This window comes from Nicotiana tabacum, chromosome 6, assembly GCF_000715075.1.
Source record: "Nicotiana tabacum cultivar K326 chromosome 6, ASM71507v2, whole genome shotgun sequence".
Lineage (NCBI taxonomy): Eukaryota > Viridiplantae > Streptophyta > Magnoliopsida > Solanales > Solanaceae > Nicotiana > Nicotiana tabacum.
In genome coordinates this window covers 213,658,022-213,730,110 of record NC_134085.1, presented here as the reverse complement: position 1 = coordinate 213,730,110, position 72,089 = coordinate 213,658,022, and the positions used below count along the sequence as shown (strand labels likewise).

The window sequence follows — 72,089 nt, the reverse complement described above, 5'->3', positions numbered from 1 at the left end:
ACAGTTTTGAATGTGTTTGATGGAAATTTTGAGGTTGAGGTGACTAAAAGATTCAGTTTTTGAGATTTTTACCAATGAATTATATGTTTAGTATCCTCCTTTTATAGTTTCTATTTTGTTTTTGAGGCAATTGTTAAGAAAATATGTTGAGTTTCTGAAGACAATAGGGGCTCTAGATGAGAATGAGAATCTGAAAGTACTTGGACAACACTTATCAATGCTTCCAGTTGAACCAAAACTGGGAAAAATGATAATATTAGGTGCAGTATTCAACTGCCTGGATCCAAATATGACAGTTGTTGCTGGTTTAAGTGTTAGAGACACATTTTTAATGCCATTTGACAAAAATGATGTAAGTTAATATTCTCTGATTTATGGATGAGAACTTACCATCTTCTTCTTGTTTCTTAGAGTGACTCAATTAATGTCTAAACATATGAACATATTCTGTCCTTTTCTCACAATAGTACATTTATTTCTTTCTTTACTTAAGGAATATCTGTGCATTGTTTTCATGAGCAACAGATTTAATAAGTTTTCTGTGCTTGCTTCTCCAAAAGTTGCTTCTGTAAACATTTCCGTTTATCTAATTCAGTTGCATTTGAGCTTAGCCGAGAGTCTATAAAAAATAGTCTCCCTTTCTTTATGAGGTAGGGGTAAGGTCTGTGTACACACTACGCTCCCCAGACCCCATTTATGGGAATACACTGGGTTCGTTATTGTTGTTGTTGTTGTTGTTGAGAAAATATATCTTGCTCAACTTGTTCAAATATAAAAATAAAAAATTACCCCCTCTGCCTCAATTTATGTGAGGTAATTTACCTATATTCGCCTTTACTTTTATAGTTATGAATGTCGTTGGGAACTTGTTAAGATACAAAAGTTGGACACTCAAAGAAGGAAGAGGTTGTACTGATTTGAAGCGTTTGATGAGGAATTAACACCAAGATGCTCTATGAGATTAAGTTTAATTAATTTATCAAGATAAGCTACGATTATTTAAACATGCTTGGCTTATAGAAGTTTGATTTTTATTGTTGGTACTAATATATTATCTCTTTTCGTCATCTTTATGTTTTCTTGAGCCGAGGGTCTATCGGAAACAACCTCTCTACCCCCTCGGGGTAGGGGTAAGGTCTGCGTACACATTACCCTTCCCGAACCTCACTAGTGAGATTTCACTGGGTCATTGTTGTTGATGTGAGCTCGCGGTAGATTTAAATTATAAAACTCTAGCAGCATAGTGATATAAAATTTTCGGTGTTGCATATGCTGTTTACTTCTTGATTTAAATTGATCAGGAAAATGTTTCACTCTTGTATTATTAAGTTATCCTTAGGATTTTTATTTCCTATTAGTTTAATATAAAAATTATTATGTTTGATGTTCAAGTTCTGTTGAATTTATTTCAAAATTTTATTTAAATTCAATTAAAAGAGTTTTATTTTCACATATGTAGTTTGGTTTCTTTTTGATTTGTTGAAATCATCCGAGTGAGTGCTTAATATGGATTATGGACATGTATCAAGGAATTTTCCCATTCTTGATAGTCACTGTTGTCTGTTTGATATGCGATGTTTTCAACTACTTATTCACTTTAAAGTTTAATCTACACTTTAGCACATCTGATGTGCTTTTTATGTAGCTCTTAGAATTTTTGTGCCGAGAAACTGGGATGCAATTGCTTAAACATTTAAATTCAGTTAATTACAAGTTAGAAACCTCTCTGAGATATATTGCTAAGTCTTATTATAAGAGATTTCATATATTTCTCTATAAGCAATGATCCTACCTTTAAATTTAGCAATATTTGAACACGAAAATATTGCATTTTACTAAAATAATATGTTTGCTTAGCTTTACTGTTCGAAGGAAATGCTTGTAGACAATAAGTTTGAGCATATTTTTTTATAAGGTAAAGATTTAAGCGTACAAGGAGGAAATCAGTCAAATGTCTAATTTTGTTTACTGTTGCTTTAAAAAGATATTGAGACGTCGCTGCTGTTTAACTCTCAATCTTTTCTTTTTATGTAGGTTTCGAGAATGTTGCTGAAATTGTTCTTCTCCTTCACTTTTTTATCTTCATCATCAAAGTATTCTGCGTACCAGGTACCCTAACTCTTGAGCCTAAGTCGATGTGTGATGTATAACTATGACACTTTGTGTGATAATTTTTTGTGTCAGCTATGTTGTGATTTGTGATTGGATACTGTTAAATTGGCGGACAACTGATTGAATTGATTCTTTTGTTTTCCCTAATGTTATTTTACTTTCGATTGTTAAAAGTTATTTATAGCAGACTATACTTAAAGAAAATCCTATTAATTTAAGCATAAAGTAATTCTATTGAATTGTGGATTTAACTGGATGTGAACTATTCGGTTTGTTAGCTTTCGAGATCTCTTCGTGTTAATGCTCTATCGATTTGACTATGTTAATTTTTTTCCAGATATACTTGTGACTTGGATTCTGTTATAAAAATATTATTAGTCCTAGTTTCGCCTTTTACACTTTAAATCACGAAAGTATTACTCAATGATTGATATGCTCGGTGAATGTCTTTTAAGATTGCTACTTGTTAAGAAAAAAAATGATCAATTTTAAATCTATTCGTTTAAATATTAAACTCTCTAGCTGAAATGATAAGTTAATTTCTGTTCGCTCACCTACCGTAAGTTAGTAATGCAAACGTCAATTTAATATGTGTTTTCTTATGTCTCACGTATCTTTTTCATATGTTCAGTCGTTGTTTTTGAATAAAACTAAAGTTCTATTGCATGTCCAAACTACCAAATCTAAGCTAGCAGTTTGAAGTGTCTCACTTTATAAATTAGAAGTGATAATTTTAAGGAAAACTCTTATTTAACTGAATTACATGTGTAACAAGAGAATATAAGTTTTATTTTTATAAATCCTTCTAATGCAAAGACATTTTAGTTGTTAGATTCTCGTAACTAAAATAAATTCGTTTTCTCTGTGAGTTCATCCTTGCTATTAATGTGAATGAGGATTTTGCGATTTAATCCTTTGTTTGAATGAATAACTCATTCAAATTTGTTACTTAAATCAATTTAAAGGAGTTATATGCATTTTTATTTGCAACCGAGTTTCTCGGAACTTGAACATTGCTGTTTTTTGGTTATTCTGACATTTACAGTAATATTCATGATTTACTAGTCTCTTTCGGTAGCGTAATGCTAATGTAGTTTGAATGTGGATTCTTTAAATCACCGGATAATTCATATATTTTTCATTTTAGGTAATTCGGAAGCAAGAAAGGTTCATGGGCCTACTTTACTAAAAGATATTTGGAAACTTCCGCCGGAAAGACAATTGATGTACCGTTCAATAATCGTAACCAAACTATTGGGAAAGAGGGTCGAAATCTTGCTAGCTTTCTAGGAATTATTGCAAGAACTCCAAAACTAACACCTCTACATGTAGATGATTGGAGAAATTTTGACAAGGAGGAAAAGAAGAAATTGGTGGATTTTGTGAGGGTATGGAGTAGTTATTATCATTATTATTATGTGAAAAAGCTCAATGTTTTATGCGTGATGTTATCTTCTAAATGTTGACTTTTATTTTTTTAGAAGAAATTCTCTATTCCAAAACGTGGAGAAGCATGGATCTTAAAGTCACTAGGAAAGAAATGGAAAGACTACAAGTGTGATTTAAAGGCTGAGTATGCGCAAAAATATAAGACTAAATATGCTTTGCTAAAAAATAGACCACGTCGCATACTGAGGATCAATGGAGTGGTCTTGTCTCTTATTGGCTTTCTGATAAAGCTAAGGTATCAACCTTGAAAACACTCCTGGTCTGCTTATTTTTATAGCGTTTTGATTTTAGTTATGCTTAATTTTTTTGTAATTTATAAGATGTCATTTTATTATTTCAATAACAGAGACGTACACAAACAAATAGAAATAATAGGGCCAAGCAAACGAGACCTCATACGGGAGGATCCAAAAGTATTGCTACCTTGATGAATGAGCAAGTGAACTTGTGAAAATTACAAAATATAATATTTTAAACCTTTTTTTTGTCACGCATATCTGATATCATTTTTATTGTATTAGGCTGTAAATGGGATTGAGCCTACATGAGCAAAAATTTTCTTATTAACTCATAAGAAACGTAAGGATGGTAGGCCACTGGATGATAATTCTGTCAAGACAATCATAAGATTTATTCTTTATTTTATTTTGTTGGTTCGATGACTCCGTCCAACAATGCGTATTTTTTTCTGCTCATGAATTCCAAAATTGATTTATTGTATATTCTATGGTCAGGAAATGATAAATGAAAGGATGAGCAATAGTGAGAGATCTACTAAGCAACCTCCTCGTAGTGTTGCTTGGGAAGGTAATGTGTATTCTCAGGTGTTGGGAAATGAAAAAATGGGTATGTTCGTGATTTAGGACTTGGTCCAACTCCTTCTGTTCTATGGGGTAGTAGGTCTTCATTAGGAAATATTATTGCAGATGATTCTTCTAATGAGGTTATACAAAAGTTAGAACAGAAGATGATCGAGTTAAAGGAGATACAAAATGAAGAAATGAGTATGATGAAACAAAATCAGGAGATGATGTAATCAAAATTACTCCAAATGAGACAACTCATGCGCAAATATGCTCCTGATGCATCTATGCCTCAAAGTAGCAATGGCACCTCAGGTGAACAGGTAACTCCATTTCATAAACTTTAGACATTTTTAATAAAATTCTAATCATATAAAAGTATTGTTATCTAACATGTTAATATTTATTAGATCCATGATGCCAATAGTGGACATGAACGAGTACCACAAACATCAAGAATGCCTAGTGTTGATGAAAATGCTCAACCTTCTCATGGTACTACTTATCTTTGTCCTTTGTCGCTATTGTTTTTCCAGTTTTTGTGTGCGATCCATGCTTGTTCTCTTGATATCCCATAATATTCCTAGTAGCATATTGTCCAAGATTGTAGTTGTAGTTTTTCTTTCTCTCATTGTGTATGAAAATAGTACGCAAACCTCATTGCTTCTTGTGTCTAGTAGAAGTACACAAAGTTGATTATGCACAGTTTATCGTGAAACTCTTGTGAATTCCAACAGTAGGTTGATGTATCCTTTGTGTGGCACCATTGTAGGGTTGTAGAATGACGAAGTACATTAGGATGAGATACCCCAATGCCTTCATAATTTCCTTATTTTGATGCCAAAGCAATGTTAAATACTGAGGCCCACAATATTCACCAATAATTGCGCTCATCGCTTATTGCTTATATTGATTTGCATATCTTCTAAAATATCTTCTTCAAGAGACCTGCAAGATAAAAATTAAAAGTGAAATCATAGGGATGAAATATACTTTAACCTCCTGTGGTTTCTTCAGCTCACCTTTATCACTCTACAGTTTGTGTAAGAAAATAATTTTGAAGTACTTTGCATATTTCAACAAAAAGAATCTCTATCTAGCACTTAAATAATTCCGATGTGTAAAAGCACATCTTATCACAAGAGACATAAAGGAAATAATCCTACAGAGAGTAAGCAAAGGGATGATGACTTCAATGATATGCTAATTGGAAGCACCATTTATTCCCAGAATCAACAAAACTACATAAGAGAATTGTACTCAATCTAATGGATTTCCAGTAACGTCCACTAATGTACTAATTCTGATCACATTTAAGTTATATGGTAAAATATTTATTTTAGAAGGTTAGACTATGTTACTAAAGTTAAGATTAGAGACAACTCATAGCCTAAAATCAACCACGTAAAGTAAAAGACTAAGAAACACCAGTGTTTTTTGTAGCTGTTGTGTTGATGTTGTCTACTAGCCTCGATGTCAATGGACCAGGATTCATAAAAGAGATTGTTCGAATTTCATGACATATGGATTCCAGTTGAGCAATGGAATATTGTGGTTCCTTATTCACCTGATAAAAAACTCGAGATGAAGGATATCTTGCAGTTCCTTGGTCTTTTTTACTTTTCCAGTCAATAGCACTTCATCTGAGTTCAAAAGTCCTTTGTCCCACAACAACAACATGAAATATGTAATTTGACTGGTGATGTGAAATCTAGAGGGAAAATATTATTGTCGCTGCCTCTTCTGGGACAAGCTGTTTTTAAACCAGTGTAGTAAGTTTTCTCAAGTGTTGCATCTGGCAAGTTGTCCTCTTTAGATGCTGTTGTTGTTTAGATGCTGCTGTCATTTAGATGTTGTTTTTATTTGGATATGAGGCTTTCCTCTTCCTTATTGTGGTTGGGACAAATCTACATATGTTGTCATCTATATATGTTGTTGTCGTTTAGTTGCACTTTGCAAAGCATTTGCTTAATTTTTGTTTTCAGTTTTGCTTTTTGATTGAATTCTGGTTTGAATTGAGTGTTTGTTCGACTATCTGCTGCTAAGAAGATTGTTGGATTGAAGAATCAAACTGTTTTTACTAAGCTTCAGTAGGTAGTTGTTGAAGTTTGAGTTCTAATTAATTTGATTGAAATGTTCATATTTTAGCTTAGTTGTTTTTGCTTATAGATGTTAGGTGAGGGAGTTGGCTCCTCTAACAGTAATGGAATGTTCTAGATATTTTTTCACATTATACTTTATCTTTTAACACAATTATTTTATAATTTCAGGTCATACCGTCTGATGTCGGATAATTTAGCGGGTGAAAGATTTCAAAATGAAGAAAAGTTGCGGAAATTATTTGAAGACTATCATTCATCTGGATTAGTTATATAATGACATTAGCTATTTAGTCTAAACAATGTATTTTTATGTTTTAAATTACTGTGATATTAATATTTTTGATTAGTACTTTCTTTTGTTTGTTAAGATTAATGAGATACATTATGTTTTTTTTTGAATTAATATATTTTATGTTTTGAGTTTTATTCTGGCCGAATGTAGTAACTATTATTAATTATGGCTAAATTATTTATAATTGATATAAAACAATTATTGTTAAAGATATTGATGTTTAGCGGCAATTTAGTTAAACATATTAGCCATTAGAATGGAAGCTAAAAGGGCAAATTAAGATGTTTTCAGAAGAGATATTATGGACATTTTAATTGCCACAAAATAATTGCCATTAAAGATGCGAACTTTTAGTGGCAATTATTTTTAATTTAACGGCTATAAAAAATAGATGCTAAAGATGTATAATTAGCCGTTTGGATTGGATTTAGTAGCCATTATAATTGCCACAAGCAATTGCCTTTAAAGATACGATTATTAGCGACAATTATTTTTAATGTAACGGCTATAATAATGGACGCTAAAGAAGTATAATTAGCCGTTTTGGATTGGATTTAGTAGCCATTATAATTCCCGCAAATAATTTCCGTTAAAGATAATAACTTTTAGCGGCAATAAAAATAGCGTTTACCAGCTTTTGCGAGAATAGCCGTTAAAGGCTTTGCCGACCCCAGTTTCAGTGGCAAAAGACTAATGGCCGGTAAAAGATATAACGGGTATTATTATTGCCGCTAAAGCCATTTTGTATTGTCGCTAAAGGTTTTATTTGCAATTGTTTGCTTGTCTTGGTATACTTGTCCTACTTCAATAAAACTTGGTGTACTATCTGTTATTATTATACTTTCATATTTCTCTATAACGGGAGATGTTGGCATATCAAGTAACTTTAGTGTTCCAGATGAACCTGCACGAAAATAAAGATAAATACTGTTATGAACAGTTTGTAGAAATTTTGTAGATAATTTGTAGAAACATTGGCATTCTGTATTTCAGATTAATTTTTCAAATAATATGTAGTTTTATTGTAGAATAAATGTAGAAATTTTGTAGATATTATGAGAATCCATACTGATATATATAGATTTACTCTGACATGTGGTTTATTTATATATTTACTCTGACATGTGGTTTATTTGTAGTTAAAATGTAGATAAAGTGTAGGATATTGACATACAACCAGAATTTGATAGAAAAATTAACAAGCCAAACCTGCAGTTGTGTTCGCATTGGTGATACTCAATTCCATATTGAAATCACGAACAGTTATACATAGAGGATACAATCCTAAGTTTTTGTTTTCCTTTTTCGTCTCCATGTATACACGAACACCCATATCGTTCCTAATTTCTATTGGAGGACAATGCTTGGTGACAATGTATTTGATTTCTATAATTTTTTCGGATGTATCGATCATTAATTGTTGTGCTATTGTAGAAATCAATAGACTATAACTCGCATCCTCATCGACTACAATGCCATCGACCTGAAATTCTCTAAATCTCCCATAGCTATCCCAATTCCCATTCAGTTGTAGCATAATTGGGATTTTGGACATAATTGCGTTTGTTGCAGAAGAATTGTAGAAAATTTAGTCGTTTTTGATTTGTGAAATCAGAAAAAAGGTTGAAATAGAGTGTTTCGCAAAAACAGAGTAGCTAAATTTGAAACGAAACCGTCGATAATTATTAATGTGCGTGATTTGCGTTGTAGAAGATCTGGAAGAATATTTAATTCTCCAATTTTAGCGCCCCTAAATAAGGAAGCCTACAACTACAATGATTCCTTATTTAATGAATTGTCTATATTTTATAGAAATACTATTAGCATGGCAGGTAATATGCAAACTATGAACATAATTGGTAATATAGTTTTCTATATGGTATAGGAACGGAAATTTCCCTTGATATTTTGTTTTTATTTTGCTGTTGTAGATAAAAATTACCACATTTTTTTTCTTTCAAATTTTAGTGTTAGAAAGAGAAAAAATTTATTTTAGGGTATCAGCAAAAAACATTTATGTCTAGCAAGTGCAAATTTCTCATTTAGTAGTTCATGGGGTGATTTAGGATTATCTCTTTGTGTAGACACAATGCTACCTATGTTTTTGAAGGAATAACATGATGTTTAGACCCCACATATCGATGAATACTGAGAAAAATGAGAGAATGCAATATAAAATAATTTAGAATTATTTTCCAACTAAATGTAGTAGTATAAAATAATATAGGATTTTATACCAGAAGTACTTTCCTTATACCCTGATGGGACTCGTTGTAATTTTCGTGTTTTTGTTGCATTGAAAGACAAGTTATATCTTAGTAGATTCATTAATAAGATTATCCACTGAAGATGTAAAGATATTCATTTAGTATGTGTTTAGGACTTATAAGACTTAGGGGTAGATTGGTAGGAGGTATTAGAAAAAATAATATATGCATTAGCTCAGTGCATTACTAATACTTTGTTTGATACATCTTTTTAACCTGTATATAACTAATACTTGTATTAGTTATACATCATATATGGTATTATCCTATGTATAAGTAATGCATAGAAAACCATGACATTAGTAATACCAAGACTATTAATGCATGCATTAGTATGACTAAAGACAAAATTATCCTTGAAGTCCATTAAAGCTAGAGAATATGAAGAGTATTTTTGTAAATAACTATTTTTCTTACAAATTATGCAATGCATTATAATTTTTAATACATCACACCAAAATAGTAGGTAAGAAATAATATCTGCATAACTAATGCTTGCATTACTAACCCATACATTAATAATCCATGCATTACTAATATATCTTATTCCACACTATTCTTATACACCATACCAAACGACCCCTTAACGTTATATTGGTTTAGTTGCAAAATGTAACCCAACAGTGACTACTCACTAGATCTCATCATCTCCTGAAATCTCCTAGTTAGATATCTTTTGCCAGGACTAACTTTGAGTCAACCAATTGTCACATCCTCATTGGATATGAAATTCTTCCACATGGCAAAATCCTCTCTCGTCCTATGTGGCAATTTTTGGGACCCCCATCATCTTCTAAAACCAACAGAAACAAAGAAACAGATTTGAGGATATGGAAGCAGAGATAAGGATAAGATTCATTTCTTCTTATTGGCTACTATGAAATTCACAACCCAATCCAGCCGTTGAATTCCTAAAAATCTTGTTGTCCCACTTGGCACTGTTCAAGATTGAACTAGAGCCACAACTATACCTTTGAAATGGCAGTACAAATGCATAAACAAAAGATACAAAGTTTAACTCACCTTAACTCCATTGCCATTTTTCTTGGTACCTCCCAACATCACCAACAACATATTTTTTTTTTTGAAGTGGGAAAATGGCAACAGTTACAACACAAGCTTCAGCTGCCATTTTCCGGCCATGTGCCTCAAAAACCAGATTTCTCACTGGATCATCTGGTAAATTAAACAGAGAGGTCTCTTTTAAGCCCTTGACTTCTTCATCTTACAACTCATTCAAGGTTGAAGCCAAGAAAGGTCAATGGCTTCCAGGCTTAGCCTCTCCTACTTATCTTGATGGCAGGTACATACATTCAAGATCATATTTTTTTGTTGCCTTTATAATTGGGTTATCCAGTTGTTTTCTAAAAACTTAAATAATTATGCGTGTAGTCTTGATTCTTTTTCATGAGCCAAGTATGTTGTTTTTTTAAATAAAAAAAATATTCGGTGGCGGTAAGACTTAATCACAGGACTAGGTCTGCTCGATATCATATTGAATTGTGTGACTACCTCATCCGAAAACTTAAGCTATTACAAAGAGCATACTTTTACTAATGGTTTTTAGCCTTGTTCTAATACTCGAATGCTTGCTTGTCTTAGTCTCCCAGGAGACAATGGTTTTGATCCATTGGGACTTGCTGAGGACCCAGAGAACTTGAAATGGTTCGTCCAGGCTGAACTGGTGAACGGTCGTTGGGCTATGTTGGGTGTTGCTGGGATGCTGCTGCCTGAGGTTTTCACTAACATTGGAATCCTTAACGTGCCCAAATGGTATGATGCTGGAAAAGAAGAGTACTTTGCATCTTCATCCACCCTGTTCGTGATCGAGTTCATCTTGTTCCACTACGTCGAGATCAGAAGGTGGCAAGACATCAAGAACCCAGGAAGTGTTAACCAAGACCCCATCTTCAAGAACTACAGCTTGCCTCCTAACGAAGTTGGATACCCTGGTGGTATTTTCAACCCACTCAACTTTGCACCAACTGCTGAGGCCAAAGAAAAGGAAATTGCTAATGGTAAGTCCAACTACCACAACCCTGTTATATTTCATGTACGATCACTAAACTTGATCCACTGTAACAATAAAATACCATAACTAATTTTTTCACATTAATACTAAACTTTATCTACTATAATAGTAACATCACTAACTTTCACATGGATAATATGCAGGGAGATTGGCAATGTTGGCATTTTTGGGATTCATAGTGCAGCACAATGTAGTAGGAAAGGGACCTTTTGACAACCTTCTGCAACACCTCTCCGACCCATGGCACAACACCATTGTCCAAACACTCGGCAACTAGAAAACCTCATGGAAACTGGATTGAATATATTGTTACCCTTGTAACCATGTTATGGTTTTTGATCAAGAATAGAGCTTTGTGGTAAACAAGGAACCTTTAATGTACAGGGCATTTTAAATTGCAAGTCTTATTCGTGTTATTTCCACCCTATCGTCAGTATATAAAGTGGAAGAAAAGCCCCCTTTAGCTAATTCGAGACGCTTATCTAGACTTGGATTTGGTAAAGGGAAAGCTTTCTTTTAGTAGTTCAACTTATGCATCTCAATTGCAAAAGAAATCCCAGAAATTTATTGAAGCAAAGTGAAATTGGTCTTAGTCTCAGATCTCATACACGAGCAAGTTCTTATTCTACTTGTGCTGACCAATACCTTGATCATGCCTGGTGTCGGGGTTTGCTACGCAAAAAACTATAATCATTTGTGAACATAATTACCTATCAACAACCATTCCAACATAAAAGTGACCTTCAAACCACCGATCACAGATTATTGTATAATGAAAAGTTCTGTTAGTCGCTAGGAAACACAAGTAGTGCAAAGTGTCTCAAGTGTTCAATCACTCTGAACGCTTCTCTTGCTGCAGCAAAAAGAATCCAAAAACTAAATGAGACGGAGTAAGACATGTTAGATCAAGGAAGAGCAATTACATGAGCGTATATATTTGGAGACGGTGGTTGATTTGGTGGATTAATATAAAAACTTGCATTAGCATATTCAATTATCACGGAGAGAAAAAGAAAAAGAAAAACTATCACAGAGAAGCACACATGCATGGAGCAGAAAAATTCCATCTGTAAGATGGAGCAATTAAACATCATTACTCCAGTAACTAACTTTCACACACGGTTGAGAAATTAACTGAAAAAGGATGGTGGTAAAATTACCTGGGGATATGATTTTTCATCCAAAACTGGAGCTGCAGAGGCACCAGCTGCACTATCCCAGGAATTATTGCCAGAACCCAAAGATCTAGGCAGATTAAAATTTCTTTGAGTTTCATAATCCATCAAATACCCTCTCAAATCTACCTCACTCTGAGGATCCAAACTTTTCCTTTCCAGCAGATTAAGATTATCGTAAGGATAGTACGAATATGGCTCACTTAGCTGCTGTCTCAAGCATGCTATACTATTTAAATCATCCAAAGCAGTGGCATCTAGTTCCAGTTCTTTTCCAGAGTCCAAAACATGAGAACATTCTGCAACAGATGTATCTCCGGAGCACCCCAAATCTCTACGGAGAAACAATGGTCATCAATTTGATAGTAAGATCATTGCTAAAGCTGTTCCAGGCATGGTAACTGGTAAACAAATTAGACATGGAAGTAAAAATATGATTTTTAGGACAGCAATTACCAAAATCCAGCAACTTCAAGGGTGAAATGATAATAAGGTTGTAAAAGGGGAATGAAGTAAAGATGGTGAACAAATAGAGTCTAATACTCACCCTTGTGTTAGAAAGTTTGGTGCCTCGGGGAATGGCATGTTCTGGCTGTTATTTGCCGGATGACATGTCAGGGTCTGCTCCTCTTGTCTACTGCCCATTGGAAGATGCAAATGCGTCATGCTCTGGAGCTGTTATACGAAATTCAAGTGCAAAACCATTCAGCTATTTATACACTTTACACTGCTTTTCCCTAACAGCAAAAGCAGGAGACTAAAACAGAAACAAAAGAACAAGGGGAGGAAGGGCAAGAGGAAGAGCAGTCCCTAAGTCCCCCAAAATCCATATCGAGGCAAAGAATATAGTTCATCAATAGTATGACTGTTTCCTAAAAATTTGTTGCTGCACTATGATCACCAATTACCACCAAACCAAATACTTCAGTATTAATCCAGCTTTTGGAAATATTCCATATATTACCTTCCGAACATGAACTGCATTAAGCGACTCCCTTAGTTCGCACTCCATCTGCGTAAGATGTTCCACCTTATTTATCTTATCAGAATTACCCCACCAGCTACAACCATGCAGAGGAGTGAGGTCAATTAAATATGAATGATGGCATTAGTCATTTAACCCATACGATCCAATTCCAACTGCATATTAACTCAATCACTGAAGCAGCATATGCGGATTAAGATTAAAGCAACTGATGTGCCGATAATCGTACAAAATGTTATCATTGGGCCTATAATCAAGGAAAACGCAATTATACATATCCAATAAAAGTGTCCAAACGAGAAAATTGATTAGATATTCCTCAAAAAGTTTCTTCAAATACATTCAAAACGCAAATGGAAATTACAATTATAGCCTGTTTGGCCAAACTTTTTTTTGGCCAAAAGCACTTTTGGCCAAAAATTAAGGTGTTTGGCCAAGCTTCTAGAAGGAAAAAAAAGTGCTTTTGAGGAGAAGCAGAAACAGTTTTGGAGAAGCAGAAAAAAGTAGCTTCTCTCCAAAAGCACTTTTTTGAGAAGCACTTTTGAGAAAAATACACTTAGAAGCAGTTTTTTAAAGCTTGGCCAAACACTAATTGCTGCTCAGAAGTGCTTTTCAAACTAATTAGCCAAACACAAACTGCTTCTCACCAAAAGCACTTTTGAGAAAAAAACACTTCTCAAAATAAGCTGATTTTTGCAGCTCGGCCAAACGGGCTATTAGTCATCCTCCCAAACATAGATGGAGGAATGACAACACATGTTATCTGTCAGTAGGCCTCAATAAGATAAAAATATACAACTTATTTTGTTGATGGTTCCATATGATTACAACTTTTGAGGTGATCTGAATGACAACTATCAATGGACATGTTTTCGTTTGCAACGAATAAGCTTTCTACCACTGCAAAGCTAATTCTAGTTTAGAGCTGAACTAGGAACTTTGGAATAACTATACAGGGAAGTTTCTAAAGATTCAAAATGTTTGCTACTGTCTGAAGTGCCATGCTTAAAATATTTCAGCAGTTTCTATGCATGTATGTCAAGTATGCATGCCAATTGTAATGCAATGCGGTGATAAATCCATGTGCATACTGTCAGAGTATCAATGCACTCGGTCCTCCCAATCACTCTATCCTCACAGTCACTCAGTCGCTCACAGTCGCTCAATCCTCCCAGTCACTCAGCACTCGCGCTTGGCATTCGCACTCAGATAAGGAGGTGAATTTATGGCAACATTTGAACACCAAAAATGAAAAAGGAAAAACAAAGGAATGCAAAACTATACCTGAGTCTCTTTTCTACATCTGTAAGCCGAGATTGCAAGACTTTCACTTGGTTGTGCAATTCCTGTCAGCACCAATTATTAAGAAAAATTATCCACGACTTGAGTTAAGTTTTACAACTGAGCCAAAATGGTGTTGACAGAGGAAAAAACTGCATACCTCAACTGATGGATCACTGCAACAGAAAGAAAAAAGGGGGAAAAGACAAGGAAATTGTTAACATGATACTTCACAAACTTGTAAACGAGAACCACTCTTTTCGATAGGTACAAAGTTGAAAGAAAATATCCTCAAATTGATTAACGCTACTTACCTAGCATCTAGAAACTCTTGCACACCTACATCGTGGTCAAGCTTCTTGAAAGTCTTCCTTAATGTCTATAATGTAACCATTAACATTGTGATTACATTCAACTGGACTAAGAAATAAAAACAAACCAGAGAAAGCGGAAGAATCAGATTGGTGATGAATATCAAACTTACTTCAAGGCTCTCCAACTTCCTGTTTTAAGTTCAAGATTAACAGAAAACTGGTCATTTAGCCTCTATATCTTACTCGTAGATGAGACTAATCCAAATAGGCAAGACTGTCTTTTGTACCTTTTTGCCCTTTCTTGAGGAGTCAATTGAGCAAATTTTGCAATTATTTCATCAAAATTGCTCAAGACATGCAACAGATATTAGAGAATGAATAATCCTATAGTTCACCATAAATGATGAAGAACCTGCGATTAGCTAGTGACGAACAATAGAACACAATAACTAAATCACCACACAAGATTAACTGTGATTAAAGGCTAGTAGTAGAAAATAGCAATTAAAAGACTTCCTTCTGCACTTTGAAAATAGATGTCACTCAGTTACATCTAGTTAGAAGATCATCTTCTAGATGAGTAAAGACTCTTCATACCAGGTACTTTAAAATGAGAACATCGCTCAATTTGACCTTCACATGCCCTGTGCACGATGCTAGAAGTTTGGGAGCTTGCCAAAGATAGAGTACAGTCACCAATAGGCAATAAGGAAACCTGTTGTGTCACATCCTCCAATGAAAAGATCAGTGATACCCAATCCGTTCCAATTTATGTGAACCTGTTTGACTGGACACGGAATTTAAGAAAAAATAATTTTTTTTGAAATTTGTGATTCTAAACAAGTTAAAAGGGTGCCAGAATATTTGTGTGGTTATAAAAACTTCACATTAAGGGTAGAATTGTAAGTTTAAGCTAAATTGTTATCAAATTTAGAAAGGAGTCATTCTTTTTGGAACGGACGAAAAAAAAAAATAGGTTCACATAAACTGTAACAGAGCTAGTACTATGTAACAATCCTAACCTCGTAGATCATTACATAAATGAAATTCCACGGATTTCACCTCAAAGTACAATCACAGTGGTCCTCAATGAAACTAAAATGCAAATTTACACGAAATTAAACCTAAAGTACTAATCTAATTGCACGTGATTTTCAATCAACCCACGTGACTCTAACCAATTAGGATAATGACATACTACAACTCCCCAGTTTCAAATTCAATTTATAGTCGTGCCATTTGTATGACTATAAGCTTTTCATTCAGGCTAAGCTACGACGGGTAAAATAAAAAGTTTAAAATTAAATTATTTTCAAATATAAAATATATTATTCTTTTTTGAACAGACTAATAAGTAAAGTGTGTCAATTAAATTTAACTTAATAAAAGTTACACACGAAAGAAACTACAATGGTCACTGCTGAAATGTTAATGGTATATTCAAGAAATGCAAATGCTGGGCAAGATTGCAAGTACCTTCGTTCGCCTTGAAATAGCGTTGGTTTTCCAGTCGGAGAAAACATAAGGATAATGTCGATGTCACAACACTGAAATCTCCTCGGCTTTCTTCAAGATTCCAGACCTTCGTTTGCAATAGGTAACTTGCCGGTTACTACTGCTCTCCAATTTCCTCATGTTGACCCTTACTCTTCCCATCCTATAAACAACCAAAATAGAACCAAGAGATCTCATCCAGTGGCGGATGCAGGAACTTCCGCTAAGTGAGTTCAAAAAAGAAAAAAGTTTGAAAAAAACTAAAGCAGTTCAAAAAACAAAAAAAGTTCAAAAAAATTTGAAGAAACTATGATTAGTGGGAGTTGAACTAGCAACCTAACAAAGATTTTGAACCTGACTCCTTAGCTATACTTTTGGTCGTGTCAAGAGAATTTAAAATATAATATATACAAACTGAATTTTGTCATATATAAAGTGTAATTTTCCGGAGAGGGAGATTCGGAACCGTCCCCTAAATCCGCCCCTGATCTCATCAGGTCTTAACCTAATTTTTTTCCCCGAAATTAGTCTCAAGAAGAAGCGGAGTATTTAAAATTGTGCAAGGATGAATTTAAAAACACCCAAAGATATAATTTTTCATATCCACGTCTCTCGTTGAAATGGGATTAGGCTAGAAGTACCTAAGTAGAAATGCAGTGGTCGTGGTAAAAGTGTATTAGTGAAAATTAGACTCGTCATGTAGGTCTATTAAATAACGACATGTGTCAGTAAAGTTTGAAGAAAAGTGAAGAATGACATATAAAGATGATAGGTGAAACACCTCGGGACCGAACATACTCATATCGTGCTTGTTAGCCCCGAAACTGATTATCATGAAATAACCCAGATCAGGCGCGAGAGAATATCTCATAATTACAAATGAGGAAGGCATAAATTAATCCCGAATTATATGGGATTTACCATCATTACACCATCAGTTACAAATCAATTATTAATAAATGCAATAAATGATTATAACGGTCAGAACAAGGCAATCAATTGCGAGATTGATTCAACAGGCACGAGATTGACTCAACAGGCACGAGATTGACTCAACAGGCACGAGATTGACTCATTAATTACAGAATTAATTCATCAGTTATGGAATTAACTCATCAGTTACGGAATTCCAGCATTTACATAGCTGTTACAAGTCTTCCAAAAGTAATGGATGGATTGAGTAAATGCTCATAATGGACCTTTAATTCAAGGAGACTAGTTACTTAGATTTAGCTCTATAAATAGACATACTTTTACCACCATCAGGGGAATCTAATTTTCTTTTCTACAATTCTATACATTGTAATTTATAGCATCTTGCTCCCAAGTTAGCCATATTTCGGTCTTTCAAGCTCTGTTCGGCTCATTATCCTATCAAGGATCATTCAATAAGAATTCTTTCTTCTCTGCTTTATTTTTATTATATTATATGTCATTGAATTTATTTCTCACTTCTCAATCACGTTGTATTAACGAAATTTTATATCTTTCGGATTGAATCTGTTGCTTGTGACCCGTCATATAAAATTATTGTTTTGACCTTGAAAACTATTTTTTGGGTTAAACAAAAAGAGCTAGATTATATTCTAAAGTTTTGCAAGACAACTAGACGAGGGAGGCGTAAATGTCTTTTCCTGTATAGATACGATACCGAGAGTAGAGCTAGCACAGGAATCTCGACTCTCTTTCAAAGAGATACTCCACTCCCGCACTTTGGAACTTGGGATTCCTCCTCCTAACTAATAGCCTGTTTGGCCAAGCTTTTTTTGGTCAAAAGCACTTTTGGTCAAAAATTAAGGTGTTTGGCCAAGCTTCTAGAAGGAAAAAAGTGCTTTTGAGGAGAAGCAGAAACAGTTTTGGAGAAGCAGAAAAAAGTAGCTTCTCTCCAAAAGCACTTTTTTGAGAAGCACTTTTGAGAAAAATACACTTACAAGCAGTTTTTTAAAGCTTGGCCAAACACTAATTGCTACTCAGAAGTGCTTTTCAAACTAATTAGCCAAATACAAACTGCTTCTCACCAAAAGTGCTTTTAAGAAAAGCACTTTTGAAAAAAAGCACTTCTCAAAATAAGCTGATTTTTGCAGCTTGGGCAAACGGGCTATAAGTCCCATGTGATGCACTTCTTGTCAAACTCGACGTTTCAAGCAAGTCCCTGATCAAAACCAAGGGCGGATTTAGTAGTTTTTTTTCTTTTGGTAATAAGAGGCTAAATTCGCAGTCGCTACACTTAATGTAAATCACAAACCCATTTGAGACAGGTTCAGTGAGGGGATTCGATCCCAAGTATGTGATAACTGTTCGTTTTTTACTAAAAGGACTCGCTTTATAGCTTGTTTGGATGGTTGTTGTTTGACCCAAAAGATATTGGAACCTTTTTGAATAAATTAATTAAAGAAAATGAAGAGGTAAATCTCAACAAAGTATAATAAGATCCAGAATAAAAGAGATAAAGAATGAACATGATAGACAATATTTCTTGATCTTGTGAGAGTGAACGATTGAACTGTTGAAAGAACTTACAATCAGTGTTCTTAGCCCCCCCAAAAAAAACCCTTTACAAGGTTTTTTCCTCCCTATATATAAGGAACAACTCCCTTCTGAACCCTAAAGGACATATCGTAGGAAATGTTCGAAAATATATTCCTAATGCCCCATGTTAGGCCTACGCTACTGCAAAAGTCATACATCCTTTGTCCGCTGTCGGTCGTCGTCCTCCACAGGACGTCGTGCTATGAAGACCTCATCTTGTCGTATTTGTCAGTAGCCGTGGTCGTCCAAATTTGGACCCATACAGTTAGTCCCTCCGCTTGTCGAGGTTGCAACTCGGTGCGTCCTTGATAAGCGGACACCGCCCACTCTTGTGGAGAAATTTGGTTTCACGAAGCGTCATGGCTTGGCCAACAGTGGGGGTTAGCGTGCTCAACAAGACCCTGGGTGGTGTATCTTATCGAGAAATGACGTCATTCCCACGTGCGTCATCATTATGCGTGTTTTCGAGACAGTGGTTTAAGGCTTGTCGCTTCGATTTCGGTGTCATTCTGCAACCTTCTACTTCGATTCTGGCGCCATCCAATCTTATAAATAGGTGAAGGGTTTGTTTTTTCAAAAAACTCTTGGCCCTTTCCTCTCTGGTTATTTTCTTTCATCTCTCCCGTGTTTGCTCCAACGATTTCTCTGCTCCCTTTTTTTTCATTCTTCGTTCTTAGCTTTTCAGTTGTTTCAACACATTTTTCGTCGTAGAGATGCATAGAATTCATCGATCTTGTGAGGGGGTTTCTGACGCCACCCCATTGTCCATGGTGCTCCCCTCTAGCGGTGAGGACATGACGGTGGAGGAGGGGGACAACTTTCCCATCGTAGAGGAGTTACTGCCGAGACACCCTATGTCTCGAAGCGACTTTCTTAAGGATCCTCCTCCTACTCCTATCCCCGTACTTTCTGAAATTGAGCAAGTCTATATCGATGCTTTCCGTGTAAAATCTAACATTCCCGCTCATGTCGATATGGCTCTAGCGGGAAGGGACTTCATGAAAACCCATAGGCCTGGATACTGTGCTTTTTAAGAGTACCCCTTTGTGATCGGTCATTCCTTCCCCCTTTTCCCGTTAGCAGAAGAATTCTGTTGATTCTATCAGGTTTGCCCGGCGCAACTTTCCCCGTACATGCTCAAAGTACTTCTATTGTTGACAAAATATGCGGAGTTGGCGGGGTGCGAGGTTACCGTTCACCACCTTCTACACTTGTTTTCACCCAGCTTCATAGGGGTACTATGGTACATTTGAGGGGCCATGGGACAAAAAGGCTGGTGATCGGAACCGATGATCGAGCGAGTCACAAATTTTGGCATATGTACTTCTTCATCAGAACCGAACACATCGTGTCTGACCCCGCTAGGTTTTTGGAGCGGTGGAACGAGAATCGTAAGTATCGCCATTTGTTTTACTCTTTCTTTTCTTCCTCATTTACCTTAGTGTTTATTTGCTTCTTGTTTGCAGCTATGGGGCGTCCACCCAATCGTATTGCAGGTATAAAGGATTGGGTAGCCCGTATGCTGTCCTATGCAGCGGAGACTCGAGACTGGCCAGCTTTCGTGAAACGCTTTGGGCCGAAAGTTTCGTCTGGTAAGTGTCTTCTTCTATATCACTCTTCGACTATATACCGTTGTCTATTGATATGACTCTTTATGATGATAGGTCGCAGAGCTTCTAGGTGGATGGACCCAGTCCCCGTATTTCGATAGGCCGTCGCTGCTGCAGGAATGCAATTTACTCTAAGTGAGTCCATCCGAGAGGGTCGTGCTCAACCGATACAGATGGGAGACCCTTCTCGCGATATGATCGTAAGGGAAGAGACCTCTTCCTTACCATTCCATCACCTGGTAGAGTAGTCCTCTAATGGGGACAAATCGTTACTGAGGAAAAAGAGGAGGGTGGAGCTTGGGAAAGGTGTGGCCGTTGATACTGCTAGGAGTAGTACGGGTGCGTCGCAGACGTCACCTGTCCCCACATTTATGGCCGACGCCATCTTGGCGGAGAGGTCTTCCCAAACAGAAGGGGTTTACCAAGGTGGTGGTTCTATGCGCTCTGTTGAATGTGGCACATCGTCTAAGGTCGGAGGGGGCCTACGAGTCGAGGGCGAAGGCTCGGGCTCGGATGTCGACCCGGGGGATGTTCGTTTGTTTTTGGAGCGGCACACTCATGTAGAGGTCAGAGTGGAGGGTTCTGATCGACACATAGTCGTCCCCAGGGACTACAACTTGTTGTCGGACTGTGATCAGGTAACGTCTGCTTTAGGTCCTTTGTGTGCTTCCCCTGAGAATGAGGCACTTACAGCGATGAGCGATATGGAGTTGTCTCGGAGCGTCTCTGGCATGGCCTTGCGGGTAGATATCTTCCTTTTCATTTCGTCGTTGGGTTTGTGTTATTGTTTTTGGCCTGTCCTTTTGTTTTAACTTTACTTTTTGTGCCAGACCTCTATCATGGAGATCGAGCGCGAGTGACGGGAAAGGAAGAGGACGTCCATTTATGGAAAGATATCTTCTAAATATTAAGAATATCGCACTAAGCATTGTGCGATGGCAGACATCTACACTCAGGATCCTGACTTCAAACTGGCTCAAGCAGAGGGAGGATCAATTGGCGCATAAGGTCGAGGAGTTGACGAAATGAGACGAGGACCTTGTGAGGGTCATCGCCCATAACAGTGAGCTTGAGGCATCCCTTAAAGTGAAGGAAGACGAGCTTGAGCTATGTAGGGAGGTAATGGCCGAGAATGCCGACCTCCAAGCGAGGGTGGCTAATTTAACTATCGAATTGGATATGAAGACGACAGAGATTAATGAGCTTAAAGGTGATCTAGGCGTGAGTGCCGATAAATTGGCAACTGTTGTCTCTGAGGCGACGATTTTGGAAGATGCCCTCTGTATTTGTAGGTCGGAGCGGACCAAGGAGAAGGAGGCGTCCGCACTTAAGATAGCGGGGCTTAAGGGGCGTGTTCAAGGGTAGGAGGCGGAACTGTTCGCATTGAGCAAACAGATGGGTTCTTTGGAAGCGGAGGACGTACGATGACAGTCGCAGCCTTCTACATATTATGCTCCAGCTGATCCCGTCGTGCCTCGACGTCTATATGAGTTGTGGGTTCACGCCGAGGCTCAACTCGATGTGTATAGGGCTCTTCATGTTGATGAGAGGGCATCTGAAGTGGAGCTTCGGGATGTACATGCCAAGGCTCGTTGGTACGAAGACGTGTATGCCACCGGGAATGATGTGTAGTATTTGTTTTGTACTTACTTTTTGCTTTGCGATTTTTGTAATGGCGTCTTTGAGCCCTTTGTAAAGACAAATATTTGTAACATATTTGTTGTGGATGGAGGTCGTTTTGGTCGTACATCTCTGAGTCCTTTTTCTTCCTTTGCTCGTTTTTTTTAAGACTTCTGCCATAGTTACGTCGCTTCGACATTTTGTTGAAATGATAAACTTACGGTATTGAGTTTAGTTGAACTCTTTTTGTTTGCAATGGCCTTAGCCGTAGGGATATTGCTTTTGAGTTGGCGCCGAAGTAAGATCCCGTCGCAGTTCGAATGAAGTCGAACTCGCTTTTCGTCGGTGGCCTTAGCCATTGGAATGTTACTTTCTAGCTGGCGCTGAAGTAAGATCTCATCGTAGTTCGAGTGAAGTCGAACTTAGTTTTCATCAATGGCCTTAGCCATTGGGATGTCACTTTCGAGCTGGCGCCGAAGTAAGATTCCATCGTAGTTCGAGTGAAGTCGAACTCATTTTTTATCGATGGCCTTAGCCACTGGGATGTTACTTTTGACCTGGCACCGAAGTAAGATCCCATCGTAGTTCGAGTGAAGTCGAACTCATTTTTTGTCGATGGCTTAGCCATTAGGATGTTACTTTCGAGCTGGCGCCGAAGTAAGATCCCGTCGTAGTTCAAGTGAAGTCGAACTCGCTTTTTGTCGATGGCCTTAGCCATTGGGATGTTATTTCGAGCTGGCCCCGAAGTAAGATACCATCATAGTTCGAATGATGTCGAACTCGCTTTTCGTCGATGGCCTTAGCCATTAGGATGTTAATTTCGAGTTGGCACCGAAGTAAGATCCCATTGTGAGGGCGTTTTATTTTATTTGTTAGAGTGTCGTGGATGCCAGTTTCATTCATACATTGGAGATGCGTGTTGCTTTCATATACATAATGGAGTGATTTTATTCATATATCGGATACATGTCGATTTCGTACATATAATGGAAATTATACCTAGTCCCTTCATGTTCGGCCTGGAGATGTAATCGGTAGGCGGGGCAATGAATAATACTTCAAACCTCGAGACGTCCCCCTCGTCGCCTCGTTAAAACCCTCCCCGAGAAAACCCGATTGGGACAAAACCCGGGCGAGGGATAAAAAGTACGACTCGGGCGGTGCCCTTTTTTAGAAGTGGAAGTATTTAAGGTGGGCGACATTCCAATTATTTTGCAATAGCTTTCCTTCCATCGTTTCTAGCTGGAATGCTCTTTTACTTGCTGCTGTTGTGATTTTGTACGGCCCATCCCAATTTGTTCCCAATTTTCCTTCATTCGGGTCCTTTGCTACTTGCGTTTTGGCTTTTAGTACGTAGTCCCCGACTTTGAGTGGTCGTACTTTGGCTCTCTTGTTATAGTACCTTTCTACTTGCTGTTTTTGGGCCACCATTCTTATGTGTGCCATATCTCTTCGCTCTTCGACCTCATCTAGGTCTTGTAACCTGCTTTCGTCGTTGTTTGATCTGCTCTCATTGGATTACCTCAGGCTGGGTTCCCCGACCTCAACTGGTATAACTGCATTGGTGCCGTAGACCAGTGAATACGACGTCTTACCTGTACTGGTCTTCGGCATTGTGCGGTAGGCCCATAACACCTCCGGTAGCAGTTCCGGCCATAGCCCTTTGGCGTCTTCAAGCTTTTTTCTTTAATATGTTCAATAGTGTTTTATTGGAGGATTCCGCTTGACCGTTGCCGGCAAGGATGATATGGTATGGAGCGTATCCACTTGATATACCATTTTTCGAAGAACTCAGTCGTCTTTTTCCCGACAAACTGGGTCCTTTGTCGCAACTGATTTCTTTGGGGATACCGAAGCGGCATATGATGTTTTTCCAGATGAACATGATGACTTCTTGTTCACGTATTTGAGCGAACGCACCTGTTTCCACCCATTTGGAGAAATAGTCAGTTAAAACCAAAAGGAAACGTGCCTTACCTCGTCTTGCTATGAGGGGCCCGATGATATCTATACCCCATTTTATAAACGGCCAGGGGGAGGTGACAGAGTGCAGGAATTCCCCCACCTGGTGTATCACAGGGGCATATTTTTGGCATTGCTCGCATTTCTTGACGTACTCTGCGGCCTCTTTTTTCATAGTGGGTCAGTAGTATTCTGCACGAATAAGACACCTAACCAGGGCTCGGTTACCGGTATGGGTGCCGTAGTGGCCTTCGTGTACCTCTTCGAGCACTCGTCTTGTCTGATTGGGTCTGAGGCATTTGGCTAACGGGCCACCAAATGTCCTTTTGTAAAGGTCGTGGTTTATGAGACTGTATTTGGCCGCTTGTATTCGGAGCTTTTTGTCTTCTTTTTATCTTGTGGGAGTGTTCCTTCCTATAAATATGATATGATGCGATTACGCCAGTCCCAAGTTAAATTTATAGAATGTACCTTGACTTGGTCTATTGATGAGTGGAGAAGGGTGACCACGTTCTCTTTGGTGATGTTTTTGGTTGCCGCTGCTAGCTTGGCTAGACCATCTACTTCAATGTTTGTGCTCGAGGTATTTGGCCGAATCGGCATTCGTCGAATTCTGGCAGCAGTTTGTGGATTTCAGTTTGGTATTTCTGCAACCTTTGTTCCTTAATTTAGAAAGTCCCAGTAACTTGGTTTACAACGAGTTGAGAGTCGCAGCGGAGTATGGCCTGCCGAGCACCATACTTGAGGGCCAGTTTTAATCCTGCAATTACGGCCTCATACTCGGCCTCATTGTTAGTCATTTCAGGGCATCGCACGGATTGACGAATTACTTCGCCCGTTGGGACTTTGAGTACGAGTCCCAGTCCCGATCCCGACGCATTGAACGCGCCGTCGGTGCAGAAGACCCAGAGGTCGAATTGCTTAGATGAAGCGCGAAGCACTTCTTGCTCGACTTCGGGCAGTATCTTTGTGCTACAATCGGCGACAAAGTCGGCGAGCACTTGCGACTTTATCGCGGTTCGCGGTTGATATGTTATATCATGCTCGCTCAGTTCTATGGCTCATTTGGCCAAATGACCCGATAACTCGGGTTTGTGCAGGATATTCCTGAGAGGGAAGGTTGTCACCATTTTTATGGGGTGACACTGAAAATATGGTCTAAGCTTTTGTGAAGCTACGACTAGTGCCAGAGCCATCTTTTCAAGGTGGGGGTACCTTGTTTCGACGTCAATTAAAGTTTTACTGATGTAGTAAATTGGAGATTGCGTACCTTGGTTTTCTCGGACTAGAATTGAACTTACCGCGACTTTGGATACAACCACGTAGACTAGGAGACACTCGCCCTAGTCGGCTTTGGCGAGTAAAGGTGGCGAAGACAAGTACGCTTTTAGTTTCCTCAGGGCGTCGACATATTCTGCATTCCACCGGAGCCTATTGTCATTCCTTAATACATTAAAGAATTTATGGCACCTGTTCGATGACCGTGAGATGAACCTTGACAGGGCTACTATCCGTCCCGTCAACTTTTGTACCTATTTTTTGCTGGTCAATATTTTGGGTATTCCTTAGATGGCCTTAATCTATTTTGGGTTGACCTCGATTTCTCTTCATGACACTAGGAAACCGAGAAACTTTCCCAAGCTTACGCCGAAGGCGCATTTTTCGGGGTTTAGTTTCCTATCGTACCATCTCAATATATCGAAGGCTTCCTTCAGATGACCGATATGATCTTCTTTCCTCTTCGACTTAACCAGCATATCATTGATGTAGACTTCCATTGTTTTACTAAGTTGGTTTTTAAACATCTTGGTGACCCGTCTCTAATACGTCGCCCCCTCATTCTTTAGTCCGAACGACATCACTTTATAGCAGTACATTCCATGGTGAGTGAAGTGGTTTTCTCCTGGTCTTCTTCTTCCATGAGGATCTGGTTGTAACCCGAATAGGCATCTAAGAAGCTCAGCAACTCGTGTCCTGCTGTTGCGTCGATGAGCTGGTCGATGTTTGGTAATAGAAAAGAATCTTTTGGACATGCCTTGCTTAGGTCTGTAAAATCTACACATATCCGCCATTTTCCATTTTTCTTTTTCACCATGACCACATTGACGATCCATTGAGGATATTTCAATTCCTGAATGGAACTATTTGTGAGTAGCTTATCTACCTCTTCGCTGATGGCCTCGTTGATTATGGCGTTGAACTTCCTTCTCATTTGACGCACCAGCGGGTATAAGGGGTCGACATTCAACTTGTGGGTGGCGATATATTTTGGAATGTCTGGCATATCTGCATGGGAGAAGGCAAACAAATCGGTATTGTCTGTCAAAAACTTATGAAATTTACTTGGTTCCGAGAGGTTGTGCCCGATATAAGCCTTTTTTGCACTGTCGTTGCCGTGTAGCAGGAGGGGATCAAGATTTTCTATTGTTGATTCGGGTGCCTCCACAATGTCGGGGTCTTCGATAACGTCTGTTTGCACATTAAGTTTGGCTTCCGACATCGCTGATTGCTATGCTTCCGCATTTTCTCCTTTGAGTTGTTTGGTGTATGCGCAGTCCTAGGCGATGCAGTAGCATTCTTTTGTGGTGCGTTGCTCCCCTCGAATGCTGAATATTTCCCATGGGGTAGGAAACTTGATTACTTGATAGAGACTGGAAGGGACCGCTCGCATGGGGTGTATCCACGGGTGCCCTATGATGGTGTTTTAAGTTGTTTCTTGGTTTATGACGTGAAATGTTGTTTCCAGGGTGACTCATCCAACTAGGTCGGGTAGCACCATCTCTCCAGAAGTCTATTCAACTGCATTATTAAAACCCGTTAGTGTTATACAACGTGGTATTATTTTATCTTTAAGTCTCATCTTCATGAGGACTCGAGGATGGATAATACACGCGACGCTCGTATCATCTACCATTATTATTTTTACATCAATATCTGCGATACGTAAAGTGATAACAAGAGCATCATAGTGAGGGAAAGACAAATCATCGGCATCCGACTTATCGAAGATGATACAATCTTCGAGGTCATCATACCGTTCGTGGGTGATTGATCGTTTGAGTTTATGTGTGGTGGTGAACTTGACATAATTGATCGTCGCGCCGTCGCCCCGCCAATGATCATTTGTATTGTGCGAGCGGGAGAAGGTAGTTTTGGAGGTCCTTGGGGTTGTTCGTGTCCGCGAGCGAAGTTAGTCCGTCCTCGATCGCTCAGCATCTCCTTCAGGTGACCCTGGTTTAGCATTCGTACTACTTCTTGTCGTAGTGCTATGCAATCTTCGGTTTTGTGACCCCTTTCTTGGTGAAATTCGCAGAAAGCACTTGACTTCCGAGTGCTGGGGTCTGACCTCATCTTTTGCGGCCATTGCACCTTTGGACCGAGTTTCTCCAGGGCGTACACAATTTCTAAAGGAGAAACACAAACATTGAGTGGATCGGAGTGGAGGCATACCTTTTCGTGTCGATATGGTGCCTTATATCAAGGAGGAGCATCTGTGCGTTGTGGTAGAGGCGGGGCAGATGTTCTGACGTAGGGTTGATGCCTTTCTCGACCGAAGCGAAACCCCAACTAATCTCTTCGGCCGTTGTTGCGACAATCTTTCCTTGCTTCGGTTTGGAGTGACGTAAATCGTTGGGTCGGGACGTTTAGATCATCCTCGTCAGCTCGTACCTCAATGCAGTAGGCGTTATGGATTTCTTCCCAAGTAGTTGGAGGGTATTTCATGAGCCTGTTTAGCAATTTTCTGGTCGCTCTCGACCCATTTCTACTTAATCTATTCTGGAAGGCTGCTATTGCCATTCCTTCTGACACATTCGGCAAGCTCATTCTCACCCTGTTGAACCGAGCTAGGAAGTCTCTGAGTCCCTCGCCGTGCATTTGTCTTATGGCAAATATATCATTTACCCTAGCCTCTGCCTTTTTGGCTCCTGTATGGGCGGTGACGAATTTGTCTGTCATTTCCTCGAATGTTGCTATCGAGCGTGCTGGTAGTTAAGAGTACCATGTCAAGGCTCCCCCTGTTAAGGTTTTGCCCAACTTTTTCAACAACACCGATGGTACCTGCTCTTTTAAGAGATCGTTACCTTTTACGGCTGTAACGTAGTGGATGATGTGGTCTTCTGGATCGGTAGTACCATCATATATATTTAAGTTGGGATGCATTTTGAAGGTCTTTGGAATGGTGTAAGGGGCCGCTTCTTCACTGTATGGTTGCTTGATGAATTGACCAACATCGCGTTTTGGCAGCAACTTTGGAGCGCCTGGTATTTTTTCAACTCTCTCCTGGTGTTCCCTCATTTGGTCACGGAGTGCCTTGTTCTCATTTTCCATCTCTTCCATTTTCTTGAAAACGGTTGCAAGCGTATCATTGCCTGTATTATCAGCATCATAAGTGTTACCTGTTCATAGGGCGTCTTGCTCGCCCTCGTTTATCGTGACATCTGCATGTGCCACATTCCCATCATCCCTTTGGGCGGGTTTATCGAGGATAGTGCACAGAGCACTTGTTAGCCATTCTTCCAGCATTCTTCTTACTACCGATGATGCCTCTCCTGTTGTAGATATGGAGGCTTCCCTTTTGCGTGAAGCAGTCACGCTTCTGTGCGACGGAGGTGAAGTGTCTCCCCCGGGTGTGATGTTTGGTGTTTCATTTTCGTGATCCTCTATGCTATCTTCGTTGATGGTGTCTAGGAGGTTGGTTGTGATACCTACTATGGCTTTTTGCCTTGCCTCTCCTTTCCCTGCCATTGTTGGTTTGTATCAAGCTCGAAAGAAGCGATTATCCCTTTCAGGAGTCTAGATGAAACTATAATCTTAGCTAAAGAAATCCCCACAGATGGCGCCAAATTGTTTGACCCAAAAGATATTGGAACCTTTTTGAATAAATCAATTAAAGAAAATGAAGAGGTAAATCTCAGCTAAGTATAATAAAATCCATAATAAAAGAGATAAAGGATGAACATGATGGACAATATTTCTTGATTTTGTGGGAGTGAACGATTGAATGTTGAAAGATCTTACAATCAGTGTTCTTAGCCCCAAAAAAACCCTTTACAAGGTTTTTTCCTCCCTATATATAAGGAACAACCCCCTTCTGAACTCTAAAGGACATATCGTAGGGAATATTCGAAAGTATATTCCTAATGCCCCCTGTTAGGCCTACACTACTGTAAAAGGCATACATCCTTTGTCCGCTGTCGGTCGTCGTCCTTCACGGGACGTCGTGCTATGAAGACCTCATCTTTTCGTATTTATCAGTAGTCGTGGTCGTCAAAATTTGGACCCATACAGTTGTTCCTGTTGTATTGTATTGTATTGTTATTCTAAAATAATATTTATTTTAATTGTTTCATTAAAATTAGCTATATTGTATTGTTAAATCCATTGTTCCGAAACAATGAAAAGTCCCTTTTTTTAAACAACCGATTTGGTGTGGTGGGATTATTTCTAATTTTCTTTTCAATTATGCCCTACTTATTACTTCACAATTCTATTTTACCCTTTAGCTTTTTTTCTGTTTTAACTCCAAATCTCCAATCTATAACATACTTTATTTTTCCCCAAAACTTTAGCCGCCAACGTTAAAGGTGTTTTGCCGCCTTCTCTTTTATTTTTCTCCTAATTTATTTTTAACTCAATTCTAATTAGTTGTACTCCTTTGTTTTGCCTTCTTCTGTCTCGCTCCTTTGTTCTGTTTTCTTAAGATGGTTTGCCTTCTTCTGTTTTATTTTTTAAAATTATTTTATGCATATTTTTTGATGAATTTAATATTTAAACAGTTGAGGGAATTTTAATAAACTTATCAGTTATAGTACGATACGATACAGTCAAACCAAACAGCAAAATATTATTAAACAATAACAAATAATATAATATATCCAAATATTATATAAAATAATGTGATATAATACAATATAATACAATATAATACAATACAATACATTATAAAATAATGGGAACAATGATCCAAACGGAGTGTTAGTAGCATCTCAAATTTTAAACTTCCAATATGAAATTTTGTTAGCACACTCAACACCATAGAATTAACATGCTGACTCTACCGGTCCAAATTTAATTTTACGAGACAAAACCGTCCAAAATATAACACGCTTCAAACTTCGTTGCAATTCTGTCGAAAAGAAAAATGTACAAATTAAATAGGGTAAAACAAAATTAATCAATCTTAAACTAATTATATTCATTAGTCAAAAATATATAACATATGTATATTATATGTATATAATAAATATATATACAAAAAATATATATTTTATCGGCTATTATTTTTGGGAGCGGTTAAAACTATGCATTGTCAATTAAATACTTGATAAAAACTTATTCGCACCAAAAATGTATTTGCAGATATTGTCCTTTCACTTAAATATGGTTAATTAGTGTTATTTTCACCTTATAAATAATATAATCATAGTGTTTACCCTAAAAACTGGATAACAATTACATTTATAATGTGGTTTTAAGGATACGTGGTTTCACCTAATACCAATTGATTAACTTAAAGATAAGTGATGGAAATTGACAAGAAGTAAAACAAACCAATGCTTGGACAGTGCTCTCGAGCTGATGAACCTTCGAGCTTAGTAAAGTAAGAACATTTAAAGAACAACAAGTTGATAAAGCAGAGAAAGAGAGAAATATTATATTGCCTTGATTTGTATGAATGTAAGTCGTTATAAAATGATTAGGGCTGTCTTTATATAGCAGAGGAGTCCTAGTTATGGTACAATTCTAATTATGGAAGTAAATCTCATGATTAGCTTAAACAATCGCCCTTGATTTGATCTATTCCGGAATTTCCGCCGTGATCTCCAACTGGTTACGGATATTCCGCCTTTCCGTTATTGCGCTTCGCTCGAAGTCGATCATATTAGGTCTCGATTGCTGATGGCCTCGATCTCGATGGGTACTTTGATTCTTGAACTCGATACCTTGTCTTCGTGCTCTGGCCTGATCCATTACGAGGCTGACCCTCGATGTTATTCCCTAGTCTCGATTTAATGGCAAAATCGGACAAGCCTGATTTTACTCATATACACATAGTCCCCTCGTTTCTTGGAATGTAATGAGAAGAAACAAACTGGGCCTTTGATTTTGTACCTCGACCAGTTATGACATCACCCTCGTGACATAAATGACGGAAGCGACTGAAGCGTCGCGTCCCTACAGTTCCCAAAATCATTAATGATCGCCAGTCGACGGTTGGCCACTAGTGTTTCAAACCGTCATAGCAAATATTATAAATATATCATCTTCATAATTTTCTCAAACTTTACTTTCAAAATTTCTCCTAATCTTCCAAAACTCTTCTACACCATTCAAGCTTATCAATTCTGCAGGTTCTTCAAATCCCGTTTGTCAGTCTTTTCTTAAAACAACAAGTTTCATCTTCTTTTTTCTTTGAACTCATATAACAATGGCGAAAACATCAAAAACCGTTCCTCAAAAGGAAAAAGCCTCTTCATCGTGGTCGGCCGTTGATAAAATGTCGGTGGAGCCACACATCGAAGAGTGTGTTCCCGGGTCGTGCGATCTTACTTAGGATTTTAAAGTTGAGAAACCCTTGTCGGTCCCTAGCCAATGCGAGCCAATGTCGAGATACATATGCTCGATAACCGAGGGCGATCTTGAGTAGGTGAAAAAAGATTGCCATTGGAAAAATAAAGAGGTGGTGATTCCTACACCCGAAGAGGGTATTACCACTTATATGAAAGGGTTTCTAAGTGTTTACACTTAACCTTTCACGTTGGGTCCTGTCGATCCCGTTATTATCAACTTCTGCCATCAATACCACATAACCCTAGGCCAAATCTACCCCTCTTTTTGGCGCATAATTATTTTTCTCCGATTCTTCATGAGCAAGGTCGAAGGGATGTCTTTCACCCTCGACCATCTCATTAGACTGTACAACCCCCATCTCTATTGGGACGAGTTAATAAGTCTTTAACATCAGGCCACAAAGGTGTTGTTCTCAAGCATAGACGAGGACAAAGATCAAGGATGGATGGGCTGGTCTGTCCGAGTGAGGACTTTTGACATAATCCCAGCCGAGAAGATGCCATTCCCCGAAGAATGGAACATGAAGCGTAAGTACAAACCCACCAATAGCTTCTGTTAATTGTTTTGCTTCTTTTACCTTTTCTCATCAACATTCTTTCGTATGGCGCAGCGGTCTCTTGGGTGCCTGGTGCAATTTCGAACCTTGAGTGCTAAGTTCGGAAACTGACATCGACTTCTTCATATGCCGAATGCTCGTGGCATGGTTTGGCAATGGGCTGATGGGGGGCCAAAAATTATGGTAAGTTTCTTTTTATGTGTTTGACGTTCTTCCCTAAAATGTTTTTTTTATCTCTACTTGATTTCCTTTCATACAGGTCTCAGGGACAATACTATCATGAGTCCGCCTCCACCTGGGGAAGAGGAGGTTCTGAAGCCGTCGAAAGAGAAGAAGAGAAAAAGGGTCTCACCTTTCGATACTCCAAAACTCAAGAAGAGCAAGGCTTGCAAGTCGAAGAAAGATACCGTTGCTCTTCGAAAACATAGTTCAGCAACTACGAGATGAAGAAGAGGAGAATGAAGATGTTGGCTACGAGCTAGTGGCTCGAAAGAGGAGCGCCGAGGTCCTAAAGGCCGCCGAGCTGGTAATGACCGAAGAGGTCTAACCTCGAATCGAGGGGATCTCGGAAGGTGGTCCGAGCAAAGTCCCCTAGTCATTGGAGGCTAAGGGTGCCTCCTGCCGTGACGGGCAACCTGGTGGATGTACCTGAAGGGCTAGTTCTAAGGTCCTTCAAAACAAAAAGAACGCCCCAAGTGACTCGCTTAGGGTAATAAACATTAGAGATTCGCCCCTCCCAATATTTTCCGAGGGGCAAATTTAGGAAGCCCAGGCCATCGGGACCCCCGATGTGGGAACAACCTACGAAGGGGAAGACCTTTTCCGTGGCTGCTTCACGGGGGTCGAAGAGACTTCCAATCTGGGTGATGCATCGAGTATCTTCGATGAAACCCATAGACTTCTGAGTTAGGTGAGCCTTAGCTCCCTTTGTTAATGTTATCTTTGTCTTAGCTCTTCTTGTCTGATTTCCTTTCTTTCTTCATAGGCTTTGACGCTCCATCGGGAAGTATTTTCTAAATCTCGGGTAGAGCTGGACCTGTATGAGGCCGATCTCAAAACGGAGGAGAGAGATTCCCTAAAACTCCTCATTGAGCAAAAGGAACATAAGGTCAGGGGCCTTAGAGCTGAATTGGCAACAACTCATAAAGGGCAAACCGACTTGATTGAGCAGGTAATGTGATTTTTTGGAAGCTCATTTTATTAATCCGAGGACGGCGACTAACACTTCAATCTTGCAGGGTTCAGCAGAAGGTTGAAAAGATTGAGCAACTTCGCAAGGGGGCAGAGATAAAGGAGGCAGAAACCTTGGGGTAGAAGCAAAACGTGGACCGCCTTGCCTCGGAGAAGGACACTGCTCGGGCCCAACTATCTTCGGTCTAAGGTCAACTACAAAGCATGAAGGATGAGATCTTGACCCAAGCCAAGAAAACTAAGGAGCTCGAGGTTCGGTTGGCCGCTGAGCTTGCAAAGGCCACATCTGAGGAGCAAAAAAGTAAAGGCCGATGCGGAGGCGGTCGTGGCCGTCTACCGAGCTGATACTGAAGTCACTCAAGCTCGGGCAAAGGAAATTTTCGATGCTACTCAGGTTCGATCGTTCTACGTCGCCGAGCATGCCAAATGCCAGTCTCGAAGAGAGACCCTCGAAGAGATTCATGCTCGTGGTTTTGACCTTACTACTGATATCGAGAACATGAAAAAGTGCTAGAGGCCGAAGCCAAAACTTTTCTCTTTGATGATGATGACTCTGGGAGCGCGAGCGGATCCGAGAGCGGAGAATATGAAGATGAAGTTCCCGGGGAAGATTAGGCACTTAGATTTTTTTTGCTTTTTGGATTTTTTGTGTAAGACCATGAGTGGTCTTAGTAAATACTTTAGCATATATGAAAGATCCTTATTCTTTCCGATTTGTCACTAATTTCTGTTTCGTGAAAAATCTGTTTTGCTTTTGCCTTATGATAATTCTGATATACTTTAGGTCTTGAGAGAATTTTGACTCACTTCGTTGCCTTGCAAAAAATTTGTTGAACTCGGATTGCTATAGTCTCTATAATCAAGTGAGTACTTGCTCGAAATCGGAGTAGAAAAAACCCTTAGGTTTTGGTTAAGCGAGGGCGGGTCCCTCGAACTCAATAATGTAATGGCCCTTAGGCTCTTGAATCGGGCCGATATGGCCTCAAAAGAGTGGATGCTTCCCCTTTTTCGGCTTAAAAAGTTTTAATAATATAGAAATTTATTATACCTTAGCATAAGCCATATATAAAGTTGTTATGACTTAGAATAAGTTTGTTCGAGAGTTTGAACAATTTGGTACCTCTTAAGGTTTTCGAGAGTTGATGTTATCGAAACCCTTTGTAACTTTGCTGAGGGTAGCCCTTTCTAACCGGTTTTATGAAGATGATTGAAGGCCTGTTGGATTACAAAATTCGGACGTCTCCGAACCGTGTTGGTTTGGTCGTAGCCTTTTACTTGATATTTGCCCATTGGGCTTGTTTTTCGATTATACTTCAAAGTTATTTGAAGTATCAATGCCCGAGTAGGGTGGCCGTGGCCTATAAAATCGAGGATTGCCTTTTTAAGGTCTTAAGATTTTGAAGTTTAATAATTCAAGCATGTCGGTTTTCGGACGGCATTCCCCGAGTACGGGGTTATTTGCTCGAGCTTTAGTTGAGATTGGCTCTTGAGCCGGTTTCCGTAATATATCGTAAGTACGAAATTGTAAAGTAGAAATTTCACTAAGGCATGGAACATCTGATAAGGAAAAAGTACTTCTTTCAATAGATCATTCATGCGTACATGTTTTGTCATTAGGGCTCGGGCAATCTACGTGGGCACGACTCATATGACCATATCCGTAATATATCATAAGTACAAAATTGTAAAGAAGAAATTTCACTAAGGCATGGAATGTCTGATAAGGAAAAATTACTTCTTTCAATAGATCATTCATGCGTACATATTTTGTCATTAGGGCTCGGGCAATCTACATGAGCACGGTTCATTTGACCGTTTGGCCCTTTACAAAACTTTCCTATCGAGACCTTGTTGACACGTAGCATATTTCTTGAAAACATAACATCCGAGGATGATGCCCCCCAGTATTTGAGGTTGATTTTAAAGAAGCCTCGGATACTATTGAATTGTCCCCAGGTAGCACAGATAATTATTGCCTCGTTAAAAACCTCGCCAGAAAAATCCATTTGGGACAAAAATCGATCTAAGGGAAAAAGAGTGCAACACTTGCTTTAAAACTTGAGGTCTTTGTGTTGAAGAATTTCCCGATGTCTTCGATCGAATTCCTATAATAAGTTAGTATCAAATATAAATGAAAAAAGGGGGAGAGTCATACCTTAGCAATAGTATCATTTGAGGAGTGATATATTCTAATTATTTGGCAATTGTTCGTCGTTCATTGTGCCAAGTTTTTAAGATCCCTTTCCGATGACACCGATGACCTGATATGGACCTTCCAATTTGGGTCGAGTTTCCCCTCATTTGGGTCTCGAGTGTTGAGGGTGACTTTTATCAGAACTAAGTCCCCTATTTTGAAGTGTCGAAGATTGGCTCTTTGATTATAATATCTTTCGATTTGCTGTTTCTGGACGACCATTCGAACGAGGGCGGGTTCCCATTTTTCGTCTAGAAATTCGAGGCTTGTGTTCATAGCCTCGTGATTTGACTCTTCCGTTGTGTATCGAAACCTGATGCTTGGTTCCCCGACTTCGATCAGGATCAGACCTTCGGCGCCATATACTAAGGAGAACGGCGTTGCCCCTGTACTAGATTTTGTTGTTGTCCAATATGCCCAAAGGACTTCGGGCAAAATTTCTCTCCATTTCCCCTTAGCAACGTTCAACCTTTTCTTTAGGTTCTGAATGATGGCCTTGTTTATTGATTCGGCCTATCCGTTCCCACTAGGGTGATACAGCATCGATAATACCCTTTTTATTTTGTGATCTTCGAGGAACTTCATTATTTTACTGCCGATAAATTACTTTCCATTATCACATGCTATCTCGGCGGGTATTCCAAATCGGCATATGATGTGATCCCATATGAAGTCTACAACTTCTTTTTCTTTGACTTTCTCGAAAGCTTGTGCTTCAACCCACTTAGAGAAATAGTCAGTCATAAATAAAATAAATTTAGCTTTACCTGGGGCCGATGACAGAGGACCAACGATGTCCATCCCCTATTTCATGAATGACTATGGGGATAGGACTAAATAAGTTGCTCTCCGGGTTGGTGGATCATTGGCGCATGCCTTTGGCATTTGTCACATTTTCGAACAAATTCTTTAGTATCGTTCTCCATATCGATCCAATAGTATCCTACTCTGATGAATTTGTAAACCAACGACTCAACACCGATGGTTCCCGCAGGTGCCCTCGTGGATTTCTCCTAAAATGTAATCGGTGTCTCCTGGTCCCAAACATTTTGCCAACAGTTTATCGAACATCCTTCTGTATAACATTCCATCTTCAGCCAATGTGAATCGTGTTGCCTTTGTTCGCAGAGTCCTCGATTTCTTAGGATCCAATGGAAGCTTCCCGTTCTTTAAGTATTCGATGTACTTGTTCCTCCAATCCTAGGTCAAACTTGTGGAGTTTATCTTGGTGTGACCTTCCTTGATCACTAACCTTGAAAGTTGTACGACAGTTCCCGAGATAAGTTCATCATCTTCTATCGATGACCCCAAATTTGCAAGGACATCGGCCTTGCTATTTTGTTCCCGAGGCATGTGCTGTAGCATCCATTCTCTAAATTGATGTAAAGACACTTGTAATTTGTCTAAGTACCTCTGCATCCGATCTTCCCGAACCTCGAAAGTTCTGTTGACCTGATTTACCACAAGTTGGGAGTACTTGGCCTTGATGACCTCTGCTCCCAAGCTCTTGGATAGCTCGAGACCTGCAATTATGGCCTCATACTTGGCCTCATTGTTAGTCAATTTCGAACTTTTGATAGACTGTCTAATTGTACTACCTGTGGGTGGCTTCAAAATGATGCTTATCCCAGACCCCTTCACATTTGAAGCACAATCTATGAAAAGGGTCCACACCCCAAGGATGTACCCCGACTTTAGCTATATTTCCTTTTCAACCTCGGGTACGAGGGCTGGCGTGAAGTTAGCCACGAAGTCATCCAAGAATTGAGACTTGATGGCTATTCGGGGTTGAACTCAATATCGTACCCGCTAATCTCAACGGCCCATTTGGCCAGTCGGCTCGAGAGTTCGGGCTTGTGCAAAATGTTGCGAAGGGGATAGGTGGTTACAACACAAATAGGGTGACATTAAAAATAATGTTTTAATTTCCTAGAGGCGCTTATTATGGCAGGCACTAATTTTCCTAAGTGTAGGTACCAGGTTTCGGCCTCACCTAAAGTCCTACTAACATAATAGATAGGAAATTGTGTACCTTGCTCTTCTCGAGCTAGGACACCACTTACCGCAACTTCTGAGACTACCAAATATAAGTAGAGTTGTTCGTCCACTTTCGGAGTATGAAGCAACAAGGGGCTCGAAAGATATTGTTTTAACTCTTCCAAAGCCTATTGGCATTCCGTGATCCAAGTGAAATTGTTCTTCTTTTTAAGCAGCGAGAAGAACCTATGACTTCGATCTGAAGACCTCGAGATGAACCGGCCTAAGGCGGCTATCCGCCATGTTAACCTTTGTATGGCCTTAACGTTGTCCACGACTATGCTGTCTTCGATTGCTTTGATTTTATCGGGGTCAATCTCGACTTCCTGATTCGACACCATAAAGCTGAGAAACTTGCCCGAGCTGACCCCGAATGCTCATTTCTTAGGATTGAGCTTCATGTTGTATTTTTCAATATGTCAAAGGTTTCCTGCAAATGTGTCAAATGGTCCTCTGCGTGCAGGGACTTAAAGAAGCATGTCATCAATAAAAACCTCTATTGATTTACCTATTTGTTCTTCGAACATTTAGTTTACTAGGCGTTGATAAGCACCGACATTTTAAGCCCAAATGACATTACGTTATAGCAATAAGTACCGTACTTAGTAATGAACGAAGTCTTTTCCTAATCCTCCAGGTTCATTTGTATTTGATTGTAGCCAGAGTAGGCATCGAGAAAGCTGAGGGTCTTGTGGCCGGCCGTAGCATCGATCATACGATCGATATTTGGCAAAGGACAAGAATCTTTAGGGCACGCTTTGTTTAAGTCTTTATAGCCTACGCACATTCTAAGTTTATTCCCCTTTTTAGGGACTACGACTACGTTTGCCAGCCATTCAGGATATTTTACTTCCCGAATGGACCCTATTTTGAGAAGTTTGGTTACCTTATCCTTGATGAATGCATGCTTAACCTCGGACCATGACCTTCTCTTTTTCTTTACCGGCCTGAACTTCGGATCCAAGCTCAATCGATGAGTGGTAATTTTCGGTGGGATCCCTGTCATGTCAAGGTGGGACCAAGAAAAACAATCTATATTTTTAATAAGGAATTTAATGAGTTTTTCCCTAAGCTCGGGGGTTAACCCCGTGCCTAGGTATACCTTTCGATCGGGAAGGTGCTCGATCAGTATGACTTGCTCTAGCTCTTTGACCGTTTACTTCGTGGCATCAGAATCATCAAGGATTACGAAGGTTCAAGGTATCATATAATCATCATCCTCAAAATTTTCCTACTGCTCTGATCTAGTCAAGGCCAACAACGGTGGTTGCTATTTGACTTCCTGCTTTCCCTTTGATTCTGGTCCCTTCGTTGATGATAGTGCCGATACCGGTATTACTTCATCAATTGCGAACATTTCTTTGGCCGCGAGTTGTTTGTCGTACACCATTTTGATTTATTCCGGTGTAAGGAATTTCAAGACTTGATGAAGCGTTGAAGGTAAAACCCTCATATTATGAATCCAAGGTCTTCCGAGCAGCACATTGTATCTCATATCACCATCTATTACATGGAACTTCGTTTCCTGGATAGTCCTGGCCATGTTTATTGGCAACATGATTTCATCTTTGGTGGTTTTACTTGCCATGTTGAAATCGTTGCGCACTCGGGCTGCAGGCACAATTTGATCCTGAAGGCCAAGCTGCTCCACGACCCTTGATCGAATAATATTTGCCAAGCTAACTGGATCAACCAACACACGTTTAACTTGAATTTTGTTCATAAGGATAGATATTACCAATACGTCGTTGTGAGGCTGTTCGATCCCTTCTGCATCCTCATCATTAAAAGATAAGGTGTCCTCTAGTAAGTAATCCCGAGTACGTTTATCCCTTGTGATTGTCACTTTGGTGTGTTTGAATATCGGGCCTTGAGAAACATCGATCCCACCGACGATAATATGAATCACATACTGCGATTCTTCATGTTTGTTTTTCCTGTTTGTGTCCATGTCTTTGAAGTGATTTTTAGCTTGGTCACTCAAGAACTCTCGAAGGTGACCCTCGTTGAATAAACGAGCTACCTCATCCATTAACTGTCTGCAGTCTTCGGTTCTGTGACCATTGGTTCCATGGTACTTGCACATTTGATTTGGATTCGTTTGAGCTGGATCACTCTGTAGGGGTCTGGGCCACCTAGTATCCTTGATTCGTCCAATGGCTGACACAATACATGAAGCATCGACGCTGAAATTGTATTTCGATAACCGTGGTGCTTCTTTAGGCTCAACATGTTTATCGAAGCCACTCTTACTCATGATCATTCGGGAATTTTGACCTCGATCATTTCGAACGGGATTACGTCCTGGTTCATTGTTTCTACGATCTACGCTATATGGTTGGTACTGATCTTTGTCCGATCGGGGCTTTCTATCGATGTCTCTTTGAATCCTACCTTCAGATCTATTCGGGTAAACGGAACCGGATGGGGCTCCGAACTGATCATCCTCGACTCTGATCTTTGATTGGTACCGATTTTGCATATCGGCCCAGGTCACCACTGGATATTCGATCAAATTTTGCTTTAGTTGACATGATGCTACCGAACTTCGCTCGTTCAAAGCGTGAGTAAAGGATTGGACAACCCAATCATTGGTAACTGGGGGTAGGTCCATGCGTTCCATCTGAAATCGAGATACGAATTCCCTTAGCATTTCATTGTCCTTTTGTCTCACTTTGAAGAGGTTCGACTTCCTGGTCGCGACTTTTTTTGCTCCGGTGTGTGCCTTTACGAACAAATCGGTGAGCATGGTGAAAGAATCGATGGAATTGGGCGGCAAATTGTGGTACCATATCATTTCCCCCTTCGATAAAGTTTCTCCAATTTTTTTCAACAAAACGGATTCAATCTCATCATCATCTTCTAAGTCATATCCCTTTATTCCGCATGTGTACGAAAGTGATGTGTTCATTAGTATCGGTGGTCCCGTTGTACTTGGGGATGTCTGGCATACAGAACTTCTTAGGAATAGGCTTCGGAGCCATACTTTAAGGAAAAGGCTTCTGCACTAACATTTTCAAATCCAAACCCTTTAGGATCGGGGGTGCCCCTGGTATTTGGTCAACTCGTGAGTTGTACGTTTCTACCTTTTTGTCATTAGCCTCGATTTTCTTTTCACCTGATTTTATCCGTTTAGTAAGCTCTTCAAGCATCTTCATGACGGTGGGGTTAGTTACTGATCCATTATCGTTCAATTTCTCTTGTAAGGTTCGACCCTATGAACAACTTCCTGTGATGTATCGTGTTCGATTCTGCTTTGTTCCCAATTCTGGAGTTGCGCTATTGAAGCCTGCTGAGTTTGTAACATTTCAAATATCGTTCGAAGGCTAATCCTGCCTTCTTCACCGCTCTGTGCATTCTGATCGGCTGCTCGGGCATCTTTACGGATGCTATTTTCAGGGTCGACCCCTAAATTTCCATGAATCGCAACACGAGAATTGACATCGATTGGATTTATGGCCCGTGGTCCATTTACAGCCTGTGGTCCATCGGGATTGCTTGGTGGTACTCGTTTCCCGGGGCGACTATGTGCTCGTTCTCGTTATGAAGACCAAGCCGGTGTCTGTGTGAGTGGGCTCTGCTTGAGAGTTTGACATATTGATTCATGAAATCAAAGACACTTACGAGAACAAGTGTAAAAGCAGTGTGTGTTATAAGGATTAATACTAGGCAATCACTATTATCCTTAGCCCCACGATGGGTGCAAAACTGTTTACCCTAAAAATTGGATAACGATTAAACTTATAATGTGATTTTAAGGATACGTGGTTTCACTTAATACCAATTGATTAATTTAAAGATAAGAGATGGGAATTGACAAGAATGTAAAACAAACCAATGCTTGGACAGTGCTCTCGAGCTGATGAACCCTCGAGCTTAGTAAAGTAAGAACAGTTAAAGAACAACAAATTGATAAACCAAAGAAAGAGATAAATATTATATTGCCTTGATTTGTATGAATGTAAGTCGTTACAAAATGATTAGGGCCCTCTTTATATAGCAGAGGAGTCCTAGTTATGGTACAATTCTAATTACGGAAGTAAATCCCATGATTAGCCCAAACAATCGCCCTTAATTTAATCTGTTCCGGAATTTTCGCTGTGATCTCCGACCGGTTACGGATATTCCACATTTTCGTTATTGCGCTTCGCTCGAAGTCGATCATATTAGGTCTGGATTGCTGATGGCCTCGATCTCGGCGGGCACTTTGATTCTTGAACTCGATACCTTGTCTTCGTGCTTTGGCCTGATCCATTACGAGGCTGACCCTCGATGTTATTCCCTGGTCTCGATTTAATGGCAAAATCGGGCACCCGTATACACATAGTAAGTCAATATAGTTTGATATAAATATCCGTAAAATTTGGTGTAAATATATTTTTTGTAAATACTCTATGTAGTACGACAATTAAGAATATGTTTGAAATAGATTCAAACTCCGAGGAAGAAGTGTTTACTGTTTTCAGACAAGCGGCCATCTCAAACCAGTTGCACATTAGTTAGTACTCTCTCCGTTTACTTTTACTTGACATGTATACTAAAAATACATTTTCATTTTTACTTGTCACTTTACGTATATTAAGAGAAGACAAAAAAAATTCCCTGTTATACCCACAGTATTTATTACTCATTTCAAATTATTTTCTCAAATCCAATAAAATATGCATCAATTAATATAGGTATCATGGTAAATTATGCACTTCATTTATTACTTCTTAAAAAGCGTAAAAAATCAAAACGTGCCAAGTAAAAGTGAATGAAGGGAGTAATATCGTATGTAATACAAAAGGAAAAAGAAAGAAAAGCTTAATTTGATTAAATGGATGACTAAAAGGTACTGTGAACGTTTAAAAGAGCATAAATCTGATTTCATCAGTTTCTTCTTAGCATAAATCCCTTCTACATTCATTTTCTTCCTTCCTTCCTTCAATGAAACGATTAATTTGAGGTTTGTCTGCAACTTTCACTCGAAATATGTGTCAAAATTCGTCTTTAGTAGAAATGGTATCAGTAAAACATTTCTGAGGCACCATGTGTTAAAGTAATTTAATAATCAGCAAAGGCCGTGGTTCAAAAGTCAGCAAAATTGAAGTCGAGCAGATGTTATCAAGGTCGAGGTCGAACACTTTTGATAGAGTTATAATAGCTAATTTTAAGATAAAATTTAAAGGAGAATATTCTAGTGGATATTCTCGGCTCTTGTACTATTAAAGTTTCTAGGAACATGTTTCCTATAAAAGAAAAAGAAATACAATGATAGGTGACATGTGATATTCATTTATAAAAATACACTTTGACTTTATAGAGAGAGAATCAGATTTCATTGCAAGTATACAAACATCACCTTTCCACTAAAATTCTTGACTACATTTTTCCACCAAATCCGAGAATAACTCAAATATTCAAAGGATTGTCCATTATTCATCATTGTCAGAAATAACATTCACTGATTCCATCCTTTCTTGAGTGACTCACTCATTTTATTTACTTAAATATCATTATTGCTACTCATTAATATTGAATGAAAGCTACATTGTTGACTTTGATTTTTGGAATATTGATGCATGTTGTCGCCGTTATCAAAACATACATACGTAGTATTTATTGTGCTTTTAAGATTTCTATCTTTGAGATATTATTGTTAGTTAAGATTAACCCTCATTTATATAAATTTAATTAATTAAATCAAGATCTATATTTTTTGGTCAAACAAATTTATTACAAGACAAATGTGGACGAAAACAAAATAACTTGTAGGCCCGTCAGCCTTATCTAGTGTACGATATACTTATTCTTTTACGGAGGCGAATTCACATCTAACCAAATTATTAGGGAGGGCAAATCCGTATCAGCATAATTCAGCGATAAATTTGATCTTTATCCATATTTAATTGGGCAAAAAAAAAAAAAAAAAAGATCTCTTAGTACAGAAGCAATGCTCCCGAAGGAGAAGTCAATTCTAACAATTTTAATAAAAACATTATGCTAGTCATAGTTTTCAGCTATGCTATACATACATTCGTGCTACATGTTCACAGATATTGTTGGAATTATGTGTATTTTAATATTAAAATTATAATACTCCATTCGTTTCAATTTATGTGACAGTATTTAAATTTCGCAAGTAAAACAAATTATTTTTTACCGCATTTTTTCATATGCTTTTTAATCAGTCTCAAATTCAAATAAAAGAGGAGAATTACTACATCATAAAGTATCAACTAAAAAATATAGTATAAAAAAGTCGAGTTTCTTCCTATCCTTCCCCCCCTCCCCCTCCTTTTTTTTTTGTTTGTAGTTCTGAGTCTTCTGGCTAGTGGACCAGTGGGGGACCTAGGATTTTGTGCAAGTGGTTCAGTCGGAGAAGTTCATAACTAACATAAGCGGTATAAGCCGTATAAACGGGTTCAAAAATAATTTCTACACAAAATTTACCTTGCTTTACCATAATTTATACATATACACAGTATTATTTTTTGACGAAGCGGGTTCAATTGAACCCACTTCTCACCACTTGGGTCTGCCCTTGTAGTGGACACCAAACATCCAGCATCTGAATTGGTACGAAGAGGCAATCCGATATGATCACTAACTAATCTGGCAACTCCAATGCTCTTCACTCCATGTTCCTCCACATATATAGCAAAATTCAAATTTGCACCTGAATCCACAATATTATATAGGATTAAGCCATATGTAAACACATCAATTAGCTAATTTAAATTACTCTAAATCAGTAGTATAAATTATAAGGAAATTAAACCTCCGACCACCACAAAAGTATAGGATTAAACAACAAATTAACTAACCAGCAGGTTATATGTTTACAACCATCAGCCTTCTGCACAACGTGTTTGCATTTAGGGCATTTCATCCACTTAGATTTCTTAGCAAGTTCCTCAACTTTTAAATCATCTTTGTCTCTTCCTTCCTTTTGAAACTTGTCACAATCAAATCCAGTATGCCAAGGGACACCACATGGGGCGCAGAACAACCTTCGACATAAAGGACATAACTCAATTGTGTCCTGATCACGATCATAAAATAGCTGCCCTGAACAATCTCTATAAGGACAATAAATTTTTTCACAACCAAGAAGACTTGACTCGCTCAATCCCTCTTCCCACCTCGCGAAAACATTTTCTGGTATAATGGACTTACAAGATTCAGGTTCAATTATTGCGCGACATCTCAAACCTGGGCAAGTTACAGGGAAAATGTTCTGTTGAATCTTGGACTGGACATGTGAGCCTATGCAGTCAGAACAGAAAGAATGATGAGAGCAATTCTCGAGTTTGAATATTTCATCTGTTCCTTTTGTGTCCATGCAAATCTCGCAGTAAGCTTGGGATGATTCAGGGGATTCTTGGATTGTTGATGATGACATGTGATGATGGAAGATTTCTAATGAGGCTTCAAGAACCTCTTGGAGCTGCAATTCCTCGGCGCGCTCATCATCTAATACTATGAGAGCGCGGAAAGCTTCATTTTCATCGAACACTTTTGAAATTATGTCTGCCATATGTGGAATTGATCACTGGTTGGTTTAGATTTTTTCTTGAAGATCTTTGTTGATTTGTGAGACTATTTGATGTATTGCAAAGGGTTTTATATTATTCTTCTGTTATTGGATATTGCATATAAAATTAAGGACAAATTAAGTTGTCTTCATTAAGTTACCCAGGAAATACTTGGAGAGCAAGACTGAAGACTTGGTGCAAATTGGGATCAGTCTTCTATGTGACACAAGCAAAATGCTAAGCAATTGACGTTTGCAATTTTAACCATTTCCTGTTAACTCTTTATGCTAAATGCTAATCACATGTTCCTAGTAGGGACCAAGAGCTAGTAGTTGTAATAAATTATGTGAAATATGAAGGATTTTCCACCCATTGACAAAGTCGAAATCAACTTAAGGTCTTCGGAAGTAAATTAAGTGAAAACTACGTCTATAAACTAAGTAATCTTTCCACCGCCCAAAGATGACAAAGAATAAAATTTATTATACATACAGATTCTTGCTTGAGGATCTCAAGTTGCTACAGTACTGAAAAACACTTACCGGCATTTGGTTGAGAAGTTCTAAGAATTGATATGGCAAAAATAAAAACTGAACTTTTTCAAACTGTGTTTGGATAGTTTTTTGTCCACCAGTGCTCGAATTTTCGAGTCCATTACTCAGATGATTACCAAACTATCAAAAATTATAGACTAAAATCATTTTTCTTTCGTTTGCAACGAGAAAGTCATTCAACTATTCTTATTGCACACAGAAGGTTACCAACCAGAATTATAGAACTTTTCGGTGAAAAAATATGACTTGACAGTCCACATGGACTTTTTATATTTTGGACCAAATAAAATAACTAACACCAAGCAAAATATAGAAAATTCACTCATACATCCAACTCGACCTACTAAAAATAAAAATCCACCACTAAATAAAACCAAACGCTAAAATGCATCCCTGTTGTCAATGCATCTCTCTTGTTCTTATAAAAAATAAATGTTTTCTTGTTCTCATGGTTTTACTCTAGTTTTTTAAAATAATAATGCGTACGAGGTTAAAGACCGAGGATTAGAGTGACCTGTGTTCTTTTTTTCTCAGTGACCTTATTATTCTTTTCACGGTTTTTCTTCTACTTTTTATAAAATAATAATGGGTGCAAGATTAAGGGCTAGAGGGAAACCATGAAAAAAACTGCTTTTTATGAGAAGAAGAGAGATGCATTTGCAATAGGGATGTGTTTCAGCATTTGATTTTATTTAACGGGTGGATTTTTATTTTTAGCGAGTTAGCTTGGCTGTATGGGTGCATTTTCTATGTTTTGTTCGGGTATTCATAATTTTATTTGCTCCAAAAAATATTTTAAAAATACATATGGACTGCCACGTCACATTTTCACAGGAAAGTTTGATAATTTCAATAAAGTGATCATTTGTGTACAAAAGAAATAGTTGAGTGACTTTCTTGTTACAAATGAAAGAAAAGTGACTTCAGTCCATAATTTTGGATAGTTGAGTAATCATCTGAGTAATGGACTCTCGAATTTTCCTAAAAATGAAAAAAGGGGTGCACGAAGCATTTCGCGTTAATACAGGGTTCGGGAAAAGGCCGCTCCCAAAGAGTATGATGTAGGCAATCTACCCTGATATAAACATCATTTTACAGCTCGAACACCTATAAGTCTCACATAAACAACTTTACTATTGTTCCAAGGCTCCCCTCCTGCACCAAGAATCCAGGTAACAGAGATAAATTCGATGCTAACCGTAACACCATAAGGATTTGAAAATCAGAAAACTGCTAGACTGCACCAGCAACTCGTGGGCCATGTCCTTTGCAAACATCAATATTTAGAATTCTAAGCCGCTCGAATAGGAAAATTATTATCAATATATTCACCAATCAATCAATTACGCCTCAATTTCAAACTAGTTTCGATTAGCTATGTAATAGAGGTTAGCATCTGGAGTATTGTGTGACAAGAAAGCGCCTCCGATTCTCTAAGGTAAATTTTATGGAGCAGTGGTTAGAACGGCCATGTTGTATGGGGCTGAGTGCTGGCCAGTTAAGAACTCACATATCCAAAAGATGAAACTAGCTGAAATGAGGATTTTGAGATGGATGTGGAAGCATACTAAGATGGATAAGATTAGGAATGAAGAAATTCGGGAGAAGGTGGGCGTTGCCCCCATGGATGACAAGCTGCGGGAAGCAAGGCTCAGATGGTTCAGACAAGTTCAGAGAAGAAGCCCAGATACGCCGGTGAGGAGGTGTGAGCCGTCTTTGGTGAGCATGATGAGAGGTAGAGGGCGGCCTAAGAAGTATTGGGGAGAGGCGATCAGGCAAGACATGACGAGCTTTAGATTACCGAGGACATTGGCCCTAGACAGAAAATTGTGGAGATCCAGCATTAAGGTTGTAGCTTAGGAGGTAGTTGGGAATATCTCTAAGGTGCTCCAGAGTGAGGCTAGTTTGTTAGGACTTGGTCTTAGACTGTTAGTGGTTAATGTTGAGTTCACACTACTCTTTTGTTCCTCTTAGTGTTGTGCTTTATCTACTGGTTTTGTTTTATTTTTCACTTATTTTCTGGTTCTGGTGATCCGTTCTTTGTTCTATGGTTTTTATTGATGTTACTAATATATTGCCTCTTTTTGTTTTCTTTTTATTTTCTTGAACCGAGCGTCTTTCGAAAATAGTCTCTCAATCTCCTCGGAGTAGGGGTAAGTCCTGCATACACACTACTTTTTCCAAACCCCACTAGTAGGATTTTATTGGAACATTGTTGTTATTGTTTGTTGGTGTTTCGATTAGCTATGTACTTACCTGAAATTGCAGAGGCCTTTCGATCAAGCGCTATAGGCCAACTCCCGGTAAGCACATAATTGATAGAAGAACACAAGACGTTTAAAAGAAGACCCCGTATATTTATTATCGTTCATTTAGAATCTTAGCCTGTTACTTTTGATTTTTGTAGTTAGAATTTAGATAGTTATAGGTCAATTCGCATCTACATCTACTGCAATCATTGGAATCTTAATCAAGGAAACTTAAACAGAATCCTAATAGATCCTCTTGACTTTCTTTAAAAAAGTCATAATTTTGTGGTGTGGTTCATAATTTTCCGCCTTATTATTTTTATTTGTAAATAAATTAAGTACATGGATGACATTAGACACACGAAGTGTTATTAATGGATTTACGCCTTCTGCTCTGACTCATGATCGTAATAATAGGGGTTTAATTAGTAAGGTATACAACTATCCGAATTTAGAAGAGGAGCCGGCAAAGGAAGAGTTGCAAACAATTCTAACTTTCCAAAGATGTATAAAACTTTTATAACGAAGGAATAATAATTTGCTATGTACTCTTACACAAATCAAATTATACCTACTGTATAGGTCAAAATCCGCCCTAGAATATTTAGGGCAAGATAGCACTAAGGAAAGAGTCGGTCGAGGTCGACCAAGAAGCAGCGAGACTCGTGGTCGAGATGTCAACAATGGTCGAGGTCGAGCACCATTGATAGAGCTGTAACTGTCACACCTCCTTTTTCACCTAAACCCCCGGAAGGAGTATGAGGGAGTTTTTTCCAACTTAAAGTGACAATCGAAACAGGATTATTTTATTTAAAATTCAGAGTCGCCACTTGGGATATTTTATGGTGTCCCAAGTCACCGGTTCGAATCCCGAATCGAAGAAAAGATTGACTCTGTATTATAGTCCGCGAACACAGAAATCCGGGTAAGGAATTCTGTTAACCCGGGAGAAGGTGTTAGGCATTCCCGAGTTCTGTGGTTCTAGCACGGTCGCTCAACTGTTATATTCGGCTTAACTCTCTGATTTTAAAACATTTCGAACCTATGTGTAATTTTAACCTTATAAACGCTTTTATTCATTTTTTAAAGAAAATTGCAACGTTATTAAAACACGTCTCGAACCACGTCACATAAATGCACCCGTGGTTTTTTGACATATTTGAACATCGTTGAGATTTGGATTTGGGTCACATAAATGTGCACCCGAGTTTAGGAAAGTATTTTTAAATTACGCGCCTAAAGCAACTACGCGTTTTCAACTCTGTGGGAGCCATAGAAATTCGCTAAATGGCACGCCTCGAATTCTAAGGATTAAAACGTTAACTAAGCAAGGGCCATGCATTTTTGAGATTTTATTTGGCACGACACACCTCGATTATTCTATCAAAAGTATTTCTAAACTAAGTTTTGAGGGTCATAAACTGTTTGCACTATCTAATATGGCACGCTTCAAATCAAGGAGAGCTTAATTAACTTCAACAAAAATATAACTTGGAACCTTTGTTTGCGCAAATGCTACATCGAAGAAAGTTGGGCTCACAGGTCGAATCGTGCCCCGGAGAATAGACGGGTAAAAAGGGCAGTCCAAATTACTTGGAATCTTTCATTCAATTAGGCTAAACGTTAGGCCCAATCATGGGAATCAAACAATTTGGTACAAAAGTTAATTAATCACAAATCAATCGAAACTATCTGAAACAAAAAGCTTGAAATAACATTTTTTAACTCTTGGATTTTAGCTACGTGGACATGAACTAATTAGGCAGAATTCTGGACATTAATTTCTCATGCAATTCAGGCCAAATCTGCTGTGAAAAAGTGAATCCAGCAACAACAATTAAATACGTTGTTGGGCTCAAGACATAAGTCCAGATAGCATTGGTACACTTGTTCTTTTTTACACATAGCCCAGAGTAGTGAACCCAAACCTTGTAAAAACCAAGGTTGAAGATCAGGACTCGATATCGAGTCTATTCCAATCAACAAGCTACCATTTGCAATAACAATAAACCTGTTAACCCTCATCTCTACACAGTAATTGAGACACAAAGCAGTTTCAAAGGCTACTAAGAGCACATGCTTGACTTCAACTACCCAAATATTCATGTTTGAATTCAATTCTAAGCTAAATTCAAAAACTTGAACTTAAACTCACTTAACTCTTTCTCAATATTGACAGTAACGGAGTCTAGGAAATTAGCACCATTCACTTGAATCAAAAGAAGAAGAGAAATCAATACCCCAAACTCTTAAAGAGCATAGATTCATCTCTACAGCATACCAATGACATAAGATAACCGAGCTATCATGTATAAACAGGGTCTAGTACAGAACAATTAAAGAAGAAGAAGAAGCAAATGAAAGGAAATTCAACAACTTGTATTTAGTCAGGCTTCAACTCGAAATACATGTTCCTAATCACTTGTTTGAGAAATACCTGGTAACGAAAGGAAATAAAAGGTGAGGGATCAGAAGTAATAGTAGCAGGCAATCAACAGTAGTTTTCAACCAGTTTCAAACCCAGAAAGTGAATAAAACAGCCCAGAAAAACAGTTTCAATCCAAGTAATGAACTAGAAAACTTGAACCAGATTTGATTTCAACTCGTTTAAACTATCAACTATCCAGAAATTGTTTCAGTCCTAAGGAAACTTTAGAAATCACCAGTAACTCAATGAAACAGTTTTATTCTTTAGAGTTCTCAAAATGTTCTTTTAACTCTTTCAGTATTTCTGGAGCTCCTTGTCTTTGAACTCAGTGTGTGTGTGTGTACTTTATCTTTTTTTTGTTTCAGGGTATCAGACTGCTGTGTATATGAACTCAATGCCTATCTCCCTCTCTCTCTCTCCTTGTTCTCCCCTTTTCTATCTGTTTTATAACCTCTAAAATAGACAGCAAGTTAGTGCATTTTCTATTACAAATCTCCTTTTCCTTTTTTAATTATCTCCACTCAAACACCCTTTTCTTTATATCATTCAAAGTGTAATTACAACCCCACCATTATAGAAACTTCTTAAAGTTACGTAAAATTCTCTTTATTGAACAATTCTCCAAACCACCCTTTAAGTTCCTAATATCATTTAACATCCTCTTAAAGTTCTAGGTGTTTACAAATTAAGGCAAACAATTTTCTAACAAAAACATAGATAAACAGAATCAAGAAGGTGTCAATTTCCAAAACCTAAATAGCCTTATCATGAACTGAAATCAGAAATCAATCAACGACTGAGTAACTGAAACTGATATTTACGAAGAAACAAACAATGAATGCCCTATTTCAAACTTTGAAGCAATTACACCAAGTCATCTAATCAGGGAGTCAAACGATACTAACATGTTGGATTTCAATTAAACACAACAGACTTAAATTGAAGACTGGAACCCTATTGACCTAATGATAATCCCGAACGATTAACGATTGAACACAGAAGCTAATTAAACCTAAAACTAAGCAGAATGGATAAATAAAAAAATCAGAGCACAACCCCCTTTTTTAGAAATTGAAAAGAAAACTAGAAAAATAGAAATAAAAACAAACTAACTTAAAGGGAAGAACTAGGTTTGAAAACTAATTACAATTTCAGTCGAAAGACAGACCAATCAAAGATACACAGAGAAGAAAAGAAGAAGGAGCGAAACAAACACTAAAAATGAACATAAAAATTAAAGGAACTCACCGGCTAAACTTGAATTTACCCTTGATACTCTGACTCAACCCAAACTGATGCTAATAATTTGTTCTTTGTCAAGAACAAATGAACAACATCGGTTTTGTAGTGAATCGATCTTCTAATCACGAAAAACTAGAGGATTGGATCGATGCATGTCATCAGGTTCAACGGAAACTGATTTTGAACTTTTAAGGTTCGAACTTAGATTTAAAATTCGACGAGTTCCGGTCAGATTCGAAGGAAACCAATGATGGATTTGGTATGAGGGAGTTATGGGGGTTATGTGGTGTTGATTTGGGGTCGATTGAGTAAGCTAGGGTTCGGGGATTTTGGGACCGGACTGCTTCGATTGAAGATTCGAGAAGTACTAAGGTGATTTGAGGGAAACCAATTATAGATTAGGGAAGATGGAGACATGGGGATTTCCTGGTGTTAATTTGGTGGTGGTTTGAGGCGGCGGCACCACCGGAGAAGGTGGAGGATTTGGGGGCGGCGCTAGGGTTAGGTGGGTATCTCTGAAGGTGGGGGTGAAATGAAGAGATGGGATGGGGTAGGGGGTGTTTGGATAATTAAACCTGTAAAAGGGCCCTTGATTCTGGACCGTTTGATCCAGTGAGATCAACGGTCCCGATTGAATATAATTAAAACGGGGTCGTTTTGGTTAAGCTGGGGCGGACCGGGTATGGGAGACGGGTCTGGGCTGGTTTTGGGTGGGTTTGGACGGGTTTTGTTTGGGCTTGGGGATCTTTTGGCCAAATTGGCCCAAAACCAGATTTTCTCTCTTATTTTTTTTCTAATTATTTATTTTTCAAAGATTAAAATTTAAAAATTCTAAATTAAGATATAAAAACCCAAATTATCTTAAAATACTATTATCTCTAAATAATAATTATCACACATAATTAATACTAAATTAAAAGAAAATCGCAAAATTTTGACATTAAACACTAAAATGCAAAAATACGTTATTTTTGTGAATTTTTCATTTTTGTAAAACAACATTTTACTAAATTAACCAAAAATATAAAATCAAATCGTAAGTGCAGATGCTATATTTTTTGTATTTTTTAATGCATTAATAAAATTAAATATACTCACAAAGATATGCAAACAATCAGGAAAATCGCACAGTAATTCCTAGAATAACACATAATTAAAGAAAAAAAACCTAATTTTGGGTATTCTTTTGGAGTAATTCATATGAGGCAAAAATCACGTGCTAACAGTAACAACTAGTTTTTAAAATAGGATATTAAAGAAAATATTCTAGTGGATGTTCTGTGCACTTGTAGTATTAAGGTTTGTTAGGAATGTGCCTCCTATAAATAGAAAAGAGACAATGATGGAGGGCATGTGATATTCATTTGTAAGAACACACCTTGATAAAAAGATATTCTTTCTCTTATTAAGATATAAACAACACCTTTTTTACCTAGATTCTTGTCCAAATTATTCCATATTTCCACCAAATCCGAGGATAATTTGAATATTCAAAGATTTGTTTGTCATTCATCATTGTTAGGATGAATAACATCTAGCTTCTCTTTTATTGAGTGAATCATTATCTCTTTATTACTTAAATGCCATTTATTGTTGTTCATTGCTATTTAAGGCTCATTTATTGCTTACGTTATTTGGAATGGTTGTCACACATCATTATTATATTTCTACCCGATTTGTCCAACTTTAGTCATGCTGTCATAACTCGCATCTAGAAATATTATTGTTAATTAGGTTTAACCTCTTAATACATAGATTTAATTATTTGAGCCAAGAACCACATTTTTGGTCAAGCACCTACTTAGGCCAATTTATTTAGTCGATTTTGCCATTAGAAACTTTATTGCAAATAATATCTATCTAGCGAAGAAATATTAGGCCATCTCCAACCTTGCCCCCATCCCCCGTAATGGGAAAAATATTTGGGGGAATTTAGCTCCAACCCTCCCCCATTTTTGTCCCCAAAATGGAGGATGAATAGTGTTCCCTCAAATATGGGGGTACACTATTCATCTCTCCCATTACTATTCATCACTTTTTTATTATTATTTTATTATTTAATCTTTTAATTTATCTCTTTATATATATCTAATTATGTTTATGTAATGTATTTATAATATTAATATTATATCTTAACTTTGGTGTATAATTTTGATAAATTAATTTTTGTGCATTTATTATTTTTATGTAGAAATGGCAGTAGATGAAAATCAATGATTTCAAGAATTTTTATTTCAACATAGAAGAATTAAGGACAAAGATGCTCATTTTGCACTTCGTAATGCATTAATAGATCATTTATGGGAGAATACTAGAGGTTGAAGTTGAATATTTATCTAGTATTTCGAATGAATTTAATCGTTATGTAATATGTATTTAATTAATCTTGTATCACAATGATTTCACTTTTATTTGAATTATTAGTTAATCTATAATAATTGCTTGCAAATTATATTATTTAAAATTTTATGGAATTGTTTTAATTATGAAAATTACAAATTAATAAAAATAAAAGATGAAATTTGTTTAATGAAAATTAAAAAATGAAATTGAAATGAAAGATAATAATATAATATAGAAGAGAGAGAAGAATATAAAAAATTTGGAGAAAAAAATGGGGGAATAATTGGAGTAAGTTGTCCCCAAAATTGAAAAATCCCCATTTTGGGGACCAAAAATGAGGTAAAGGTCGGAGATGCCCTTACCCAACCTACATATTCCCTCCCCTCTTTAATTATTTGTCTGAACGAATGTGTACAGTGTACACCCTAGTCCAAAGTCGAAACTTGCCTTCCTCTTTCAACACTAACTCTAAAAATCTGTTTAGTGGGTATCGAAAGCTGCTTGGGTTTGGAAATTGAAAGCTTAATATAATTATTTTGATTTTGGATTCGGGTGGATATAATTAAAATTTATTGCAAATGTTTTCTTATAGCTCCAATAGGTCTATCTATTATGGCTTTGTCTAAAATGTACTCCTTCCGGTCTAAAATAAGTGATTTTTTACATGTTTTTACACAAATTAAGAAATTTACCTTTTAACGTTAATCAGCAATGAAATTGACCATATTAACCTTTACTATCTCTTTACATAAATACTTCTAACACACACTCCAACACTATTTACTCCAAGAGCAATGTAGGAAAAAAATAATTAATCATTCTTGAAATCTGAAAAAATCAATTATTTTGGACCACAAAAAAAAAGCAAAAAAATCACTTATTTTGGATCGAAGAAAGTAGCTGCTTTGAGTATGTTTTCAGCTTTAATAAGTAGTTGTGTTAGGGCCACGTTTGATCGTTTAGATTTGAGTGCTGCTTTCAGCCTCTTTAAGCTTAAATAGGCAGTAATTATAATTACTCCTTCCGGTTCACAATAAATGATCAATTTGCTTTTGGCACGCCCACTAAGAAAGTACTAAATTCTATACAAAATACCTAGTATAACTAAACTACCCTTAATTATATATTTAATGTGATGAGTAAGAAAACTTTTTTAGGGATATGTACATAAGAGTTATTTTGTAAAAACAAATTGAATTCTTTCTTGATTATATAAATGGATACTTATTTTGGACCAAAATAAAAAAGTAAATTGGTCACTTATTATTAGGGCTGCTTATCGGGCGGATTGGGCGGTTATTTACTCTTAACGGTTTGGCTTATCGGTTATCGGCTTTTAAATGTATTAATCCGCTAGCCACCCGATAAGGTATTGGCGGATTGGTATCGGTTTAGCTCTTATCTATATATATATATATATATATATATATATATATATATATATATATATATATATATATATATATATATATATATATATATATATATATATATATATATATATATATATATATATATATATATATATATATATATATATATATATATATATATATATATATATATATATATTTGATTTAAAAGGATATTGCTAACCAGCAAGAATTTCCGACATGGCAAATACTTGTTCATCTCCATAATTTTTGTATCACTATATGCTGGCTTCTGCAAATAAGGTTCAGATGATAGTATGGCTGGTTTGATCTACGATGAAGATGGGGTTTCCTTTAGTTAACTTTTTCGCTCAAAGATTAAGAATTATGCAAGTTATACGGGACATCACTGTCCATCTTGGAAGAGCTTTCTATTCGTAATATCAGGGATAATAGAGAAGTGCAGGAAGAGAGTTCAACCTCCACACCCACCCCCTTTCGAAAATCCAAAATAGTTGCAATATCAATGTTTTCTATTGTTAACCATAAGACCACTTCACCATTCCCAGAAAAAACCATAAGAAAAACTTTAACTGGCCATTAAATTTTCTTATGTTGAATTTCATTTTCTTTCAAAAGCGTTGCTATTTGAAAAATAAAGCGCTGACCAATAGCATGATTGCTTCAAATATGAGAATGCACAGTTGATATCAATTTGACGGTATTATGATTTGTGATTACATCATGTTGTTAGTTGCCCGTTTAAACTCCTTGGTTTATATATATACTTAACGGGTTATTCTTAACGGGTTAACGGATTAGCCGTTAAGAAAATTGAATAATCCGCCCCCAAACCGATAAGCCGTTAATAAAATTTTTTTAATCCATTCCCCATCCGTTAAGCCGTTACCAGTAAGCCATTAAGCTTCGGTTCGGTTTGGTTTTCGGTTTCGGATCGGTTTTGAACACCCCTACTTATTATGGACCGGAGAGAGTATTTAATAAGATATTTCCTCCGTTGACTTTTTACGTCCCTTTAAGAAATAATAAATGAAGTGCATAATTTAGGATTATACTCATATTAATTGGTGCATATTTTACTGTATTTGAGAAAATGATTTGAAATAAGCAATAAATATTGTGGGTCTTTTCTTGATATACGTAACGTGATAAGTAAAAATAAAAATCTATTTTTAATATACATGTCAAGTAAAAGTGAACGGAGGGAATAGATTTTTAACGGGTATATCAGACAAATATTTTTTAGTCCTACAAGTATTCTTGAATTTTTCTCAAAGTACAAAGGAACAAGGTACATGTGAAAATGGAGTTTTTAGGAAGTTGAAAAAGCTGTCTAAAATTTGAGTCCACGCCCAAAATGGATATTAAAACAAACTTAAGTACACAAATTATCATAAATTTTAATTAAACACAGGTCTGAGAGCTGTAGTTAACCGGGTTTACAAAAATGTAAAAAAAAAATTAAAAATAAAACCGGGCCTAAACGCCGTCAGTTCCCTCCGTTAATTAAATACAGGCAGGTCGCTGATTAGACGACCTGTAGTTAACTGGGCCATAACGCCGTCATCTCGCTCCGTTAACTTTTTTACGATTTATTAAAAGGGAAACTACCTATTTATGTATGGACTAAAATAAAAAAGTGTGGACTTCAGTTTGTTTTTGGTTGCGACTCTCTGAAGTTTGATCAGAAGGCACTTTCAACAGCGATCGATTTTGGGAAGGTTTTCGACGCGAGCGTGAGAGAGAGAGAGAGATGCCTTTCTCTCTCAGTCAGTTATTCTTCTATCTACTCCATCCCTTTCCTTCGAAAATTCCTAGGGCATGACTTATTGAATTTATCTATAATTGCAGGGCTTTGTTATAGGTTTTTTAGTTTTCCCATTCAATTAGCGTTTCTGTGTTATCCAGTTTCTTACTGAATTAATCAGAGAGGCATTTGAGGTGAATGTTACTTGGAGGAATCCATTATAGAATCTGTGGTGAACTCGTATAGTTTCTACTGCCTGATCCATTTTTCTTACTACGTTTAGATTATAATTCTGGAATTCTTGATTCTAGAAGGGCTCATTTTCCCCAATAATGAAAAAAAAGAAGAAAAAAAAGAAGAAGAAAAGCATAAACATTAGGTTTCAGCAATAAAAGTACTGAAGCATGTAATATTTCCAGGAATCGTGTTAAGTTCAAACAGTAAGGAAGGAATGTTGACAACAGGAGAATATCAAGTCTTGTAAGTTGTGCTGATTGAATATTATAGAAGGTCTTATAGAAGTACCTGTCTACCTGTTATGCGATCGTTAACCCCTAAAAGAGAAAGTAAAAAGGAACACAGTGATTCAGTATTTACCTTATGCGGGGCGGGTTGAAACTGTTTTTTGAAAATCTAATGCGGGGGCGGGGTTGCGGGTTTCGGCGGGTTACCTAGCGGGCTTCATCCAAACTGCCATTCCTCTTCTATTTTTCTGCTTTTACTTTTCAGCTGCAACTTGCAAAGTATTTTCTTTTAATTTCTCTTGTTCGGTTTTGTGATCTTCGTACTAAAATGCTGCTAATATTGTATAAATGATTTATCTGTGTTTCTACATTATACGAAATACAATGGATCAAGGGAGAACAAGAAAAGATCACAGTGGGAATGTGATTGGTTTAAGGCTTGTGTATGCTGGAAGTTTTCGTTTATTAGTTGCTTTGTTTATTTAGCGTTAATAAGAAGTTCAGACTTCAGAGGGGGAAATTAGGACCACTAACGCCCAAGGTAAAGAGAAAAGGACATTTTTAAAATTAAAAAAAATCAAAGAAAAACTACTCATTAAAAATTAAAAGTAAAAATTTTGCTTTGCGGGGCAGGGCAGGTTGAAGTCTTTGTGGGATAAGGCTACAACCCCCCCCCCTCCCAATTGCCATCTCTATCATTAACCCCTATAAGAGAAAGTAAAAGGAACACAATGATTCAGTATTTACGTTTTCTAGAGCAACAATAACTCCGATAGACAGCTTCGGCTCAAGAAGATGAAAAAGACGAAAAGAGACAATATATCAATATCATCAACATAAACCATAGAAATAATAACAACATCATAAGAACGAGAAACGTTTTCTAGAGTGTAGGAAATATACTTCAAAAGAACTCAAAGGTAAATCTTAATCTAGTTTGTCTGAATGTACTCCTGTAGGCCTTAGTCCCAGAAAACTTGACCTACGCTCTTCTTCGCGAGCGCTCCCGTTTTTATGCTCTTCTCTACAGGCACTCCTGCAAGTTCAGAAACTTCCAATATAAATAAAGATAATTATTCTTAAATCTTACCTTATCGGAAGAAAGAAAAAAAAAGAAGAAGAAGAGCAGAATTACTACATAGATTTCTAATGTCAACATCCCTAGCGTAGTGATGTAGATGTTCCAGATAAGGTTTCCTCGCGCCAATGGGAGTGATAAAGGTTGTTATGCACCTAATTAAAGATACCACTTTGTCGAATTTTATGTTGCGTGCTTCTGTTTTTAACTTGTCTTAAAAAAGGAATAATTTGCTCTGTTTGAAAACTATAAAGAATTAGCATTCCAATTGTACTTTTAATGACATTACTCATGTAATGAAAAGACATAAAGCTCTCACCACTCATGTAATTATTTGGCAGTAAGGACAAATTGATACTTTGCAGCACCTTTAACCTATGTGTTTAACATCTTCTGTTACTTCTTAAAGATTCAGTGTGAAAAAAACTTCACATAAAATGAGATGGATTGAGTAGAAAATGTCTCTTAGATTTTGTTCTCCAATTCAAGCATCGTATAAGCAAAACAGGTTATACAAGGTCCAATACGGAAGCTATAGAAGTACTTACTTTATACTAATAACCCATTTAGCCATAAAAAAATATTTCACTTTTTTTCGGAAATTTCCGAAATCAGTGTTTGGCCATGAAAATTTCAAATTTCACTTGAAGTAGAATTTCGAAAATTGAAAAACTCCAAAAGGTGTTTTCAAACTTTTCACTTCACATTGCTCACAAAAATTCAAAAACATCTCCAAATTATATTTATGTCCAAATACAACTTTAATTTTCAAATCCCATTTTCACTTGAAATTTTTTCATTTTTTACGAAATTTCACAATTCTTATGTCCAAATGCCCACTAAGTCACAACTTGGACCCGACAGCAAAATTAACTATACATAATAATAGTACTAACTAAACAAACATCAAAAATTGACTTTGTTCTTCTTTTAATTCTGAGCCTTGTGGCTAGTGGACAACAAACATCCATCATCCGAATTGGTATGAAGAGGCAATCCGATATGATCATTAACTAATCTGGCAACTCCAATGCTCTTCACTCCATGTTCCTCCACACACATAGCAAAACTCATATTTGCACCTGAATCCACAATATATAGAATGAGCCACATGTAAAAATAGTACTAATTGATTAGTTAATTTAAACTAACTCACAATCAATATAAATTAAAAGGAAATTAATCCTCCCACCAACACAAAAGTATAGGATTAAATGACAAATTAACTAACCAGCAGGTTATGTGTATACAGCCATCAGCCTTCTGCACAATGTGTTTGCAGTGAGGGCATTTCATCCATTTGGAATTCTTAGCAAGTTCCTCAACTTTTAAATCTTCTTCTTTGTCTTTTTCTTCCTTTTGAAACTTGTCACAATCAAGTCCAGTGTGCCAAGGGACACAACACGACGCGCAGAACAGCCGTTGGCATGAAGGACATATACACTCAATTATCTCCTCATCATGATCATAAATGAGCAGCTCTGAACAATTTTTATAAGGACAGTAAAATTTCTCGCAAGCAAGAAGACTTGACTCGCTCAATCCCTCTTCCCACCTCGCGAAAACATCTTCTGGAATAATGGACTTACATGTTTCAGGTTCAATTATTGCGCGGCATCTCAAACCTGGGCAAGTTACAGGAAAAATGTTCTGTTGAATCTTGGACTGGGCATGTAAGCCTATGCAGCCGGAACAGAAGGAATGATGAGAGCAGTTGTCGAGTTTGAACATTTCATCTTTTCCTTTTGTGTCCATGCAAATCTCACAGTAACCTTGAGATGATTCAGGGGATTCATGGATTAATGTTGATGATGACATGTGAAGATGGTAAAAAGAGGCTGCAAGAACCTCTTGGAGCTGCAATTCCTCTGCACACTCGTCATCTGATACTGTGAGAGCGCGGAAATCTTCATTTTCATCAAACACTTTTGAAATTATGTCTGCCATGGAATTGATCACTGGTTGGTTAATTAGAAGATTTCTTGGAGATCATCTTTGCAGATTTGTGAGACTATTTAGTTTGGTATATGCAAAGGGTTTTATATTGTCTTTCTATTATTGGATAACAACGCGTATTTATATAAAATAAAAGACAAATTAAGTCGTCTTCATTAGACACTTACCAAGAAAATACTTTGAAAGAAAGACTGAGACTTAGTACGATGGTTTATGTGATACAAGCAAAATGCTAAGCAGTTGACGTTTGCCAATCAAATAAGTTCCTGTTCAAGTGACATGTTTTTTTTTGGGGGGGGGGGGGGTGGGCCCAACACCAAGAAATTGTGGTTTTAAAAAGATTATGTGGGATGTCAAGGAACTTTCACCCTTTGAAATAGTCCGAGTCAACTTTAGGTCTTCAGAACAAGAAGTAAACTAAGTGAAAGACGATAAAGAAAAAGCTAGCATACATACAAAATCTTACTTAATGATCTCAAGTTGCTATAGTACTGAAAAAGACTTAGGTGGGATTTGGTTAAATAAAAATTCTAAATTGAGTTTGCAAAAATAAAATTGAATTTTTGAACTTAGGTGCCATTTGGTTAAAACCATACACGTTCAATATTATCATCAGACTGTACACATCAAAAGCTTCTTTAGAAGTATATGATAGTTTTTATGGTTTCATCGTATTACTCTTGTGAATTAATAAGTAGTAGTGATTAGTTTTACCAATAAAATTTATACTAAATGATTTGGGGAGGTCTTCAAATGTGTCTTTTCAATTTTCGTTGAACTTAAACATTTTAAGCTATACCGTGAACTAATTTATCTTTAGGTTGATTTAGCTCGTAAAATAAGAAACAGCTACAAAATTGAAAGGGATAGTATGATAAAATTGCCTCCAACTCGTTGACTTTCTATTTGTTAATCGTTGCAATAGCTTGTTCGTATTATGCAGGTTGAGAAAGTTATTTATTCCACATTGGCACTTTACAAAGGCTCTAGATGCCTTTCAATGAGGGATATATCAAATTATTTGTACAAGAATAATTGTGGGCAAAGTGCAATATTTCCAAAAAAATGGTCCAAAAAATGGTTAAATTAATGTTTGCTGATGTCACGACCCATATTTCATATTAGGCCGTGATGACGCTCAACACCGTTATTAGGCAAGCCCACACTGATTGTATAGTAAATCCTCATTTATGTAGTTAGTATGTGATAACTTCCTTCATAAATTTAAGAAAATTATAATTTTTTAAAGCTTAAGCATATTTAAGTGAAAGGAATAAATGCGAATCTCAATCATGCAGACAAGCCAAAACATCATAATTCTACTAATGTGTGCCAAGACCTGGTGTCACAAGTGTGTGGGCAATCTAGTAAAATATACAAAACCATGCTATCCTACTGTCTCGAATAGAAATAGACAGGAACATAAAGACAAAAGGGAGACTCCAACTGCTGCAGATCGGCTGGGAAGGGCAACTCACCGGAAAATCTCGAGCTGAGATGACCACTCTATGCGCCGGACTGATGGCCAGATGCACTTGCCTCAAAGCCTGTACAATCAAGTACATAAGCATAGCATGAGTACATAAAAATATGTACCCAGTAAGTATCTCGCCTAACATCGTAGAAGTAGTGACGAGGGGTCGACTTCGACGCTTGCTAGGCCAGCAAATATAATAATATGAAGTTCAACATATTTCATTCACAGTGCATGTAGATAACAACAAGCTCAAACAAGGATGATTATTGAAAATCCTTTCATCCAATTAATAAAACTAAGCACTTTTCTCATTTAAATTAGTGACCTTTCCAGCAATAAGTCATACAAATTATAAGGGTTACAGTTCTATTATCACACACAAATACCACCGAGGACGATCGGCCCGATCCAACATAAAAGTAAAGTGTGCACAACCGAGGGTCGAACGACACGAAACATAGATGCATCTATCCACCCCGCTCGCAAATCATACATGCGACGCAGTAAAAACATAACCCCGCTCGCAAATCATACGTGCGATGCGGTAAACATAATTTTCATCATTTAAACACAAAAATTCTTTAATTCCCTTTTTACAAAAATGAATACAATTCACTTGAAGCCCGTAAATCTTTAGATTTCCTTCAACTTACTTCAGTTCATACCATTAGCATATATAAGCAATCAATAGCGACCACGAAGCATGATGTGATTCTAGAACTACCCGTACATAACATGAATAGTAGCTACGTACGGACTCTCGTCACTTCGTGCGTACGTAGTCCCCACAATTAATCATATATTAATTAAGTATACCTATGGGGACATTTCTCCGTACAAGGTTAGAAAAGAGACTTACCTCGTCCCAAAGCCTATATCTCGATTCAAGAATGTGCTCAAAACCCTCAATTTGGAGCCGAACGATCCAAAACTAATCAAACGGGGTAAGAACTAGTCAACACAAGCTCAAGAGTTCATATTCCAGCTATTAGAGTAATTTTCCAACCCTAATTACAAAGTTCCTAAAATTTATCCCCGGGCCCACGTGCCCAGATTCCAATTTTTTTTAAAGAAAGTTGTTACCCATAACCTAAGGATCAAGAATATATGATTTTTACTCCATTCCATAACAAATTTCGTGGTTAGATCTTGTTTTTATCAAAACCCTAGGTTTTACTCTAATCCCATGATTTTCAATAATTTTTATGTGTTAATCTACCCAAAACCCAAGTATTAAACTCACATTAAGTGGAAATAACTTACTTCACAATGCTAGGTTGAAATCCCCTCTTCGAAAGCTCCCAAATCGCCAAAGTTTAGAAGTGAAATGAAATAAATGGCCTAAGTCCCGTTTTTAAATGAAATAAATATCGCATTTGCGATATCAGGTTCGCAAATGCAAAGGTCGCAATTGCATTAAAATCATCGCAAATACGAACTTGGGTATCCTCTGCAAGGGTCACAAATGCTACAAAAGGGTCGCAAATACGGACCCTGCTGGGTTCACAAATGCGAACGAAATATCGCAAATGCGACGACTGCCCAGCTCAGGTTCCTTCGCAATTGCGAAGCTTTCCTCGCAATGCGGTCATCTCAAATGCGAACAATTCCTTGCATTTGCGAGACCCGCAACACTACCCGGAAACACCAAAAACACTAGAGTGTTTTCACTCCCAACACTCATCTGAAACTCACCCGAGCCCTCGGGGCTCCACTCTGAATACTCACACAAGTCTAACAACTTCATACAAACTTTCTCGTGTGATCAAATTGCCGAATAACACCTAAAACTACGGATTTAACACCAAAACGCATGAAATCCTTAAAAACATTTAAAATTCCTATTTTTACAACAGGACGTCCGAATCACATCAAATCTGTCCCTTTTCTCACCAAATTTTACAGACATGACTTAAATATTATAACTAACCTATACCGGGCTCCAAAACCAACATACGGGCCTGATATAACATGATCAAACATTATTCATTTTCTTTAAATCCTTAGATTTTCAATTTAATAATTTTTAACAAAACTTCATTATTCGGGCTAGGGATATCGGAATTCGATTCCGGGCATACGTCCAAGTCCCATATTTTACTACGGACCCTCCAGGACTACCAAAATACGATTCCCGGTCCGTTCACTAAAAATATTGACCTAAGTCAAACTTGGCCTTTTAAGCCAACCTTAAGGAACCAAATGTTCCGATTTCAACCCAAACTCTTCCAAATCCCGAACCAACTACCCCCACAATTCATAAATTAGTTAAAGCAAGTAGGGAAAGTCTTATTTAGGGTAACATAATTCTAGAAATCAAAAAAATCAGTTAGGTCTCTTATTTAGGGGAACAGGATTCTAGAAAGCAAAACGACCAATCGGGTCGTTACATTCTCCACCTGACATAGAAAAGTACCTGAGCTAGGGAAAAGGTGGGGATATTTGCTCTACATGTCCTCCTCAGACTCCCAGGTCACTTCCTTGACTGGTTGGCCCCTCCACCGGGCCTTTACCGCATAAATCCTCTTGGATCTCAACTGGTGATCCCGTCTATCAACAATGGAAACTAGCTCCGCCTCATAGCCCAAACTCTCATCTAGCTGGATAGTACTGAAGTCTAACACATGGGATAAGTTAGTGTGATACCTCCGAAGCATAGACACGTAAAAAACTGGATGAACTCCAGATAGGCTGGGAGGTAGAGCAAGCTCATAAGCAAGCTCCCCAAATTGCCTCAACACCTCAAATGGGCCTATAAACCTTGGGCTCAACTTTCCCTTCTTCCCGAATCTCATAATACCCTTCATCGGCGAAACTTTCAAGAAAACTTTCTCACCGATCATGAATGATACATCACGTGCCTTCTGATTTGCGTAACTTTTCTGTCTGGTCTGAGATGTGCGAAGTCTTTCCTGCATCAACTTTACCCTTTCCAAGGCATCTTTCACCAAATCTGTACTATACAACTTAGTCTCGCCGGTCTCAAACCACCCAATAGGAGAACGGTATCGCCGACCATATAAAGCCTCAAATGGATCCATCTCAATGCTGGACTGATAATTGTTGTTGTAAGCAAATTCGGCCAAAAGCAAGAACTGATCCCACTACACTCCAAAGTCACACACATGCTCTAAGCATGTCCTCCAGAATCTGAACTGTCTGCTCCGACTGCCCGTCGATCTGCGGGTGGAATGCTGTGTTGAGCTCTGCCCAGGTCCCCAACTCACTCTGTATGGCTCTCCAAAATTGGGAAGTGAACTGATGGCCTCTATCTGATATGATGGAAACAGGCACACCGTGTAACCGAACTATCTCCCGAATGTATATCTGAGCCAACCTCTCTGAAGTATAGGTAGTCATAATCAGAATGAAGTATGCCGACTTGGTCAACAATGACCCAAACTGCATCATACTTCCGCAATGTCTGCGACAACCCAACTACGAAGTCCATAGTAATGCGCTCCCACTTCCACTCAGGTATAAGTATCTATTGAAGTAGGCCACCTGGCCTCTGGTGCTCATACTTAACCTGCTGGTAATTCAAACACCTAGCCACATACTCAACTATGTTTTTCTTCATCCGTCGCCACCAATAATGTTGCCTCGGGTCACGATACATCTTCGTAGCACTTGGATGAATGGAATACCGCAAACTGTGTGCCTCCTCTAGAATCCTCTCCCTCAAGCCATCGACATTAGGAACACATAGGTGACCCTGGAGTCACAGAACACTATCCTTGCCAATAGAAACCTCCTTGGAACTACCCTATAGCACCGTCTCTCTGAGAACTGCCAAATGCGGATCATCGAACTACCGAGCCTTGATCTACCCCAATAGTGAAGATTGAGCAACAACACACGTAAGGACTCGACTGAGCTGTGAAATATCCAACCTCACAAGTCTGCTAGCCAAGGACTGAATGTCCAAAGCTAGTGGTCTCTCCTCTGCTGGTATGAATGCCAAGCTACCATACTCTCTGCTTTCCTACTCAAGGCATCTGCGACCACGTTTGCTTTGCCCGGATGACAAAGAATGGTGATGTCATAATCCTTTAGTAACTCAAGCCATCTATGCTGCCACAAATTGAGATCCCTCTACTTGAACAAATGCTACAAGCTGCGATGATCGGTATAAACCTCACATGACACCCTATAGAGATAATGCCTCCATATCTTAATAACATGAACAATCGTTGCTAACTCTAGGTCGTGCACATGGTAATTCTTCTCATGAATCTTCAGTTGATGTGAAGCATATGCAATAACTCGCCCCTCCTGAATCAATACACATCCCAAGCCAATACGTGAAGTGTCGCAATATATCGTATACATCCTCGAACCGGAAGGCAACACTAGAACCGGTGCTGTAGTCAAAGCTGTCTTGAGCTTCTAAAAGCTCGCCTCACAATCATCGGACCAATGGAAAGGAGCACCCTTCTAGGTCAATCTAGTCAAAGGTGATACAACAGATGAAAAGCCCTGCACAAATCGGCGGTAATAACCCGCTAACCCCAGGAAGCTCCTGATCTCAGTCACGAAGTAGGACGTGGCCAACTCTGAATTGCCTCAATCTTCTTGGGATCTACCTTAATACCCTCTCCTGCTACAATATGCCCCAAGAATGCTACTGACTCTAGCCAAAACTCACACTTGGAGAACGTAGCATATAGTTTCTGCTCTCGCAAGGTCTGAAGCACTACTCTCAAATATTGCTCGTGCTCTCCCAGGCTACGTGAGTATATTAAGATGTCATCAATGAAAACAATAACAAAAGAATCAATATAAGGCCTAAACACCCTATTCATCAAGTCCATAAATGCCGCTGGAGTATAGGTCAAGCCAAAGGACATCACCAGAAACTCGTAGAGGCCATATCTAGTACGGAAAGCAGTCTTCGGGACATCTAAGTCCCGAATCTTTAGGTGATGATACCCTGACCTTACGTCGATCTTAGAGAACACCCTAGCACCCTGCAACTGGTCGAACAAATCATCAATATGCGGCAATGGGTACTTGTTGTTGATGGTAGCCTTGTTCAACTGGTAGTAATCAATTCACATCCGCATAGTCCCATCCTTCTTTTTCATAAATAGCACTGGTGTACCCCAAGGTGATACACTGGGCCTCACAAACCCCTTTGCCAACAATTCCTCAAACTGCTTCTTCAACTCTTTCAACTCTTTCGGCGCCATATGGTACGGTGGGATATTTATAGGCTGGGTACCTGGAGCCAAATCAATACAGAAATCAATGTCACAATCTGGCGGCATGCCTTGTAGGTCAGAAGGGAACACATTGGCAAACTTTCAGACTACTAGCACTGAATCAATCATCTGAGACTCTGCGGTGGTATCCCGAACATATGTTTGATACGCCAAACAACCTTTCTCAACCATATGTCGAGCCTTTAGAAAGAGATAACCTGATTGGATGCACTAACGGAGGAACCCTTCCACTCCAATCTCGGCAACTCTGGCATCGTTAAAGTAGCAGTCTTGGCATGACAAACAAGAATGGCATGATATGGAGACAACTAATCCATGCCTAGGATGACCTCAAAATTGATCATATCAAGTAACAGAAGGTCTGCTCTAGTTTCGAAACCATAGAATGTAACTATATAGGACCGGTAGATCCGATCCACGACTACAGAATCTCCCACAAGAGTGGACACATAAGCATGAGTACCCAAAGACTCATGAGGGATATTCAGGAAATGAGCAAACGGAGATGAAACATATGAATATGTAGACCCTAGATCAAATAATATCGAAGCGTCCCTACCGCATACATAAATAATACCTATGATCATGACATCTGAGGCCATTACATCTGGTTTGGCCGGAAAAGCATAGAATCTAGCTGGAGCACCGGTTGGCTGAACAGTAGCTAGCTGAACTCCCCTTACCTAGCCTCCACCTCTAGGACGACCCCTACCAACATGTCCCCCACCTTTGGGCGGTCGGACAGCTGGTGCTACAATCATAGGCTGATGACCCTGCTACACTGCCTTGCCCTGAAGTCTGGGGCAGGTCCTCTTTATGTGACCCGAATGTCCACACTCGTAAAAATCCCGTGTGCCATAAACTGATGTCCTGAAGCCTGACCCAGATGTCTCAAATATCTACTTGAAGAACCCTGAAGTCTAGAATACCCGCTGGAGGAACCCTGAATAGCTAGTGGGCGGTAAGAACTCTCCGGTGTCGCACTGAAATAAGGCCTCACTGGAGCACCTCAAGGAGGCGGTGGTGGTGCTGAATATGGGGGTCTGCTGGGCTGGCCCCTCCCAAACTGACCTTTGCCCCTAGCTAAGGCACCTCTAACTCTCTAGAGAATCGGTCCCTCTTGTCCTGCTGCAACTACTCTCTACTCCTCTGGCGGTAACCCTCAACCCTCCACGCAATCTCTACGACTAGCTGATACTCAGTACCTATCTCAACCTCTTGGGCCATACTAGCTCGAATATAGGGTGTAACACTGCAACAAATCTCCGCACTATCTCTGTATTCGTAGGAAGTATCATGAGTGCATAGCGAGACAACTCAGAGAATCTCGCCTCATAGTCTCTTACAGACATCTGCACCTACTCGAGCTGCTCAAACTAACATTGTAACTCTTCCCTCTAGGAGGGTGGAATATACTTGTCCAATAGAAGCCGTGTAAACTAGTCCCAAGTCATAGGAGGAGAACTTGCTGGTCTGCTGAGAAGGTAAGACTGCCACCATCTGCGGGCCCTGTCCTCTAACTGGAAGGCGGTGAAATCCACTCTATGGGACTCCAATATCCTCATGTTGTATAGTGTATCCCTGCACCTGTCAATAAAATCCTGGGCATCCTCATGACGCTCACCTCCGAAGATAGGAGGGTGTAGCCTAGTCCATCTATCCAATAACTTCTGCGGATCGACGTCCACAGCTGATCTAGGCTCAGGTGCAACCGCTACAACTGGTTGGGCTCCGCCCACGAGAAGTGTACCCGGAGTCTGAAATATTGTAGTTGCATGCCCCGGAGCCTGAGCAATAGGGGTCCGTGCTCCCCCTCCTGCCTGAGATGTGGCCGGGTCTGCTGGAAATAAACCAGCCTGAGTCTTCGAGTCCATGAACCGCAACATACAACCGATGACCTCCTGGAAGCCCGCTGCTATCATGAAATCTACCAGGGCAAGCTCTGTTGCAGGCACCTCGCCCTACTCTTCGATAATGGGATCCCCCGCTGGATCCGCCGATGGTGCAACTAGGGCAGCTCTGGGATGCCCTCGTCTCCTACCTCGGGCTGGTGCCCTCCCCGGCCCTTGCCTCAGCCTCTAGCAACCGGGGGAGCAGCTCCTCCCAGGTCTGGAACGTCCTCCGTATGCGTCTTGACCATCTGTGAGAGAATAAGATAAGGGAATTTAGTACATCATCAACTACACGATAGGAGATGAATAAAGTCTAATTTCCTAACACCATATAGCCTCTCAAAGATAAGTACAGACGTCTCCATACTGATTCGCAAGACTCAACCAGGTTTTCCCATAACTTGTGAGACATACGTGAACCTAGTGCTCTGATACCATGTTGTCACGACCCATATTCCATATTAGGCCGTGATGGTGCCCAACACCGTTATTAGGCAAGCCAACACTGATCATATAGTAAATCCTCATTTATGTAGTTAGTACGCGATAACTTCCATTATAAATTTAAGAAATTTATAGTTTTAAAAGCTAACACATCATTTAAGTGAAAGCAACAAATGCGAATCTCAATCATGAAGACAAGCCAAAATATCATAATTCTACTAATATGTATGCTAAGACCTAGTGTCACAAGTGTGTGGGCAATCTAGTAGAATATACAAAACCATACTATCCTACTTGTCACACCTCCTTTTTACCTACACCCCCATTAAGGGGTATAAGGGGAGCTTTTTTCAACTTAAAGTGACAATCGAAACGGTATTTATTTATTTAAAGATTCAGAGTCGCCACTTGGGATAATTTATGGTGTCCCAAGTCACCGGTTCAAATCCCGAATCTAGGAAAGATTGACTCTGTATTACAGTCCACGAACACAGAAATCCGGGTAACGAATTCTATTAACCCGGGAGAAGGTGTTAGGCATTTCCGGATTCCGTAGTTCTATCACGGTCGCTCAACTATTATAATTGGTCTATTACATTGATTTTAATACATGTTTTAGCCTATGGTGCAATTTTAAATTTTATAACCGCTTTTATTCATTTTTAGGAAGATTGCAACGCTATTAAAACACGTCTTGGACCACGTCACATAAATGCACCCGTGGTCTTTGACTTATTTTAACATTGTTGAGATTTGGATTTGGGTCACATAAATGTGCACCCGAGTTTTAAGAAGGTAAATTATTAAAGTAACGCACCTAAAAGCAACTATGCGTTTGCAACTTTGCGAGGGCCGTGAAAATTCTCTAAACGGCATGCCGCGATTTCTAAGGATAAACAAGAGTAACTAACCGAGGGCTATGCAATTATCATTTTTGTTTGGCATGGCGCGCCTCAATTCTAATTTAAGGAGAAAGTCAAGCTAATTTCTTGAGGGCCATAACTATATTTTACTCGACTCGGCGTGCCTCAAAGAAATTTGTTAGTTAAAAGAGCTCAAAAGAATTTATCACTTCATCTTAAACTAATGTTTGAACCAATCTCAAGCCCATGTTCAAGGTCAGCAAGATCGAAAGAAAAGGCAGAAATGATCTCCAGAGACGCTCGAGCTCCAACAATTGGCCTTGAACATAATGAAATGTGGCCGATTTTTAACCCAGGCCCAACGTGAGCCCATGTTCTTGGAGGATGAGCATCGGTAGAAACGGGACACCAGATCGAGTCCAAACATGCAAACATAAGATTATTTGAAGTAAAAAGTGAATCCAATTCAAAAGAAAGACACTGGCAGTCTCAAAATGGCCCTGATCTCATTAATTGGGCCATCACTAGGTCCAGGTTCAGACCTCGCCTTTGTGTGCAACAGATTAATTATAAGTCAATCAAGAAACTACATGAAATATGAGATGGTATTAACTGTCTACTTATGGATTGCAAGATATTTAAATACAAATTAGTTAATTAACCTTTCTGAAATTCTAACACCACTGCTAACTTAAATTGCTCATGCACGACTAATCGTAAAAATTAACACATGCCATTTACACTACCAGCTAATTAATAAATTCAAATTGAGATGATCACGATCCAACATTATCAAAACCCTTGAAGTCGATATGTGATTCACTCACATCTTAACAAATTACCTCAGATCCTCAATCACAAGGACTTATTTTAACAAATGAGTATAGAAAAATGAGAGAGAAAGACACATATTCAAGCTTTGAATCTAGCTTCATTGAACATTCATATTTGCTAAGAGAATCCTAAGGCTCTCCCCTATTGATCCTACCACAACCCGACTAATCTAACTTCTAAGAGATGCATCCAAAACAAGTTGAATCAATAAATACCAGGCAAAATTCAATTACAATTATCATGAAACTTCACAATTCACAGCACAGTCCCATTTATACACGCCATAATAGCAAATTTAGGTCATTATATTAACTGAAACATTTTTAAGGTTGAATATTACAAACATAAATGAGGTTGGACAAAATGAATGAGATCCAACATGGATTTCATCATTCTTATTCAAATTCCAAAGCCAGACTTCAAATACACCTAAGTGATATCCATGGAGTTTTGGAGAATACATGTTCACAGCAAACAAACAACACCAAAGCTTGAAGTTATGACCCAATAGCAGGAGCAGTTCAGCAAAGAAGAGACACCAAATCAGTCTTTGAATCCCAGAGAAAGAGAAAAGTTATGAAGATTTCAGAATCAGGATCAGTTGCAAAAACCAGACTTATTTTACCCAAAAATGCAAGAATTCTCTAGTACTTTCAGCTCAACTTTTCATAACCTCTTTCAGAATTTTTACCCGATTTTTTTCTTCTTTTTCTCCCCCCCCTCCCTTTTCAGCTCTCTTTAGTAATCTCTTTATAGACAAGCTACTAGGGCAGCTTTAAAATATTCAGTTTTGCATTTTAGA

At 38.3% G+C, this 72,089-nt stretch overlaps 4 protein-coding genes across 6 annotated transcripts; 1 reads left to right on the top strand and 3 right to left on the bottom strand.

Annotated features, from left to right (window-relative positions):
- Positions 1-10,008: 10,008 nt before the first annotated feature.
- Positions 10,009-11,473, top strand: LOC107774933 (chlorophyll a-b binding protein P4, chloroplastic). Its single transcript, XM_016594598.2, has 3 exons — positions 10,009-10,328; positions 10,628-11,043; positions 11,201-11,473. The coding sequence occupies exons 1-3, from the start codon at positions 10,123-10,125 to the stop codon at positions 11,332-11,334; spliced, it is 756 nt and encodes a 251-aa protein (XP_016450084.1). The 5' UTR covers positions 10,009-10,122; the 3' UTR covers positions 11,335-11,473.
- Positions 11,200-16,940, bottom strand: LOC107774934 (agamous-like MADS-box protein AGL65). 2 transcript variants are annotated; one of them, XM_075256661.1, is made up of 10 exons: positions 16,643-16,940; positions 16,289-16,469; positions 15,410-15,527; positions 14,813-14,877; positions 14,659-14,674; positions 14,502-14,563; positions 13,197-13,293; positions 12,780-12,907; positions 12,218-12,566; positions 11,200-11,910 (listed from the first exon to the last, which is right to left on the bottom strand). In XM_075256661.1, exons 2-10 carry the CDS (start codon positions 16,333-16,335, stop codon positions 11,890-11,892), a joined length of 903 nt encoding a protein of 300 aa, XP_075112762.1. In that variant the 5' UTR covers positions 16,336-16,469; positions 16,643-16,940; the 3' UTR covers positions 11,200-11,889. The 2 variants fall into 2 exon arrangements, with proteins under 2 accessions (XP_075112762.1, XP_075112761.1); XM_075256660.1 differs by having other exon boundaries at positions 16,289-16,940.
- A 27,017-nt stretch (positions 16,941-43,957) lies between these two features.
- LOC107774935 (E3 ubiquitin-protein ligase RSL1-like) lies at positions 43,958-45,208 on the bottom strand. Its single transcript, XM_016594599.2, has 2 exons — positions 44,387-45,208; positions 43,958-44,238 (listed from the first exon to the last, which is right to left on the bottom strand). The coding sequence occupies exons 1-2, from the start codon at positions 45,097-45,099 to the stop codon at positions 44,166-44,168; spliced, it is 786 nt and encodes a 261-aa protein (XP_016450085.1). The 5' UTR covers positions 45,100-45,208; the 3' UTR covers positions 43,958-44,165.
- Positions 45,209-58,314: 13,106 nt separating this feature from the next.
- Positions 58,315-60,643, bottom strand: LOC107774939 (E3 ubiquitin-protein ligase RSL1-like). Of its 2 annotated transcripts, XR_012711178.1 has the most exons (3): positions 59,828-60,643; positions 58,657-59,678; positions 58,315-58,554 (listed from the first exon to the last, which is right to left on the bottom strand). XR_012711178.1 is itself a non-coding variant. In XM_016594603.2 (2 exons), the coding sequence occupies exons 1-2, from the start codon at positions 60,541-60,543 to the stop codon at positions 59,606-59,608; spliced, it is 789 nt and encodes a 262-aa protein (XP_016450089.1). In that variant the 5' UTR covers positions 60,544-60,643; the 3' UTR covers positions 58,315-59,605. The 2 variants fall into 2 exon arrangements, 1 of the variants encoding a protein (XP_016450089.1); XM_016594603.2 differs by having other exon boundaries at positions 58,315-59,678.
- Between the last annotated feature and the right edge of the window lie 11,446 nt (positions 60,644-72,089).

Coding starts and splice junctions, on each gene's coding strand:
- LOC107774933 (XM_016594598.2), top strand. CDS start 10,123: ATGGCAACAGTTACAACACAAGCTTCAGCTGCCATTTTCCGGCCATGT. Junction 10,329..10,627: donor CCTACTTATCTTGATGGCAG/GTACATACATTC, acceptor TGCTTGTCTTAG/TCTCCCAGGAGACAATGGTT. Junction 11,044..11,200: donor AGAAAAGGAAATTGCTAATG/GTAAGTCCAACT, acceptor GATAATATGCAG/GGAGATTGGCAATGTTGGCA.
- LOC107774934 (XM_075256660.1), bottom strand. CDS start 16,335: ATGTTTTCTCCGACTGGAAAACCAACGCTATTTCAAGGCGAACGAAG. Junction 14,878..15,409: donor TTCTCATTTTAAAGTACCTG/GTATGAAGAGTC, acceptor GTTACATTATAG/ACATTAAGGAAGACTTTCAA. Junction 11,911..12,217: donor ATGAAAAATCATATCCCCAG/GTAATTTTACCA, acceptor TTTTTGCTGCAG/CAAGAGAAGCGTTCAGAGTG.
- LOC107774935 (XM_016594599.2), bottom strand. CDS start 45,099: ATGGCAGACATAATTTCAAAAGTGTTCGATGAAAATGAAGCTTTCCGC. Junction 44,239..44,386: donor TGTAAACATATAACCTGCTG/GTTAGTTAATTT, acceptor TTGTGGATTCAG/GTGCAAATTTGAATTTTGCT.
- LOC107774939 (XM_016594603.2), bottom strand. CDS start 60,543: ATGGCAGACATAATTTCAAAAGTGTTTGATGAAAATGAAGATTTCCGC. Junction 59,679..59,827: donor TGTATACACATAACCTGCTG/GTTAGTTAATTT, acceptor TTGTGGATTCAG/GTGCAAATATGAGTTTTGCT.